General features: G+C 41.5%; 2 protein-coding genes across 10 annotated transcripts in view; one reads left to right on the plus strand and one right to left on the minus strand.

Annotated features, from left to right (window-relative positions):
• Positions 1-33,322: 33,322 nt before the first annotated feature.
• TEX13B (testis expressed 13B) lies at positions 33,323-36,906 on the plus strand. 4 transcript variants are annotated; one of them, XM_043458873.1, is made up of 4 exons: positions 33,323-33,347; positions 33,540-34,030; positions 34,135-36,246; positions 36,520-36,660. In XM_043458873.1, the coding sequence occupies exons 2-3, from the start codon at positions 33,572-33,574 to the stop codon at positions 34,834-34,836; spliced, it is 1,161 nt and encodes a 386-aa protein (XP_043314808.1). In that variant the 5' UTR covers positions 33,323-33,347; positions 33,540-33,571; the 3' UTR covers positions 34,837-36,246; positions 36,520-36,660. The 4 variants fall into 4 exon arrangements, with proteins under 4 accessions (XP_043314808.1, XP_043314809.1, XP_043314806.1 ...); XM_043458874.1 differs by having other exon boundaries at positions 33,340-33,403; positions 34,135-34,418; positions 36,520-36,906; XM_043458871.1 differs by having other exon boundaries at positions 33,340-33,403.
• Positions 36,907-62,974: 26,068 nt separating this feature from the next.
• The window catches only part of MID2 (midline 2), a 122,918-nt gene continuing 113,803 nt past the window's right edge, over positions 62,975-72,089 (minus strand). For all 6 annotated transcript variants that reach the window (XM_043458071.1, XM_043458070.1, XM_043458068.1 and 3 more), the window contains 3 exons: positions 71,105-71,266; positions 68,626-68,833; positions 62,975-68,044 (listed from right to left, as the gene is read on the minus strand). In XM_043458071.1, the coding sequence (XP_043314006.1) occupies positions 67,642-68,044; positions 68,626-68,833; positions 71,105-71,266 (773 nt within the window). In that variant the 3' untranslated portion in view covers positions 62,975-67,641. The remainder of the gene's footprint in view (positions 68,045-68,625; positions 68,834-71,104; positions 71,267-72,089) is intronic.

Below are 72,089 nucleotides of genomic sequence, written 5' to 3' on the forward strand. Positions count from 1 at the left end.
TCAGTTGACTCAACAAATCAAAGACTTGATCTGGATACTCCAGATTACTTCTATGAAACCTTGAGCAAACTTTAATTAAAGCATCGGACTCTGAAAAAATAAAGGATATTGAGAGAAATCTGGATGCTCCTTTCGTCAAACAAGCTATGGAGACACCAAGACTGTCCCTTGGTCTCTCCAGTCTCTCTGGAATAAAGTTTGATGGAAAATTTGCAGGCTATGACCTGTCATGGTAAAATAACTTGGAAACTGCCCTGGGACAACACTGTTGAGAAAATTTTAATCACATAATAGCTAAAGTCTCCAGTCCATGTTCCATTTGCCAGATTCATTACCTTGGAAAAACTCTTAAGGTAGGATCTGTACAGAAACCATAGCCTTGGGTACACGTTGAACATTTACAAATGAACTTTGTGTAACTTCCTACATCATAAGAATTCGAATATGTATTTACTATCATCTGCCTTCACTCTGGATAGCTAGGAGTTTTTCCTGGTCTTTGATTACTATAGATTAGAATGTTAATTGTGACCCCCAGGGCAACCACTAAGAAAAGAACTTGAAAATACATATTTTAAAAAATGACGAGAGAATTAAAATGGTACACTATAAAACATCTATTGAATACAAAAGAATTCAGTAACGAAGGAACTGAGGAACAACAACAAAAAAAATGAAATGAGGCATATAGAAAACATAGCAAAATGGCAGAAGGATGTTCTTCCTTACCAGTAATTACATTACATGTAAATAAATCAAAGACTTCTCAGGTGCCTCAGTGGTAAAGAATCCGTCTGCCAATGCAGAAGACATGGGAGATGTGGGTTCAATCCCTGGATTGGGAAGATCTCCTGAAGAAGGAAATGGCAACCCACTCCAGTATTCTTGCTGGGATAATCCCATGGACAGAGGAGCCTGGAGGGATACAGTCCATGGGGTCGCAGAGAGTCGACATGACGGAGCAACTAAGCATGCATGCATGCAAATGGGTTAAATTCCCAATTAAAAGTCAAAGAATGACAGAACGGAAAGAAAAAAAATATGATTCAGGTATATGCTGTCTTTAATGGACTCATTTATAACTCAAAGCAAAAACAGGTTGAAAATAAAAGGATGGAAAAATATGTTCCATGCAAACAAACCAAAAGAGAACTAGAGTGGCTATACTAATATCAAGCAAAATAGACTTTAAAATATAAATTGGTATAAGCAAGAAAGAAGGACAATATGTAATTTAAAAAAGGGTCAAACACTCAAGAATATATAACAATTATAAACATAAGTTCCCCCCAAAAATTGAGCCCCAAAATATATGAAGCAAAAATTGACAGAACTGAAGTGAGAAATACAGTTCCACAATAATAATGGGAGATTTCAATACTCCACTGTCAATAATGTATAGAATAAATAGAAGATTATCAAGGAAATAGAAGACTTGAGTAATTCTATAAACCCACTAGATCTAACAGACATCTAGAGAATACTCCACCCAGCAACAGTAGAATATACATTCTTCTCAAATGCATATGGAACATTCTCCAAAGGAGACCATGTATTAAGTCACAAAATAAGTTTCAGTAAATTTTAAAAGTGAAATCATGTAAGATATGCTGTCTTGTCACAATGGAATGAAATTAGTAGTCAACAGAATGAAATTTGGTAAATTCACAAATAAGGGGAAACTAAACTCCACACTCCTAAATAGCCAATGAGTTAAAGATATCACATAGCATTTAGAAAATATTTTAAGATGAATGAAAATGAAAACGCAACATACCAAAACATATGGGATGCAGCAAAAGCAGCGCTCAGAGGGAAGCCTGTAGCAGTAAAATACATACATTAAAAAAGAAGAAAGATCTCTGAGTTTTTCAAGGAATCTCCATACCATTTTCCATAATGGCTGTATCAGTTTACACTCCTACCAACAGTGCAGGAGAGTTCCCTATTGCACTGGTTCCATATCCTTTCCAGCATTTATTGTTTGTAGATTTTTTGATGATGGCCATTCTGACTAGTGTGAGGTGATACCTCATTGTACTTTTGATTTGCATTTCAAGAGAAAAACATGTATTGTATATTAACGCATATATATGGAATCCAGAAAAATGGTACTAATGAACCTAGTAGAGAACGGACTTGTGGACACAGCGAGGGAAGGTGAGGGTAGGATGAATTGAGAAAGTAGCATTGACTATCATGTGTAAAACAGACAGTTAGTGGGAAGTTGCTATATAACACAGGGATGGAGAAGGAAATGGCAACCCACTCCAGTATTATTGCCTGGAAAAGTCCATAGACAGAAGAGCCTGGAGGGCTGCAGTCCATGGTGTTACACTTTTGAGCACACACGTATGAAGCTGGTGGAGGGGATGGGTTGGTAGCAGTAAACTGGTAGAACTAAACAAAATAAAATAAAACACAGGAAGTCCAGCCTGGTGCTCTGCGATGACCTAGAGGGGTGGGATGGCAAGAGGGGAGGGAGGCTCAAGAGAGAGGGGATATATATATATATGTAATTATGACTGATTTGTGTTGTTGTACAGCAGAAACCAATACAACATTATAAAGCAATTTTCCACCAATTAAAAAATAAATTAAAAAAAAAATCTCAAAACAATATCCAAATGTCCACCTTAAGTAACTAGAAAAACAAGAAGAAACTAACCCTAAAGCAAGCAGAAGAAAAGGAATAACAAAGATTAGGGAATAAATAAATGAATTGGAGAAAAGAAAATAATAAAGAAAATCAATTAATCATTCTTTGGGGGAAAAAATAAACAGCAAAACTGACAAAACTTTATCTAGACTGACCAAGAAAAAAAGTCTCAAATTACTAAGATCACAAATCAAACTGAGGACATTACTGCTGACCTTAGAGTAATTTTTTTAAAGGATTATAAAGAATACAACAATCAAATGTATGCCAACAAATTAGATAATCTAGATGGAACGAACTCCTAGAAACACACAAACTATCAAGAAGAAACTAGACTCAGAAGAAACTATAAAGTCTGAACAACAGGTAAAGTTGGTCAGTGTTCAAATTGAGTTTTCTTAGAACCTATATCTGTCTCTGGCATCCACTAATTACAGGGCCAAACTAATAGCCAAATTTGTTTACACTGCCCCTGTAGTCCAGAGCCCATACTTTGAGCCATCTCCTTATCTAACTCTCATATACCAAGCTGATATTTCCCCTGAACTAAGACAACCTAGGCCAGATATCAAACAATGAGACAGCTTCCCTACACCCCAAGGCCCACTAGAATTATTCAGACTAGCCATTCCTAATCTATTTACCCTGCTCTGCCTTGATTTCCTGGAAACCCAATAAAGACTCTGGCCTAGGCTTTCCATTTACTCCTTCTTGCCTATTAACTGACATTGGTGCTTCCCCATGTGGCCTTGTGTGGTATGGCATACTCCCTCCTCTTGGAAAATGTAGGGGATAAAAAGCTTTCAATAGCATTAACTTCTCCATGTTGACATTTAGTCACTCTGCAAATTCAAATACGTTGGGTATAATCACTGACACAGCAGGGGAAAAAATGAAACAAACAAAAAAATGTTCAAGACCAGTTGATCTCACTGGCGAATTCTATAAAACAATTAGAGAATTAAAACCAATACTTCTCAAACTCTTCCAAAAAGTAGAAAAGGAGGGAACACATCCCAACTAATTCTATAAGGCCAACATTATCAAAGCCAGTCAAAGACATCACAAGAAAAAAAAAAACTGCAGACCAATATCCCTTATGAATCTAGATACAAAATACTAGAAAGTCAAATACATCAGCATGTTAAAGAATTATATGACATGATTAGGGATTCCCTGGTGGCTCAGTGGTAAAAAAAAAAAAAAAAAAAAAATCCACCTACCCCCAATGCAGGAGATAGAGATTCGATCCCTGGGTTGGGAAGATCCCCTGGAGAAGGAAATTGCAACCCACTCCAGTATTCTTGCCTGGGAAATCCTGTGGACAGAGGAGCCTGGCAGGCTATAGTCCATGGCACTGCAAAAGAGTCAGACACCACTTAGCGACTAAACAACAACAAATGACATGACTACGTGGGGTTTATTCCTAGAGTGCAAGATTGGTTCAACATATGAACGTCAATAAATATATCAACAGACTAACAAGGGAAAACATATAATTATCTCAATAAACACAGGAAAGCATGTGACAAAAATCCAACACCCTTTCATGATTAAAAAACTCAAATACTAGGAATAGAAGGGAACTTTCTAAAGATGGTAAAGGGTATCTATCACACACACACATAGGTAACATAATGGTGAAAAAAGGATGTTTTCTCCTAAGGTCAGGAACAGGGCAAGGATGTCTGCTCTTGACACTTCTATTTAACATTGTATGGGAGCTTCTAGTCAGGGTAATCAAGAAAGAAAAATAAATGGCATCCATATAATAAAAGAAGACTCAAAAGTACCACTGATCACTTGATCTTATATATAAAAAACCCTAAAGTACTCACAAATAAACTATTATAGCTAATACATGAGGTTCAGCAAAGTTGCAGGATATAGATCACCATACCAAAAAAATCAGTATTATTTCTACACGCTATCAGTGAAAAATTTAAAAGAGCACACTATTTAATTTACAATAGCATCAAAAAGAATCCACGGCTGATTCACGTCAATGTATGGCAAAAACCACTATAATATTGTAAAGTAATAAAAATAAATGAAAAATAAAAAAAAATAAAACTAGGAAGATCTGAAAAAAATATTAACTGAGAAAGTACAAGACCTGTACACTCTAAACTACAAAATTTGTAGAAAAATATTTTAAAGACTAAATAAATGGAAAGGTATCCTGTGTTCATGGATTGGAAGACAATACTATTAAGATGGCAATATTCGCCAAATTAATCTATAGACCCAAAGCAGTCCTTATCAAAATTCCAACTGCTTTCTTTGGTGAAACTGACAAGCTGCTCCTAAAATTTATATGGAATTGCATGGGACCCAGAATAGCAAAAACCATTTTGAAAAAGGATAGCTAAGCTAGGATCTAACACTTTCCAATTTCAAAACTTACTACAAACCTAGATTAATCAAAATAGTGGGGGTATTATCATAAGGACAGACACATAGATCAATGTAATAGAGCTGACAGTCCGAAAAGAAATTTACACACCTATAGTCAATTGATTTTTGATAAGGGTGCCAAGGCCATTTAATGGAAAAAAAGATAGTTTTTTTTTTTTTTCCAAAAATCAGTGCAGGGACAAATGGATATCCACATGCAAAATAATAATAATAATTTGGAACCCTACCTCACACAATATGGAAAAATATACTCAAAGTTAATGAAAGACTCAAATGTAATAGCTAATACTATAAAACTCTTAGAAGACAGGTAATAAATACTTGTACCTTATGTTAGTGGAGAAGGAAATGGCAACCCACTCCAGCATTCTTGCCTGGAGAATCCCATGGACAGAGGAGTCTGGAGGTTTCATAGGGTCACAAAGAGTTGGACGTGACTTAGTGACTACACCACCACCACCACTACCACTCTATGTTAGGCAGCGGTTTCTTAAACATAATACCAAAACGACAAGTAACTGATGAAAAAAATAAATCAGATTTCATCAAAACTAAAACTTTTATACATCAAAAGACACTATCAAGAAAGTGAAAAGGCAACCCATGGGATTAGAGAAGATATTTGCAAATGAATATAGCTGATAATCTAGTATATAGAATACATTAGAATGCTTAAAACTTCATAAACTCAGTAAAAAGACAAAGAACCCAATTTAAAAATGGGCAAAGGATTTGAATAGACATTTCTCCAAAGAAAATATACAAACGGCACAAACACATGACAACATCATGAGTTATTTGGAAAGTGCAGCTCAAAGTCACAATGAGATACACTCATTGGGATGGCTATAATTGAGGAAATGGAAAACAATACTGTGTCAGTGAGGATTTGGAGAAATTGGAACCCTCATACACTGCTGTTGTGAATATAAATGGTGCTGTCTCTGTGGGAAAAAGCTTGGCAGTTCTTCAAAAAGTTAGACACGGAGTTTCCATGTGTGCATGCTAAGTTGCTGCAGTTGTATCTGACTCTTTGTGAACCTATGGACCATAGCCTGCCAGCCTCCCTGTCCATGGGATTCTCCAAGCAAGAACACTGGAGTGAGTTGCCATGCCCTCATCAAGGGTATCTTGTATCTCTTATGTCTCCTGCATTGGCAAGTGGGTTCTTTACCACTAACATCACCTGGGAAGCCCAGAGTTATCATACAACCTTGCAATTCTACACCTAGGTATATACTTAGGTGTGAGAAGTGAAAAACTATGTTCAAACAAAAACCTAAGCCCAAATGTTCACAGCAGCATTATTCATTATAGCCATTATTCAAAAACTGGATACAATCCAACTGTCCATCAACTGATGGATGGATACACAAACATGGTATATTCATACAATGAAATATTATGCAGCTGTTAAAAAAGAATGAAGTCTCTCGACCTTAGCACCATTTTCTGAGAAACCATGCCATGACCAGTGAAGCAGGGGAAGAAGCAAATGTGCAGGCTGAAGCACAAAAGAAGAAAGATGAGGCAGAGGTCCCAGTAAACCTGTACACCCATGGAAGCCACAGGAATAGAAACAAGGGAAGCCAGAGGCCAGGGACACTGGTGCAAATTGTTGGACTGCATGCCTACCATCTAGAACTTATTTCAAAGGATCTTGAACATCTATGGCCATTCTGATCACCTCGACTACCTTTGGGAGACCCACCTTGCTCATATTAAAAATGGTTCCTTTTGTTCTTTTAGAGCTGCTCTTGTGGATCAGACAGTAAAGTATCTGCCTACAATGCAGGAGACCCAGATTCAAACCCTGGGTCGGGAAGATCTGCTGGAAAAGGAAATGGCTACCCACTCCAATAGTCTTGCCTGGAGAATCCCATGGACAGAGGTGCCTGTTGAGCTACAGTCCATGGGGTGGCAAAGAGTCAGACATGACTGAGTGACTAACACTTTCACTTTTGGTCCTTTGCCCTGGATCTCTGACATTCTGGACTAATTTTGTTCTCAGTTGTCACTGAGTGTAATACATGTACAACAAATAATCTCTTTTGCTGTCTTAGTTGAAGAAAAAAAGGAATGAAGTTCTGATACATACTACAACATAGATGACCCTTGAAAACATTATGGAAAGAGAAACAAGCCAAACACAAAATGGCATATATTGTCTGATTTCATTTATATGAAATGTCCAGAGTAGGAAAGTCCATAGAGACAGGAAACAGATTAGCAATTGCCAGGTGGAGAATGGGAAACAACTGTTTAAAGAGTACAGAACTTATCTTTGGGTTAATGAAAATGCTCTGGAATTAGTGGTGATGGCTGCACAATATTATGACTATATGAAAAATCACCAAACTGTACACTTTCAAGTGGTTAAAATAGCAAAATTTATCTTAGAAAAACTTAATTCTTGAAATGAGAAAAAAATGGAGCCTTACTTCTAGACAGCCTATGAAAGCTAAAAAAAAAGTTTTCTTTTAAAAGGTCTGGCGAAAGTCAAGAGCAGCCTTTTCAATTACTGTATATACAGGGGACTTCAAACAAGGGACAGAAAGTCTTCCCTGGGTGTTTCTATTGACCAAATGTGGTATGCTGTCTTACCTTTTCTTTTCTTCCATTATTGTGGTCTGGTAAAATGGAGACCACTCACTGGCCACTGACCACACCCCCCCCCTTACCTTTTTTCACGATTCCAGCAGGCTTCTGCTCTGGCAAAGCCTTTGTTCATTGTTGCCAAGACCCAGTAGCATCTCATCCAACTGGGAAGAGCAGTCACACCAGATCCCCAGAACTGTGTGGTTCCATGGTCTGAAGTTGAAATGGCCTAGCTGACACCCACACTGATCCCCCTTCCCCAGTCCTCAAGGCTCTTCACAGTCCATCTAGCATCTGGGCTGTCACCATTATTCTTGCCCCACCAAGCTCAATTCCCAAAGGTGCCACATCCTTGGTGACCTGGCCAGGGTGGACTGGGAGAGCATCAGCTGCAGGCATGGTCAGGACCCAGGAAAGCCAATACAGCCTTCAGGTCACAGTGGGTGAGGTCACCACTATCTCAGGGTCAGGACTGGACTGGTTCCAGTGGCAAGGGTTCCAGGTCACTGAAGTACCAAAGCACTGTACACCATCCCCTTCCAGCTCACAGCCCAGCCTGGCTAGAAGGTCTCCATTGTTGGAACTCCAATCTCACCTTGCTTTCTGCTGGAACTGACGAATTGAGCTAATGGGGTTTCAAAATCAAAGCTACCTAAACTTTCTGAATACTTACACCTACATTAGCCTAAGGTAGTGTCATTGGCCCTAAGGGGCCCTTTCCTTCTGGCAGACACTGATTGTCACTTGGTGACTATATCTCAGACAGACTAGTGAAGACTGGACATTACACCCCAATTTTCCACTCCACTGTGCTGTAAGCAGATAGGACCCAGTACTGCAAAAGACTAATGCAACAGACTCAGACTTATTACCAAGAGGTTCAAACTGCCTTTCTGGGCCAGAACCCTCTCTTTTTACCCCTGATTTTGTTCCCTGGTATTTATAAGAGTATAAAACTTCTAGGTTAATGGCGAAAAGATTCTCCCCCGTTAGGGACACCCAGAGAGGTTCAGAGTTACATGAAGAAGAGGAGAGGGAGGAGGGAGGTAGTGATGAGCAGGAGGAGAAAAAGGGGGACTCAAGAGGAGAGAGACAGATCTACGCAGTTGTCTGTTCCCAAAGTGTTCTCCCTAGCCCAGACACCCACCAAGATTCACAGAATTGGATTGGGAAGAGAAGGGGAAAGGAAGAAATAGAGGTGTTCTGAGGTAGAAAACAGAGAGTCAAGATTGGGAGAGAATAATCAACACACTCCTAAATAAAAATGGGAACTGAATATTGGATTCTCAAATGTTCACAATTTATATCATATATTGAAAAACAAAAATTAAAAATCTAGAGTAGAGATTAGACTCTTAAAAATACTATATTAAAAACAAAACCCAAAACACACACAGAAAAATTTTAAAAATATATATGAAGTTCAGTTTAAAAAGTAGGGCTTCTCTTTTTTTTTTTTTGGTAAGGTTATAGTGTATTGAAAATGAAAATTAAGGAGTAGTAGAGGAGTACTAGAGGACTTTAAAAGAAATATGAGAAAAAGAAAAATAGAAAATAGAAGAGAAAAAGGAGAAAAAAAGAAAAAAAAAAGAATTTTCCCTAATTAAAAAAATTGTAAAAATCTATGAAAATGAAAGTCAAGGAGTAATGGGGGAGTAATAGGGAATTTTAAAGGAAAATAAAAGAGAAAAAAATAAAAAAGAAAAAAAAAATTTTTTTCTTATTTAAAAAAAAAAAGAGTAAAAATATATCTAGGAATTTCTCTGGAGCTGTTGCGGTCAGTGTCGGTTCGGCTCAGTTTCAGATATCTCCTCGTTCCAGCTTACACTTCTCGGTATCTACAGGCCTCTTCCGGTGTAATCGGTGTTTTCTACAGGGATTTTAATCTGTTGCACCGCTCTCTTCTGAAGTGGTTCCCTTTGTTTATTTGGCTTCTGTTTGCCGGTTTCTTCAGAGCCTCATTTCCGCCCTGACACAGGCGGGCGGAGGTGGACTATTATTCAGGTAGCTAGTTCTGTCGCCCTGCTGGGAGGGGCTGGTGCTGCAGGGAGGGGCTGGCGCTGCGGGGAGGGGCTGGCACTGCGGGGAGGGGCTGGCACTGTGGGGAGGGGCTGGCGCTGCTTTCTTGGTCTGCGCTGCTCAGGATCCCGGCTGCTCTATATGGAGCGCGCCGCGCGCTGCGCACAGCTCCAGCCCTCGGGTGTTCCACAAAAGCACGGAACAAAAGGCTGCGTCCGCTCTTGTGCCTTCCCCGTCAGAGCGGTCCAGGCAGCCAGGAGCTTGACAGGCGCACTCTCCCCAGGTGCGGCGTGCCCACTACCTTCCGCGGTCCCAATCTCGGTTTCCGCAGGCGCCAGTCGGGTGTGTGCGCCTTCTGCCCTCTGCGTCCCCAGCCCCAGTCCCCGCCCGCGCCGGTCGGGTGCCGGTGCCCTGTGTCTCGCCGCGACCTGCTCCCGCCTCGGGCAGGTCTGGGCCAGTCCGCAGTCTGCGAGCTCCTCTCTGGACTTTCTCGGTCCCTTAGTTCTGCGAACGGCCGGCAGCGTGTTCGGGCCAGTTAATTTTCTCTCTCTTCCCTGCTCTCCCACAGTTCAAGTTGGCAACTCACAAAAGCTCCCTCCGATTGTCCTCAGGGCACTCAGGCCCGGACCCTACCCCAAGCAATGCCGCCAGCTCCTCTCCGTGCCGCCCCCACTTGCTGGTGGTGGATGCGGGTGTCTGGGGTACTTTTCTGCTGAGAGTTGCTTTTAGGCACGTAATCTGTGGGTTTTATTTATTGTTTCCCTCCCAGTCAGGTTGCCCTCCTAGATTCAAACACTTCCCCCAGGCCCGCCAGTGCGAGGGTTTCCCAGTGTCTGGAAACGTCCTCTAAAGAGTGACCATAGTTCACTGTTGGCTCCAGGAAGTTCTGGGACTTACCTCCCTGCAATGAAAGTCTTACCACAGTGAAAGTCTTGTCAGGGTGTATAAAAACTGGGAGCACCATTTTTTACAGCCTGGCTTGGGACAGTGAAGTATAAGGCCACTAAACCTTCTTGCACTAATACTTATGGGTTCCAGCAGAAACCCTCACAAACACATCCATTCAGCCCCTGGTGACGACACAACTACCAGCACAGGACCAGCAAAAGGGAGACAACATGGCTGCCACAGACCCCTGCACATGCGCACAGAGGCATGGGGTTGTGGGAAGGGTGGAAAAGGGACCTGGAGCAGTGTCTGCAAACAGGGTCTTGGGGGCTTTTCTTAACCTGAGGCTGGGGATGAGGGAGTTGTAGTTTTGCACCTGAGTTTGCAATACTTTAGTTAAAGTTGCTACAGATAAATTAAAAAATCACCAAAATGGGCCTCTGGTGCATCAGGACAGAATTCCAGCTGCCTAGGAAGCATATTTGGGCAGCAGGAATTGGATGGAAAATGTATGCGAGTTAGACGGCTGCATTTGAGCAGTGAGGGCGCCCTGGGAGCTGCTTCTAGGACCCAAGGAGAAGAGGAGGCTGCTATAGGCAGTGAGGCCAATGTGGTGGATGAGGGTAAAACCAGGTATTTGGGACTGTGAATGAAAAATGTTGCCTACGACTTCCCCATTGATCCATCGGCTGAGATTCTGCACTCCCAATGCAGGGGGCTCAAGTTTGATCCCTGGTGGGGGAACTAAATCCTATATGCCACAGTTAAAGATCTGCATACCACAATCGAAGATCCCACGTGCTGCAACTGAGACCTAGCACAGCCAAACAAATAAATACTTTTTAAAAAGAAAAATGTCCAAGAAGGAGGGGACATATGTATACCTCTGGCTGATTCATGTTGATGTTTGGTAGAAACCAACACAATTCTATAAAGCAATTATCCTTCAGTTTAAAAAAACTCATTTTAAAAAATGCCTTGTAAAACTGGAAAAAAGGAAGTTGGCTGGCTATCTTTGCTGTGCCCCTCACTACCTCAGCCCTTTGTTCTCAATAAATTCTTAAAAAAAAAAGAAAAGAAAAATGGCTCCTGCCATACTAGCAAACAAAGGATGCCCTCAACCACAGCAGCTGCCCCAACGGTGAGCCCTGAGGGGACTCAGGATGGCAAAGAACAGGATACTGGCCCTAGATAGCTAGGTGCATATCAAATGAATGATTTCAGTGAGCCTAGACTCTTGCATCTTCCCACACAGGAAATTCCTGGAGTAGGAAATGTCAACCCACTCCAGTATTCTTGCCTGGAAAATTCCATGGACAGAGGAGCCTGGCAGGTTGTAGTCCATGGGGTCGCACAGAGTCAGACACAACTGAGCATGCACACATAGACACAGGAAAAGCACTAAATTCATTAACTTGAGATGTCTGGGTTTTCTTTAAATAATGGTGATAGTCTTTTGATGTTCCAACTATCTGGTCTTTGTTGCAAAACTATTATATATCCCAGTTCCTCCCATAGCTCTTCAGAACCATCCCTTAGAGCTATCTGAGAGTCTGCCTCCCAGGTATAAGTTCTCAGACAGTTCCTTGAACATCCAACAGAGCCTAGGTCCCATTGACTCCAAAGTCTGTGCCCTTCTTCACCTTGCTCCTAGAGCCTGGCATGTAGGAGATGCCAATAAACATCATTTGAATAAGTGAATTTACACCATGGCTTTTCTGAAAAATTCCTTCCCTCCATCTCTGATAAAATCCCTCCCAATCTCTCAAGGCCCAGTTGAAATGTAGCCTCTTCCATGTAGCCTTGGGTAATTTTGTGTCCCCTCTCAACCCAGCAGATGTGGTCACTCCTGTGGCCACGGAGTGAGTAAGGGGGAGATAGGGAGAGGCATTCATTGTGGAGTGCAAAGGAGTGTTGGGTCCTTTAGGATGGGACACAGCTGGACTAGCAGGAAAATTCTGAGTTTTGCAAATGGAGATTTTTGGCTCTTGAGTTTGTCTATTGGGATTAAGGTTGCTACAGGAGATTTTACCTGATTAAATCCATGACTTAATAACCCATCCTGAACCCTACTGTTAGGTAGTTAGAATAGGAAAAAGGAGTCCAGAATGGAGGCGGCTAAAAGACAAAGAAGGAAAAAGTGTGCAAAAATAGAACAAAGGAAAGTCTGACTGGAGTGAAAACCTTAGGTAAAACAACCAGTCCTCCTGACTAGCCCAATTTACATAGGGCAGGCTTAGGGGGAGGAGAAAAAAAATATAAAAAGAGGAGCCAAAATTGAGCCTGGGGCTTCTCTTCTCTTCACCTCTTTTAGGTAGGCCCACCCTCACGCCTTGAGGATGCATTTTCCTTTGTTTGCCAAATAAAACTGAGCTGTAACATGGAGCTGTAACACTGGTCCATCCATTGCTTCAAATTTTTGCTGTAGTGAGACAGAACTGAGGAAATTACACAGTCCTCCAATACTACTCTAGAGAAATGCCTGGAGATTTTTAGTTTTGACAAGTAGTTCTATTGATTGCTATAAGCAGACATGCTCACAAAACTGGTCTCACTTAACCCTCTCAATTTACTGATTAGGCAACTGAGACCCAGAAAATGAAATGAATTTACTCAAAGTCACACAGTGACAGAACCAGGATAAAGCTCAATCAAGTATATCTCTTACATATCTCTTACAATAATCTTATATTGAGTTCCCCAAAGACAATGCTGTATTTCAGCATTTAGCAAACACTGTGTGAATAGAGTTTATAAGTGAGCACATGGCCACCTGCCAGAATTCTGGGGAGTGTGATGCATAATGGGTAAATTTTGATAAGCAGAAAAAAGTGAAAATTTGGTCATGAGACACTTGGCAGTTAAGTGAATAAAACAGAGGGTACAGGCAGAACAGATCACATATATAGTCCTTCAAAATCCTCAAGCCTCAAATATGAGAAAAGAAGTCATGCTCAGGGATAGTCTGAATAACAGGAAGTAGGTGACTACATGAGTCTGGAACTTAAAAGATCAAAATCTCATCTGGAAACATAGACCTGGAAGTCATTGGCATAAAAGTTGAAGTGGAAGCCATTGAAACTAGATGGGATCACTCAGGAATAGTTAATGAGAGGGGCAGAGATGAGGACAGAAGACTGAAGGGACAGCTGTTTAAGGAATAGTTACAGCAAGAAGAGTTTACAAAGGAGGCCGAGGGAAACAGCAAGACTGGTGGGAGGCAAACAAGGAGTGAGGAGGATGGAGTCAATGATCACTCTGTCACTGAAACCTCCTTCTGTCACCTCCCTCTCTAGACCTCACAGTCCATGTTCAACATTACTTGAATGTCCCCTGCAAGAATATCAGAGTTGAGCCTTTATGGATTATTTATGCAAGGGTATCTCAATCTTGACACTATTGACATTTGGGGCCAAATCACCATGTTGTGGAAGGCTATCCTGTGCACTGTAGGATGTTTAGCTGTATCCTTTGCCTCTATCCCCTAGATGCCAGTAGGGCACACCCCTCATCCACCAACCACCACTTATGACAACCAAAACTGACTCTAACAGTATGCTTCTTTTTTTTTTTTGGCTACCCCACATGGCATGTGGAACCAAAATAGGGATCCAACCCATGTCCCCTGCATTGGAAGTGCAGAGTCTTAACCACTGGACCACCAGGGAAGTCCCCCTCAAATGATTCTAGACATTGTCAAACGTCCCCTGAAGGGACAGAATGGTCCCCAGTTGATAACCAGAGATCTACACAATCTTCCCATCTCTGAAATTCTAGTAGGGGAATCCAAGTGATGAACCTCAGGCAGATGATTAGAAGGGTCTGGAACTCAGAAGAAAGGTCAGATGAGGGTATTGATTTGACAGTTTATTAGCATATGGTGGGAATTGAATCCATGAGCATGGATGAGATCACCCAAGGACAGGGCATAGCATCAGAAGTGATCAAGACTCAGGACAGAACCCTAGAAAGGGGAACCTGAGAAAATAATTAAAAGAAGGAACAATAACAATTCTACTAAAGCTACTACTATCCTGTACTACCACTTGCCATGTGCCAATAACTATGCCAAATGCTTCACAAGCATTGTCTCATTTAATCCTGAATAGAAATTTTTGAAGTAGGGATTATCATCCCCATTTTCCTGAGAAAGAAGCAGGCCCAAAGACACTAAGGAAGCCTGCACAAATTTACACTGTTAGTCAGTGGCAGAGGCAGGATTCAAACCAAGATTTGTCTGCCTTTTCAGTTCAAACCTTTGTTGCCAGAAAACCTAGGAAACAGGGTGGTCCTGGGATCCAAGGAATGAAGGAATATAAAAAACAACAGAGTGATCCATAGTATCAAATCCAACTCCACAATATAGGAAGGTCAGAGAAGTACACAAAAGTGTAGCAGTTGAGCAGCAAGGATGCCATATGTGACCTTGGTGACAATGATTTCAGTAGATGGTGGGAAATCAGGCTGGATCTCAAACAACTGAGGAGAAGTTGGGGAGGAAAAAAGCGGGAAATCAAATGGAGATTTCAGAACACTTAAAATTGAAAGAAAGAAGAGAGATAAGGTGGTTACTATAGAGAGATAATTTTTTAATTACAAAAGTTACATGTTTCATGTAGATTTAGAAGACACTGGTCAATCAATGGGATCCCACAAACCACAAAAAAATAAGGAGTTAACATTTTGACATTTATCTTTCTGGCCCATTATTGTCTTATACATGCACACACACATTTTTAGAAAAATGTTATCAAACGGTTCATAATCTTCCATAACTTGATTTTTAGTTAAAATATATTGTAAGCATTTTGCCATGACAATTGTGCTGAATAATCATTCTATTATTTGCTTGCTATTCCCACAGACCACAATGAAACATCATTTCTCTCACTGTCAGCTTCCTTCCCTTCCATTCCCGTTCCTTTTCTTCTAGTCTCTTCCATTCTTTACCCTCCCACACCCTACCTACACCCCAAACACAAGTTATCAAGCAGGGGAAGTGTAGTTAATTCAAATAGACTTAATTTTGAAAAAAAAAAATCACAGAAATGAGAATTTGGGTTTTTTAAGCTGAACAATAGTTGTTCTTTTTTTTTCCATTTATTTTTATTACTTGGAGGCTAATTGCTTTACAATATTGTAGTGGGTTTTGCCATACATTGACATGAATCAGCCATGGATTTACATGTGTTCCCCATCCTGATCCCCCCTCCCGCCTCCCTCCCCATCCCATCCCTCTGGGTCTTCCCAGTGCACCAGCCCTGAGCACTTGTCTCATGCATCCAACCTGGGCTGGTGATCTGTTTCACCCTTGATAGTATACTTGTTTCAATGCTATTCTCTCAGAACATCCCACCCTCGCCTTCTCCCACAGAGTCCCAAAGTCTGTTCTGTACATCTGTGTCTCTTTTTCTGTTTTGCATATAGGGTTATTGTCACCATCTTTTCCATATATATGTGTTAGTATACTGTATTGGTCTTTATCTTTCTGGCTTACTTCACTCTGTATAATGGGCTCCAGTTTCATCCATCTCATTAGAACTGATTCAAATGAATTCTTTTTAATGGCTGAGTAATATCCCATTGTGTATATGTACCATAGCTTCCTTATCCATTCATCTGCTGATGGGCATCTAGGTTGCTTCCAGGTCCTGGCTATTATAAACAGTGCTGCGATGAACATTGGGGTGCACGTGTCTCTTTCAGATCTAGTTTCCTTGGTGTGTATGCCCAGGAGTGGTATTGCTGGGTCATATGGCAGTTCTATTTCCAGTTTTTTAAGGAATCTCCACACTGTTCTCTATAGTGGCTGTGCAAGTTTGCATTCCCACCAACAGTGTAAGAGGGTTCCCTTTCCTCCACACCCTCTCCAGCATTTATTGCTTGTAGACTTTTGGATAGCAGCCATCCTGACTGGAGTGTACTGGTACCTCATTGTTTTGATTTGCATTTCTCTGATAATGAGTGATGTTGAGCATCTTTTCATGTGTTTGTTAGCTATCTGCATGTCTTCTTTGGAGAAATGGCTGTTTAGTTCTTTTGCCCATTTTTTGATTGGGTCATTTATTTTTCTGGAATTGAGCTGCAGGAGTTGCTTGCATATTTTTGAGATTAATCCTTTGTCTGTTGCTTCGTTTGCTATTATTTTCTCCCAATCTGAGGGCTGTCTTTTCACCTTACTTATAGTTTCCTTTGTTGTGCAAAAGCTTTTAAGTTTCATTAGGTCCCATTTGTTTATATTTGCTTTTATTTCCAATATTCTGAGAGGTGAGTCATAGAGGATCCTGCTGTGACTTATGCTGGAGAGTGTTTTGCCTATGTTCTCCTCTAGGAGTTTCATAGTTTCTGGCCTTACATTTAGATCTTTAACCCACTTTGAGTTTATTTTTGTGTATGGTGTTAGAAAGTGTTCTAGTTTCATTCTTTTATAAGTGGTTGACCAGTTTTCCCAGCACCACTTGTTAAAGAGGTTATCTTTTTCCCACTGTATATCCTTGCCTCCTTTGTCAAAGATAAGGTGTCCATAGGTGCGTGGATTTATCTCTGGGCTTTCTATTTTGTTCCATTGATCTATATTTCTGTCTTTGTGCCAGTACCATACTGTCTTGGTGACTGTAGCTTTGTAGTAGAGCCTGAAGTCAGGCAGGTTGATTCCTCCAGTTCCATTCTTCTTTCTCAAGATTGCTTTGGCTATTCGAGGTGTTTAGTATTTCCATACAAATTGTTAAATTATTTGTTCTAGTTGTGTGAAGAATACCATTGGTAGCTTGATAGGGATTGCATTGAATCTATAGATTCAATTCTTTGGGTAGTATAGTCATTTTCAAAATATTGATTCTTCCAATCCATGAACACGTATATTTCTCCATCTATTTGTGTCCTCTTTGATTTCTTTCATCAGTGTTTTATAGTTTTCTATACATAGGTCTTTTGTTTCTTTAGGTAGACATACTCCTAAGTATTTTATTCTTTTTGTTGCAATGGTGAATGGTATTGTTTCCTTAATTTCTCTCTGTTTTCTCATTGTTAGTGTATAGGAATTCAAGGGATTTCTCTGTGTTAATTTTATATCCTGAAACATTACTGTATTCATTGATTAGCTGTAGTAATTTTCTGGTAGAGTCTTTAGGGTTTTCTATATAGAGGATCATTCTATACAGAGGATCATGTCATCTGCAAACAGTGAGAGTTTTAATTCTTCTTTTCCTATCTGGATTCCTTTTATTTCTTTTTCTGCTCTGATTGCTGTGGCCAACACTTCCAAAACTATGTTGAATAGTAGTGGTGAGAGTGGGCACCCTTGTCTTGTTCCTGACTTTAAAGGGAAATGCTTAAAATTTTTCACCATCGAGGATAATGTTTGCTGTGGGTTTGTCATATGTAACTTTTAATATGTTGAAGTATGTTCCTTCTATTCCTGCTTTCTGGAGAGTTTTTATCATAAATGGGTGTTGAATTTTATCAAAGGCCTTTTCTGCATCTATTGAGATAATCATATGGTTTTTATCTTTCAATTTGTTAATGTGGTGTATTACATTGATTGATTTGCGGATATTAAAGAATCCCTGCATTCCTGGGATAAAGCCCACTTGGTCATGATGTATGATCTTTTTAATATGTTGTTGGATTCTGTTTGCTAGAATTTTGTTAAGGATTTTTGCATCTATGTTCATCAGTGATATTGGCCTGTAGGGTTTTCTTTTTTTTGTTTTGTTTTTGTTTTGTTTTGTTTTGTGGCATCTTTGTCTGGTTTTGGAATTAGGGTGATGGTGGCCTCATAGAATGAGTTTGGAAGTTTGCCTTGTTCTGCAATTTTATGGAAGAGTTTGAGTAAGATAGGTGTTAGCTCTTCTCTAAATTTTTGGTAGAATTCAGCTGTGAAGCCATCTGGTCCTGGGCTTTTGTTTGCTGGAGGATTTCTGATTACAGTTTCCATTTCCGTGCTTGTGATGGGTCTGTTAAGATCTTCTATTTCTTCCTGGTTCAGTTTTGGAAAGTTATACTTTTCTAAGAATTTGTCCATTTCTTCCAAGTTGTCCATTTTATTGGCATAAAGCTGCTGGTAGTAGTCATTTATGACCCTTTGTATTTCAGAGTTGTCTGTTGTGATCTCCCCATTTTCATTTCTAATTTTGTTGATTTGGTTCTTCTCCCTTTGTTTCCTGATGAGTCTGGCTAACGGTTTGTCAATTTTATTTACCTTTTCAAAAAACCAGCTTTTAGTTTTGTTGATTTTTGCTATGGTCTCTTATTTCTTTTGCATTTATTTCTGCCCTAATTTTTAAGATTCCTTTCCTTCTACTAACCCTGGGGTTCTTCATTTCTTCCTTCTCTAGTTGCTTCAGGTGTAGAGTTAGGTTATTTATTTGACTTTTTTCTTGTTTCTTGAGGTTAGCCTGTATTGCTATGAACCATCCCCTTAGCACTGCTTTTACAGTGTCCCATAGGTTTTGGATTGTTGTGTTTTCATTTTCATTCATTTCTATGCATATTTTTTATTTCTTTTTTAATTTCTTCTATGATTTGTTGGTTATTCAGAAGCATGTTATTTAGCCTTCATATGTTAGAATTTTTAATAGTTTTTTCCCTGTAATTGAGATCTAATCTTACTGCATTGTGGTCAGAAAAGATGACTGGAATGATTTCAGTTTTTTTGAATTTACCAAGGCTAGATTTATGGCCTAGGACATGATCTATTCTGAAGAAGGTTCCATGTGCACTTGAGAAAAAGGTGAAATTGATTATTTTGGAGTGAAATGTCCTATCGATATCAATTAAGTCTAGCTGGACCATTGTGTCATTTAAAGTTTGGGTTTCCTTGTTAATTTTCTGTTTAGTTGATCTATCAATAGGTATGAGTGGGGTATTAAAGTCTCCTACTATTATTGTGTTATTGTTAATTTCCCATTTCAGTCTTGTTAGCATTTCATATTTATACCTTGCAGTGTGTGTGTGTGTGAAAGAGAGATCAAACCCAGGTCTCCTTCACTGCAGGCAGATTCTTTACAAGCTGAGCCACCAGGGAAACCCCTAAAGAGGAACTGTGGTGGTTTAGCCACTAAATCGGGTCTGACTCTTGTGATCCCATGAAATGTAGCCTGCCAGGCTCCTCTGTCCATGGGATTCTCCAGGCAAGGATACTGGAGTGGGTTGCCATTTCTTTCTCCAGAGGGTCTTCCTGACACAGGAATTGAACCCTCAGCTTAGTTTGGCTCAGTCAGTCGTGTCCAACTATTTGCAACCCCATGGACCGCAGCATGCCAGGCTTCCTTGCCCATCACCAACTCCCAGACCTTACTCAAACTCATGTCCATTGAGTCAGTGATGCCATCCCATCATCTCATGCTCTGTCATCCTCTTCTTCCCCCACCTTCAATCTTTCCCAGCATCAGGAACTTTTCAAATGAGTCACTTCTTTGCATCAGGTGGCCAAAGTATTGGAGTTTCAGCTTCAACATCAGTCCTTCCAAGGAATATTCAGGACTTATTTCCTTTAGGATGGACTGGTTGAATCTACTTACAGTCCAAGGGACTCTCAAGAATCTTCTCCAACACCACAGTTCAAAAGCATCAATTCTTTAGCACTCAGGTTTCCTTACAGTCCAACTCTCACATCCATACATGACTACTGGAAAAACCATAGCTTTGACTAGATGGATTTTGCTGGCAAAGTAATGTCTCTGCTTCTTAATATGCTGTCTAGGTTGGTCACAGCTTTTCCTCCAAAGAGCAAGCGTCTTTTAGCTGCAGTCACCATCTGCAGTGATATTGGAGCCCCCCAAAATAAAGTATTTCACTGTTTCTGTTTCCATCATTTCCCAATTTTTTTGCCGTGAAGTGATGGGACCGGATGCCATGATCTTAGTTTTCTGAATGTTGAGTTTTAAGCCAACATTTTCACTCTCCTCTTTCACTTTCATCAAGAGGCTCTTTGGTTTGTCTTCACTTTCTGCCATAAGGGTGGTGTCATCTGCATATCTGAGGATATTGATATTTCTCCCAGAAATCTTGATTCCAGCTGTGCTGCCTCCAGCCCGGCATTTTGAATGATGTACTCTGCATATAAGTTAAATATAAGGGTGACAATATACAGCCTTGGTGTACTCCTTTCCTGATTTAGAATCAGTCTGTTGTTACATATCCAGTTCTAACTGTTGCTTCTTGACCTGCATACAGATTTCTCAGGAGGCAGGTCAGGTGGTCTGGTATTCCCATCTCTTGAAGATTTTTCCATAGTTTGCTGTGATCCACACTGTTAAAGGCTTTGGCATAGTCAGTAAAGCAAAGGTAGATGTTTTCCTGAAACTCTCGTGCTTTTTCTATGATTCAACAGATGTTGGCAATTTGGTCTCTGGTTCCTCTGCCTTTTCTAAATCCAGCTTGAACATTAGGAAGTTCAAAGTTCATGTACTGTTGAAGCATGGCTTGGAGAATTTTGAGCATTACTTTTCTAGCATGTGAGATCAGTGCAGTTGTGTGGTAGTTTGAACATTCTTTGGCATTGCCTTTCTTTGGGATTGGAATGAAAACTGACCTTTTCCAGTCCTGTGGCCTCTGCTGAGTTTTCCAAATTTGCTGGCATATTGAGTCCAGCACTCTCACACCATCATCTTTTAGGATTTGAAATAGTTCAACTGGAATTCCATCAACTCCACTCGCTTTGTTCATAGTGATACTTCCTAAGGCCCACTTGAATTTGCATTCCAGGATATCTGGCTCTAGGTGAGTGATCACACCATCATGATTATCTGGGTTGTGAAGATCTTTTTTGTATAACTCTTCTGTGTATTCTTGCCACCTCTTCTTAATCTCTTCTACTTCTGTTAGGTCCATACCATTTCTGTCCTTTATTGAGCCCATCTTTGCATGAAATGTTCCCTTGGTATCTCTAGTTTTAAGGAAGAGATCTCTAGTCTTTCCCATTCTATTGTTTTCCTCTATTTCTTTGCATTGATCACTGAGGAAGGCTTTCTAATCTCTCCTTGCTTTTCTTTCAAACTCTGCATTCAGTATGGGTATATCTTTCCTTTTCTCCTTTGCCTTTAGCTTCTCTTCTTTTCTCAGCTATTTGTAAGGCCTCCTCAGACAACCATTTTGCCTTTTTGCATTTCTTTTTCTTGGGGATGGTCTTGATCACTGCCTCCTGTACAATGTCACAAGCCTCCACCCATAGTTCTTCAGGCACCCTGTCTATCAGGTCTAATCCCTTGAATCTATTTGTCATTTCCATTGTATAATTGTAAGGGATTTGATTTAGGTCATTTAGGTCACGTGCTAGCAAGGTTATACTCAAAATCCTTCAAGCTAGGCTTCAGTAGTGTGTGAACTGAGAATTTCCAGATGTACAAGCTGGGTTTAGAAAAAGCAAAGGTATAACTTTCCAAAACTGAACCAGGAAGAAATAAAAAATCTTAGCAGACCCATCACAAGCACAGAAATCGAAACTGTAATCAAAACCTTCCAGCAAACAAAAGCCCAGGACCAGATGGCTTCACAGCTGATTCTACCAAAAATTTAGAGAAGAGCTAACACCTATCCTACTCAAACTCTTCCAGAAAATTGCAGAGGAAGGTAAACTGCCAAACTCATTCTATGAGGCCACCATCACCCTAATACCAAAACCAGACAAAGACGCCACACACAAAAAAACAAAACTATAGGCCAATATCACTGATCAACATAGATGCAGAAATCCTTAACAAAATTCTAGCAAATAGAATCCTGTTTGCTGAGCAATTCTTCCTTAAAACTCACTTTTACCAAAGCTTCCAGGACACCTTTCTCTCTTGGTTTTCTCTATGGGTTTTCCTTTCCATGTGGTGGCTGCTTAGTCACTAAGTCGTGTCCGACTCTTTCGACCCCATGGACTGACTGTTTCCTTTCCATACTCACCTCTTAAAAGTTGGCACTGTCTAGGGCTAATTCCCCAGGGATGTTTCTCAGGGGTGCTTCTCTTCTCAATCTCCCTAGAGGAATCTCATCCACTGCCATGGCTTCAGCTGTCACCTCCAGGGAACAATCCTATACCCAACTACCTACCTACTAGAAAACCCCCCACGCTGTCCTACAGGCAATTCAAACTCCACAGGTGTATCCCTGATTAAAACCTACTGACTACAAAAGAAGGTATAAACTCTTTCAAGTGTGTAGTGAGGTACAGATTTTAGTTTTTAATGGATAGAAGCTAATCTTTATCTAGCAAAGGCAAGGTGTGCTGAGATTTATGGGGTCACAAAGAGTTGGACATGACTGAGCGACTGAATTGAACTGAGCAAAGGCAAAGGAGTAGCTCTGCTAGCTATGCAACTGTAGGGTAAGTAAACATTTAATGCCGTGGAAGTGTAACAAGACCTTTAGAATTTTTTGAATGACTTACCAAAAGCTGTCTTATCTCCTGACATGTACAACTCACTGCTGGAGGAGAGGTAGGCCAATATGCGTAGGAAGCCTGGAGGTCTCCTGAGACTAATGAGACCACCTACTCTGAACTCCTTCTTTCCAAATTTAGAATCAGGAACATGTGTCAGGGTGATTTGGGGGGCCTTTATTCAAGGCCCAGTGCCTGGGAAAGGCACCAAGGCACCACAAATAAAATATCTTGAAGAAAGAAGAGGGCTTAAGTGGGGCTCCTGCCTCAACTCATGGGCTTACATTTTTGTGGGCAAGGACTGGCTTCACACATATATACCTGTGGCTGATGCAAGGAGCTTTTCTAGACCCAGACTTTCTGCAACATATGGTATTTTAGAGAACAATGACTGCACATTTGGGTGAAGACTAAAACATATGTAAGCTAAGAGTCCAGATATAATGTCACTGCAGGGCTGGGAGGGATCCACATTAGTCAGAGCATCACTGTCCAGTCACCAAGTTTCTGTGAGATTGGAAAGGATGAGTCCTCAAGATGAGCCCCAAGTGGCAGTAAGAAAGAGCACCAGAAGTGGACTGATTTTCCAACCAGCTTTGGAAGCAAAAGCGGCTCCATTTTTGGGACCAATTTTGGAAAGATGAGGGAAGGCCCTCAAATGTACTGCACTCAGATATGTGAGAGAGAAGAGTGACAGCTGAATCTGTACCCAGAATCCCGTAAACACACCTTACTAATCACACATGGAATACAAAGCTTTGCTTACACCCTCAGTTTCATTTCTTGACACATTCTGCTTTGCACTTTATGTTCCCATAATAGCAAACTTCCTAGAGGTTTCCCACCTGTATTCCTATCAAGTACTATAAAATATGCTGTTTATTGTCTACCTTTGCTCATGCTAGCTCCTGAGTATGAACTTACCCTTCTCCATAGTTACCCCCATTTCCCTGGCTATAGTCCTGAGCCTCCTGAGCTGGGTGAGTTGTCCCCTGACACGGTTCCCTTAAGATCTCATAATTACCCTATTGCATTCATCAGTTCATGTGTCTGTCTCTACCACTAAGTCTACAGTCCCAGAAGAGTACAAATCAAGTCTCAAGTTATTCATTCTTGTCTCCTAGCACCTGGCACATTTGCCTAGCACATAGTAGATATTCAGCAAGTGCTTGCAGAATGAGTGAAGGTAAGCATGGTAACTCTGAGGCCACAACCTCTTTTTTTCCCCTCGATCTTCTGAATGTCTAGACACCTAGTCTATATTGAAGATATCATTAACTGTCTCCTTGCCTTGCCCTCAGATGCTCAAAATTAGTAACTGGCTTCTTATATGTGTTTACTAAATGCAAAGCACTGAGCTAAAAAAGTTTACAGGGGAAAATACAATGAGAAAGAAATTCAGACCTTGCACTCAAGCAGTTCTTAGAAAGCAAACTTCTTCATTCAGCCTTTACAATTTCCAGACAAGACTCCCCTTTTAGGAGGCTCTCCTGGACTTATCCCTATCTAGCCTACCACATTAAATGATCAACAGTTTCCTCTCACCTTACTTGGGTTAAGTATGTATTTCTACTGATTTCAGTGTTGTCTGTCTATATACACTCTAATGTTTAAAATTTGAGGTCAGTGTATGGTGTCTATTCTGTGAACATGTGTCCTTTATTTTGTATTTTGGGCTATTACTGCACACTGCTATCAACTTATAATAGATTGACAAGTTATAAGGGCTTGAAATTTGGCCTGAAAACACAGTGGAAGTAGATTGGTTAAGACAAAGGGTGAGAGAGACAGGAAACAGTGCAACAATTTACAATAAAAATAAATAATAGCATGTACCATCTCAAAATAATTTATCCATGACATCATTTAGGACCTTTGCTGAAGCTTACATACTATATATATACTATATACCACATTAAATTACTTTAAAGAAACATTAGGATTGATTGTTGAGTTTATTTCAAATTGCTGACAATACATACATGCTGACAATACAGTCACCTTTTTCTGAGAAAGACACCATGGAGGTCCCTAAACCCCTGAGGTTTATTATGTTGTGAATAATTCCCTCTTCCTAGTCAGTAATCACTACACTCTGGAGTCAAACAGACTTCACTTTGCTAGTAGAGAACTAGCTTCTGTTTCAGCCAGACTTGTACTCAGGCCTTTATGCTGTTTTCATTTATGTTTCAATCCATCAAATTGGCTTTGGAATGTGGAATTTTTGTACTCAGCCGTTATTTTCCATTATGTGTTCCAGTTCTGAATGGCAGAAATAAATGGCCATTTGGCCACTGGTTAGCTGCCAAAAGAGCATAGCTATATCCTAATTAAGAATTACTTTGTGTGTTATGCCAGCCTGCTGAGCTGGCAGATGGACACTGATCTGAAAGGGTGATGACCTCCACTTTCTATAATTATAACTCTGTAATAGCTTCATCCCCCTACATCTTAAAGGCTCTCAAAATGCAAACCACAAGCCCTCTATCACGTATTAGAAGAAGGGAAAGGGTCTAATATTTATGGAGTACCTCATTCATAATTAATGTCTTGTTTCATGCAATCTCCAAGCTAACACCAGGTATCAGGTACTACTCATGTTGGCCCCATTTTATAGATAGTGATGCTAAAGCTCAGGAAGGTAAAGTAAGAATGGTCACATAGCTAGTAGATGCCAGATCTAGTACATAAGTCAGACCTAGCAGAATGTGGATTTGGTGCTCTTTTTCCTACACCCTGTTTCTTAGCAATGACATCTAGGACTATCTGTTCTTTACCTCTCTCCTTGCCTGTGTCCAAGGAAAAGGCCTATTTCACTTACCTTGATATTGTGCCTAGGCATGGTCTGTCCTCAGTTCTTCTCTTTTCTCAGTGCAATGGCTGTGATCAAACCAGCATGCCTGTCCTGACCCCCTCCCTCCCACCTCCCCCACTACTATAACTTCCTAGAATGTTTGTAGTTCACATATGGGATGAAGCAGTGCATCACACAGCATTTGAACTCCAAAATCCTTAAGGTGATTTCCACTTAAGTCTAGCAATGTTAGGTTCTCATTTCTGCTGAGGACAGAGGTGAGGGCTCCACAGCATGCATCTGTGAAATGACATTCTGCTAACCTATGGGGAATTGGGGATTCAAGAAAGAAATCGGTTTACCCCAAGTTCCATAATGACCTTCCATTTCATACACAGCTGGAACAAGAGCCCAGTGGACAAAGAGTCTCTGTGAACTTACCACAACGTCTGTAGCTTGCAGGAGGGGTGTTTCAGCCCTTCACAGAGCACCTGCATGCCTTCATCCCCTAAGGCATGAGTTCAAGGACTCTCAGGTGTTCGTTGGTGTACAGTGCATTGCATGAATCCTGACAACACTCTCCAGTTAGGTGACAAGTCCACAGTCTGCCGAGAAGTAAGATAGATAAGGCTGGCATAATTTCATCAGGATTGGGTCACTTTAGATATTGGGTTTACCCACTAGAAAAATACAGTAGAAACTCAGTTTGTCATGTAAAAAAATCCCTTGGGCCAGGGCCAAGCAGAGATTGTGGAGAAAGGAAGATTTATTTCCCCTAAATTATCGAGTCATCATATGTTTCTTTGGAGATTGTATCACCAGGCCAGAAAAAAATCATTTAATTTGGGGAGCTGCTCAAACATCAAGGAACTCTGCCTGTGGCTATTGTTCATGATACTTACACCAGATCCTTTAACTGACAGTCAGGCTGTTTTAATCCTTCACACAGCAATTTCAGTCCCAAATCTTCAATCTTATTATTAATTAGAAGCAGCCTTGTCAGGCTCCGGGTAGAGTTTAGGACTTGGGCGAGGGACTCACAAGAAGCTGGAGAGAGGAAACATTCGGAAAGCCTGCAGGTATGGGGACACCAATGTTGTTAACCATGGCAGCAGGAGTCCCACTGAACCTCAAATGCAATGCCCATGAGAAGGACAAGGATGAACAGACACTTACACAAGATTCTTGATTATACCATTCGCATGCCACAGACCTTCACAGAGATGCTGTACTCCTGTGTCCCCCAGGGAATTGGCAAACACAAACAGCTCTTTTAAAGTCTGACTCACTTGCAAGAAAGAAGAGAGATCCACACAGCTTGCATTTGTCAGGTAACATGTGTTCAAGCTACCCAGAGACAAAGAAGAAAAATCAGCCACTGCTGTCATTGAACTTCCTGGGAATGTTCTCCCAGCCTCCTCATTTAGCTAAGTCCTAGCCATCCTTCAAGTTCTAGCTCCTGGCCCACCACCTACACAGTCTCCTCCTGAGGTCTCCAGCCCACAATGACCTCCTCTCTTTCCCTGGGCTCATCTGACATTTCTGAATGATTCTGTAGTGTTAGGCACTTTATTACACATTCAACTGTGTTGCTCTCTGTTTCATATCTATGTGTCTTTAAAGGCAGTTTTGTCACTTGCTATCCTCTTGATAAATCCATTCACATCTAGCCCACTGTTGGACACATTTTTTATAGAGTATTCTTTGGAGAGTTAATATTTAATTAGCATCACTCCTGTAAACACACAGGATGGTTGTATACTGGAAAGAGCATGGGTTATGGATAAGATAGATTTTGGAGTCACATCTTGACTATACCACTTTTTAAAATTTTATTTATTTATTTATTTTTGGCTGTGCTGGGTCTTTGTTGCTGCATGAGAGCTTTCTCTAGTTGCAGACAGTAGGGGGATAATCTCTAGTTGCGGTGCACGGGCTTCTCATTGTAGTAACCTCTCTTTTTGTGGAGCATGGGCTCTAGAGCACTCGGGTTTCAGTAGCTGTGGCATGCAGGCTTAAGTTTCCCACGGTATGTGGATCTTCCTGGACCAGGGATAGAACCTGTGTCCCTGCATTGCAAGGTGGATTCTTAACCACTGGACCAACCAAGGAAGTCCCTGACTATACTACTTTTTAGTGGTGTGACGTTGGACAAGTCACTTTCCCCCCAATCCTCAAAGTTTCCTCATCTGTACAATGGGGCTAAGAAAACCCACCCTATATAGTTATTTCAAGGAATGAATTATGTGAAATAACTTCTAGCAAGCACCAAGCATAGATCCTGCCGCAGAGCAGGCATTAAAAAATTTCGGTAGTTGTAAGATGACAGCAGATAGTTCTAAAAACTTACTCTTGCTTCTTCACCTTACAGTTCGAATGTCTGAGACCCTCACAGAGATACTTCACCCTTGTGTCCCCCAGGGGATTTTCACTCAGGTCCAGCTCAGTGAGGTTTGGATTGCAAATGAGAACAGAGGCAAGATATCTGCCAATAGTCTCTGAGCTTCCAGGGAGAAAACTAGCAGACAACCTGGAAAAAAAGAAAGACACAGAATTGGCCACTCATTCCCTACCTGAAAAACATCATGAGAAAAGAAAATAAGGCCCACCCATATGAGACCCCCAACCAAGAATATGTCACAGCCCCCTTTTACCTATGATGGGGATTTGTACATTGCCCCCACAACACTGTATGCCCCAGTGAGAGCTCAATAAATGTTGACTGCCACCAAAAAGAAAAGAATTGGAAGGAAGTATCAAATGACCTAATCTCACTTTAATTCCCAGCATGAATTTTATCACTCTCATATCTTCTTTCAAATTATAGGGGAAAATGCTATAATCATCCTTAATACAGTCAAAAGATCTTTCCTTTCCTCTTATCTGTAAGTTCATTACTAATTAATAATTTGCCATCCTTAGAGAGAACTAGACCATCACCGTCATCCATATAATATTTCTTCTTGAGCACAAAAAGTGGTTTTTACTGACCTTCCTGTCTTCTCGATCTTTGTCTCTTCATATTAAGCAGTCCAATTCATTAAACTGTTTCCCATCAACTTTCTCTGCTATTACTTTCAAGAATTTCTATGATATACACTACAACATCTGAGTCTTCAATTTTTCTCTTGAGTTACCAGGCTCCAAACTCAATCTTGAAGAGGGCTCATAAAGACATCATGTATATATATTTTCCCAATTTAGAAATTTTAAATAAAGGTATTTTAAATAAAAAATTAATTTCAAAGTAGATTTAGAAAGCTTTAATGCTTAAGAGCTTTTACTATAGAAAACTCCAAATATACATTGTGATTGTTAATTTTATGTATCAAGTTGCCTATGTCAAGGTACCCAGATTTTTGGTCAAACATTATTCTAAAAGTTTCTGTGAAGGTACTTTTTAAATGAGATTAACATTTAAATCAGCACATTTTGAGTAAAGTAATTTGCCCTCTATAATGTGGGTGAGGCTCATCCAATCAGTTAAAAGTTTAATAGAAAAGACTGACACCCTAGGAAGAGAGAATTCTGCCAGCAGACTGCCTTTTGATTTGCAGTACAGCACCAGCTTTCCTGTGTCTCCAGTCTGCTGGTCTACCCTGCAGATACTGAACCTGCCAGCTGCCATAATCTGAGAGAGCACCAATTCCTTAAAATAAATCTCTCTATATGTTTACACACATTTTACCTCTCTGTTTCTCTGAAGAACCCTAATTAGTCAGGGTTCTTCAGAAAAGAAGATATATATATATACTATATATATATATATGGTAAATCTTTTATCAAAGTCATTACATGGACTTTGGGCTTCCCAGGTGGCACTAGTGGTAAAGAATGTACTTGCCAATGCAGGAGATGTAAGACATGAGTTTGACCCCTGGGTTGGGAAGATCCCCTGGAGAAGGTCATGGCAACCCACTCTAGTATTCTTGCCTAGACAGAGGAGCTTGGTTCATAGGGTTGCAAAGAGTGGGACATTACGGAAGTGACTTACCACACATGCATGTGGACTGTGAGGTCAGACACATCTGGGTTTCTTATTGTGTCTCTGTCATGTTATTTAGCCTTATACTATTGGGTTTCTCGTTCCTCATCTGCCAAAATGGGGACAATAATCTGAATCTTGCAAAGCTGTTGTACACATTAAAGGAAATCAAAGCACTCAGCACAATGCTTAGCACAAAGTAATTGCTCAGTAAGTGTGAGTTTTCATTATTGATATTAACGTTATTGCTACTTTCGCTATTCTTCCTCTCCATGACTCCTTGAAATGTGTTTTGATTATACAACATCCATCTTGAGCTGCATATTTATAAAATTTTTCTTGCAGTATGAAAACTAATAGTAACAACTTACTTGAGCTTCTGTACTTCGCAATTTGGATCTTTTAAGCCTTCACAGAGCAGTTTCAAAGCCAAAGCTTCCAGTTTTGTTTCACTAAATTCGAGCTCAGTGAGCCACTGATTGGTGCTGTGAACGGTTGCTAGTGCACCACAAGAAGCAGGAGAGATAAGGCATCGGTACAACCTTTAGAGAACAGAAGAATGACCTCATTACTTTATTCATGCTTTCCCCCAAAACAAAAGAAACTGACCAAAAAATTACATGAACACAAACAACAAATTCTCCTGTTCTCAGTTACCTCAATGTCTATAAGATACAGTTTGGCTGTTTTAGTCCTTCACACAGAAGCTTCATTTCAGAATCTTCCAGGGTGTTTTTCACAAATCCCAAATCTGTCAGATACTGGTTGGTTTCAAATACTAAGGCGAGGTCTCTGCCATAAGAGGCTGTGAGGTGGCAGAAAATCAGTCTGTGTGGAGAAAAAGCATTTCAGAGGAGAAAACAGAACTCTCTATAAAGATACTTGTTTGCCTCATTACTGATATAATGAATTATTTCAATTCATTCAGCAATTAATTTATTAGGTGCTAATCACTGTGCAAGATGTGAAAACACAGAAATAATTAAGACCCAGCCCAGACTCTGCCCTCAAGGAATGCCCAGTTAATGGGGGAAAAATTTAGAAAATCATGAATTATAATACTGTGTGGAAAGCACTGCAAGTGGTATGCACAAGGCACCATGGAGACACAGAAAAGTGGCACAATCCAGCCTAGCCTGTGGGAGGGGGTTGGAGGATCAAGAAATACTTATGAGAGGAGCAAATACTTTAGTTCTGCTTGAAAGGGTATTAAAAATTGAACAGAAATTAGGTGGATGAGGAGAATCGGAGTAGGGAGAGCAGGGGGCGCTGAGGAACAACCTGTTCATGAAGCAGCCTGTGCAAAAGCCAGGAGGCAAGAGAGGGGAGGCTTCAGTTGAGAAACTGTCAATTACTTGCTATGGGCTACTTTATAACACTGGAAGATACATATCAAACTGTTAACAATGGTTATCTTCCAGGTAGGAGGGAAGGGTTGGATTATAGGGAGACATTTACTTTCTAGTATTTAAAAGATCAGAAATTATCAGAAAAAAATAGTGTAAAAAATTTTAAAAACATAATACATGTTTATTATAAATAAATTTTACCATAGAGAAAAATATAAAGAATAAAATTTTTTGAGAAAGTACTGTATCCTTACCACCCAAAGATAACCACTGTTAAAACTTTGATATGTAACTTTCCAGATTTTAAATGCATGCATACTTATAAGACACTTGCTCCTCAGAAGAAAAGGTATGGCCAACCTAGGCAGAATATTAAAAAGCAGAGACATTACTTTGCCAACAAAAGTCCATCTAGTTAAAGCTGTGGTTTTTCCAGCAGTCATGTATGGATGTGAGAGGTGGACTATAAAGAAAGCTGGGCGCCACAAGAATTGATGCTTTTCAATTATGGTGCTGGAGAAGACTCTTGAGAGAGTCCCTTGAACTGCAAGGAGAGCCAACCAGTCAATCCAACCAGTCAATCCTAAAGGCAACCAGTCCCGAACATTCAATGCAAGGATTGATGCTGATGCTGAAGCTCCAATACTTTGCCCACCTGATGTGAAGAACTGACTCACTGGAAAGACCCTGATTCTGGGAAAGACTGAAGGCAGAAGGAGAAGGGGATGACAGAGGATGAAATGGTGGATGGCATCACCTACTCAATGGATGTGAGTCTGAGCAGACTCCGGGGCTGGTGATGGACAGGGAAGCCTGGCGTTCCGCAGCCCATGGGGCCACAAAGAGTAAGACACAACTGAGCGACTGAACTGAATACTTATATTAATAGCATTATATCTTCCCTGTAACAAATGGTATCACAGAAAGATTTTAAAGAAAAGAAAACATCTTCTCAACTTCCCCTCCAACTCCAACTCCCAGACACACCCAGCATTTAGTGTGTGGTCTATATGCTTCCACTCCTTTCTCCAAGATCGTAGAAACATATGTATGCACAGGCACATGCGCTCACAGACGCACCCGCGCATGCGTGCATATGCACCCGCGCGCGCGCGCACACACACAGAAGATTTGCACATTTTACAAAAATAAAGTGAAGTCGCTCAGTCGTGTCCGACTCTTTGCAACCCTATGTACTGGAGAAGGAAATGGCAACCCACTCCAGTATTCTTGCCTGGAGAATTCTGTGGATTGAGGAGCCTGGTAGGCTACAGTCCACAGGGTCGCAAACAGTCAGACACGACTGAGCGACTTCACTTCACTTCGTACTGTAGCCTACCAGGCTCCTCCGTCCATGGGATTTTCCAGGCAAGAGTACTGTAGTGGGTTGCCATTTCCTTCTCCAGAGGATCTTCCCGACCCAGGGATCATACCCGGGTCTCCCACATTGTAGGCAGATGCTTTACCGTCTGAGCCACTGGGGAAGTACCTACTTACAAAAATGGGACCATAGAAAACATTACTACTTCACATGCATTTTGTCATTCAGTCCTCATCTTAGGCCCATAGACAAAAACTGAGACAATCACAGCACATCATATAGTAAGTGGTGAAGTATTACTCAACCTCAGAGTTGTCGGGTTTATCTTGTAGGCTTGGAAATACCATCAGAAGTTTAGACACAGTCAGATCTTTGTGACAGGGTACAGCAGGAGACAAACCTGGTGCACTACGGCTGCAGGCAGGAGGTAGGGGGACGGTGGTGGTGGAAGAGGTGGTAAGCGCTGGAGGTAAACAAATTCAAGACACAAGCATGTTTCGGGGTTGGATATGGCCAGGATTTATGACCATTTGCAGTGATGCGGGATGAGGAAGTAGTCAGGTTCCACCTCTTGCCTCCAGGGGGCAGCCGAGGCCACTGAGAGATGGGGGCTGTTTCCTGTTCTAGAATATTCCATCTCTAGCGGGGTCCGGACCCTGAATGGGACAAACCATTATGGTGGGGAGCTGAGAATTTTGGTATTTGATTACAAGCGCTTCATGTTCTTGGTTCTGAGTCTTTTCTGACCACTCCTGTTTCTTCCCACCTTCGAAGATTTGCAACACTGTAGGACGTTCCTTTATGTCTGGTGGGGGGGGGGGGACGGGGGAGAAAATCTTCATGCACCCCTCCCACCCTCGCGGTTTCTGGAAGTTGGAACATTCCGAAGGTTAAAACCTCGAAGGGTAGGCCCGAGCTTTTCTCTCGCTGGCGCCCTCAGGGAGGAGAGGTACCGTTTGCGTGTGGTAGGCGGTTTTTTTGGCCTGTACTCTCACTAGCCGGGAGGTGAGGCTCGCTGGGAGGTGTCCTGGGGCGGGGCAAAGGGTCTTTAGGAGGGTGTGAGGGGCGAGGGAGGTAAGCGGAGAAGAGGAGACTCAAGGGGTGGGGGAGGGGAGGGGGACTGATAGATTTATCCCCGCAGAGCCAGCCAAGCCCCAAAGGCACTCAGTCGTCATGGCCTTGAAATCTGAAGACCTCAGTAGTGGGTTCCGGCATGACAAAGTGATGGCTTTCATCAACGAGAGGATGTCCAGGCACGCGAAAGGCCCTGAGTTCTACCTTCAGAATCTGTCTCTGTCGTGGGAGAAGGTGGAGGACAAGCTCAGGGCCATCTTGGAGGACCGGCTGGTGCCCAGCCAGGCCAAGGAGGCCTGTGCCTGGAGCAGCCTGGCCCTGGGCGTGCGCTTCGCCCACAAGCAGAGCCAGTTATACAGACACAGGGTGCAGTGGCTGCACGACTTCGCCGGGCTGCACAGGTCAGCGGCGCAGGCGTTGGCCTCAGACCTGAAGTTGCTCACGGCACAGCACGAGGTGGAACGCAAGGAGGCGGCCTTCCGGCTACAGCTGGTCCAGGACAGCCTGGTGGAAGTGCAGAAAGAGCGGGACCTCCTGAAGTGGAAGCTCTTCAAGGCCGTAAGATTACCGTCCCCCGTCCCGCCCCACCCATTCAGTCCTGCCGCGCAGCCCCCCACACCCCGATGTCAGGGGAGGTCACAACTCTGCTAACTTCTTTCCAGGAGCTGCGGTCTTCCCAGGCGCCAGTCGCAAAGGGGCCAAGCCTGGTCACTGCCAGTGGGGCTGGAACAGAAGGAACAAGTGAAGAGGAAGAGGAGGAGGAGGCAGGGGCCACTGCTACTACTGCTGCGGCTTCAGAAGCCACAGGAGAAGGAAGACAGGAGGATGCAGAGGGGGCGGAAGCTGCCGAGGGGGCAGAAGATCTGAGTATAGACCTTATGCAGCTTCTTGGAGTTGTAGACCAGAAAAATTACACCTCTGGCGGGCAGAGTGAGGTAGATTTCAGGTCAGTGGAAACAGCCATGTATTCTTTCTCTGGGATGCTCAAACCCGAGGCAACAGTCTCTCCTGAACCCCTTCCTGTCCAGCTCCCTGCCTCATTCACATATTCATACTCATGCCCCTTAGCCCCCTTCCCGGACGCACCAACACCATCCCCACCCACATCTCCACCACAAGCACCGTTCACAGCAGGAGCTTCATCTCAGACATCTCCCTACTGGGGATCCTCTGATTTTAGCTTGTGGTCTGATGGAAGGATCCAGGGAATAGACCCTCAAGAAGGAGACAGGAGCGATTCTGATCCCCTTCAGCAGATAAGACTTCCAGTATTTAGCAGGCCTGGGAATTGGGACTGCCCTTGGTGTAAATCTGTGAATTTTTCACTGAGTGGTAGTTGTTTCCACTGTGGAAAGTGTATCTGACTATAGAGCCCTCAAGTGAATTCAGAAATGTGAAACAGCAAAAATATATCCAGAGGGGGGAAAGGTGGGTGGGGGGTGGGTGGGTGGTGTGAAGTCAGGGGAAGAGTGGAAGAATAAGGTTGGGGGAGGAGGGTAGGAGTTGGGGACGGTGTAGACTGTCTGCACCATCCCCAACTCCTACCCCATCTCCCACCCTCGTTGACCTCAACCCTTTGTGTTCCAGGGGCTTCCCTGGTGGTGCAGACAGGAAGGAATCTGCCTGCAATGCAGGAGACCCTGGATCAATCCCCTGGATCAGGAAGATCCTCTGGAGAAGGAAATGGCAATCCACTCCAGTATTCTTGCCTAGAGAATTCCCTGGACATAGGAGCCTTGCAGGCTACAGTCCACAGAATCGCAAAAAAGTCACACACGACTGAACGAGTATCCACACCCCAGAACTGCTGCAGTTTCTATTTGTATTTCTTTTCCCAACTCTAGTTATCTGTTGGACCTGGGCAGCCAGTATATAACACTCCCACTCCCTACCCCCGCCCCCACACTAAGCTGTAGATGATTGGACCAGGAATGGACATTTGACCAATCCTGAGCCAAATGTTCTCACATGGGACATGTGACCCATCCTGAACCAAATATCCTGAGAATCTGAACAGAGGCAGATTCCATAGTTCGGAGGGTGTTGGGAAGTGAAGCAGTGGGTCACTGGGAGTCGGGGTCAAGGTCACACTCATGAACACCGAGGCCACAGCTGAGACCTGGCCCTGGCTGTGGGGGAATAGAACTGTGTGCTTTACAGAAGCCAAGTGTCTTTTAGAGAATGACACTATGAGGGCCCAGGGGGCAGAGAGGCACAGAGAAGCAGAGAAGAGTTGATCCTGTGACCCCAGAGATGGAGAGTGACAGCCTGATCACTTTTCCACTTCCTGCAATTTTGCTGAGTGAAAATTCATAGCAATCCTCTTTTCTTTAAGCTAACTTGAGCAAGTTCTTGTTCTGGGCAACCAGATTTTAGCCAAGCCAGAAGTTTATACCAGAAGAGAAGTTGCAAACTGTAAACCATTAAAGAAGATGTTGGAACTGACTGGTGAGGTGCATCAGGGAGTGATGGGTAGTGGGGATTCCTGTATCCCAAGGCTGCAGGAATGAACTGGACAAGAAGCTTATTCATGTTCTGAGTGAATTACGTAAGAAACAATTAAAGCAGGCCTGAGGTTAACCCTGGGCTTACAACAGGGCAGAGATTCACCACCCCTAAGGGAATCCCTCAGGGCTTTGTACAGAGGACGCCAGAGCCAGCTGCAGACAAAGACTGCTATCGTTGTTCAGCCTCATGAGAGGAGAATCCTCCCCAGTCCCCACTTCCAACTGGGGACAGGCAGATCTGAACAGGAAACTTGTGCCACTTTCAAGGTGAGTCAGCAACTGAGAGTGCCTGAACGGTTTGCTGGTCTAGACCACTGAACAAAGGATGATGCCATCCTGAGATTTTCTCCCCCCATCACCAGATTACAGTGGGAGGGGAGTCTGGCTACAAAGCTCCTAGTAAATTCAGAAATGCATAATGGAACTTAGCCTGATGGGAAATCAATTCCCAGAGGGTGGGAGTAGAAGGGGGAAGTTGGTGTGCATCTCCCCATCTGATGCCTATAAGCTGTGTTGAGGGAAGCTAAATGTATGTTTTAGCCCACAGATGGAAGGATGGATCAAACTCAGACGGAGAAGCCCTGGACATCACCTGGGAACTGTGGACCTAGGTACTGAAGCTGTCATAACCTGGGACACCTCTGCAGTAACTGGATGTGACTTTGGGCTATATCCGGTCAGAGCAGATGTTAACAGTCATCAGGATTAGAGGCAAGATCTGTACCCTCCACTTGTCAGAAATTTCTTTGGGCTTGTTTATATCCTTGTTTATATCTTAGGAACTGTTTCCAAATCTCAGAACTATTTGACATTTGAAATTAGATAATTCTTTGTTTCAAGAGGCTGTCCAGTATACTAGGATGTTTGGCACAATCCCTGGCCTCCACCCACTAGATGCCAGTAGCACCCCACTCCCCCCCCCCCACCAAAACAACTCTTGACAACCAAAAATATCTTTATATGTTGCCACATGTCCACTGGAGGGCAAAACTGCACTGATTGGGAACCATGGAGGCAATGAAATACTTAGGAGTAGTTGAAACAAGGGGAAGAGAGTTGTAAGGGGTGGGACACTAAGGGAGGAAAAGTATTCATTGGGTCTGGCAACGTCTGATTTTTAAGCCAATCTGGGTGGCGGCGGGGGGTGGGAGGGGGCGGGGGGGCGTTGGGGGGTGGGTGGGCAGAAGCCCAGTTGCAAGGACTGAAGAGTGAGTAGAAGTGAGGAAGTGCAATTACTGAGGGGAGGTTCTTCTTCAAGGACCCTTGACTGTGCGGTAGATCCTGTATACTGTATTGGAGGCATGTCCACTGTACTATTCAATGAAAAAATATGAGTGCCATTGTGTCTTTGTGTGTGAAATAAACTCCCATTAAGTTCTGTGTGTGTGTATGCTATGTATATTACAGATTTATGTGTGCCTTATGCTATAGGTTTATATTTGAATATGCAAAAGAAAGATGTCTGGGAAGACATTTAGCAAACAAGCTATTAACTAGGGAGGGTGGTGGGATCCAGGATTAGAGGATGGGAAGCAGAAGTAGGTATATGGGGTTGGTTGGGGTATGGGGCAGTGGGATGAAGAGCCTTTATATCTTTATATACTTTTGTGTTGTATGAAGTAAAATAAATGCTCACAACAGTACAAAAAATAAAAAGTGAATTTACTGGCATGGGTGGGTTTGGAAAGGCCACCTCTTCCTCTGGGACAAGAGGGAAGGAAAGCAGACATGAATCTGTGGGGAGGAGGTGAGGAACCAAGGCAGCTCCTATTTGTGTGTTTATGATGTGGACGGACTAGACAAGGGGACCTGAGAGTGAATGAGAATGTAAGGTCAGGGTGTGGGGTGGGTGCTTCTGAGTAATTGCACTTGGGGAATAACTGAAGAGGAGGGTTGGGGTGAGGAATGGAGGGAAAGAAAAGGAAACCAAAGGGAAGACTGGGAGTCTAGAAGGAAAAGGTGGGGAATGGAGTAAGGCAGGTCCAGAAGGGGCACCAGACACAAACTCCTAGGTATTACAGCCTGACACCCACTTGCTACAGCAAAAAGCAACACATACCAAAGGGGAAGAGGCAGGAAGGGTTGGCAGAGTTCTCTGCCTGACTCCGTACCCCTTCTAGGCTTGTAGCGTATCTTTTCTTTTGCTACTCTGCTATGAAGAAGCTCAGTGCCAGTTATACTTTGTTTTCAAGTCCAATCAGATGGAAGAACAATTCGCAGCAACCCAGTTATTACCTGCAAATACCTAAGAGTTTAAAGCAAGGTCCAACTTACTTCAGGTTTTTTATTTTACAGTATGGATTATGCAGTGCTTGGCAAAGCAAGTGTAGTGGAGAGACTGGCAAATTGTGCAGCTGAAAGGGCCTAAAAGATGAGAAAGCAAAAATAACTTAAGATCATTAAAGCAAAATTTTAAGTAACAGGCTTATTTTGGCTTCTATTGCCATCTTAGTACTAATTTACAAAAACCTTAGGAATTAATACCCCATTTTGCAGATAAGGAATCAAGGCACAAAAAGTAATTTGCCCAAAGTCAAATAGGAACAGAATGAAGTTAAGTATTCAGGTCTGTCTGACTCCAAAGTCATGGTATTGTGTCCCAGGCACTGAGGTAAGCACTTTACACACAGTGTATTTTATCTTGTCCTTAATCCAATGACTGGTATTGTAATCACCATTTTGCAGATGCTCCACGAAGTCAAGTGACTTGCTTAAGCTATCTGTACACTGTAACTGATTCTTGGCTGTCAGTACTCAGAAGAATTAATGACAATAGTTGAGAGCTAGGAAAGTTTGATACAGTTGACCATTGAACAATGTGGGGACCAAGGGCACCACACCCCTGCAGTTGAAAACCCACATAAAACTTTTGAGTGAGCCCTTCTTATCCCTCCATATCGGAGGTTCTTCATCTGAGGATTCAACCAGCCTCAATCCTGTAGTACATATTTATTGAGAAAAATCTGTACAGTTCAAATCTTTGTTGTTCAAGGATCAACTGCAGTACACTCTCACTTAGTCAACATGCCTTGAAGAAGAGGTTTTTGCGGGCTTTTGGTGTTTTATTTGGTTAAATTTTGAAAAGAATTTTAGCCCTCTGATAAAGGTAATGGGTTGAGGGGTGGGGACTCCATCTAAGGCTGATTTTCTGGAAACATCAAATGAACAAAAACCCCTTTTGGTTTCCATCAGTGCTTATTGTACATTGTGTATATTGTGCTCAGTATATATTGCCCATTATTTTACTTTATAATACACAGTTGGATTGAAGCTGTCATGAATTCATGAAGACACGGTAGCCAAGTTCTTTCATAATTACAAGTCCAGGTAACTTCTACCTCTTCCTTTCTGGTCCCAAACACAAATTCTTGCTGCACCTCCGTGCTCCCCTCACTTCCCACAAACACACATACCCCATGCTCAATTCCATCTCTATGCTACTGCCCACTGAGGAACTAACAATTACCAGAGAAAAGACTCGGGTTAACTCATTTTCCAAGTTGAGCCTTCTGCCCACTGTCATCCTTCTCAAGGTCCCCTACCCTTCACCTGACTCCACAACTAAAAGAGGCACTGTCCATCTTAACCTGAGTATTGAAAACAGACTTTGACCAGTGGCATTTTTCTTGAGTCAGTCAGTAGAGCTGTACTTTGCAGTATACAGAGCACATATTGTGTAAGTGGTTTACCTAAGCCTCTTTAAACTCCAGCTCTCAACTCCACATAGGTGTCAGTTTGGCAGAAAGAACTCAGGCTTCATAGCAATATACACAGGAGTGCCTATAGCAATATATACAGAGTAAGCTCTGTCTGTTACCAACCTGGAGCTCTTTGAGGCCTCAGTGATGAAATACATGTAGAGAAGAGTGAGGACCAATTCAACTTTAAGTTTACAACCTTTTCCAAGATAGTTGTCCAACACCAAAATAGCAGAGTGCTCAATTATAATCCTAATGATTAATATGCTCATAACCTTTTATAATTATACAACACCTTCACAAAGAGACAGTGAAGACTAATAGACACACACAGTGGCTAGCACGGTGCCTGGCACATAGTAAGTGCTCAAAAATGTTAGCTTTCCCTCAGTGTCTGCCTAGGCCAGTGTTCAATATGCAATACTCAATCCTTATTGTGTTGACTGGCATACAATATGAAAAGCAAAGATAATTCATTTTATTTATTGACAATGCTAGAAATGATCATGTGCCTGAATACTTGAAATAAAGAAGAAGGCCGATCATTTCTGTAGGCCGAGACACTGGTGAAAAGACATTAATATACTCACTGATTAAGTGTCAACATTGGTGGCATGAATGCTGAGGCTTGACCTTCCTCCTCAAATCCAAGTAGGTGCTGACACTTCAGAGACACTAACAGAGACTATGACTGCTTTTCACACAGAATGACATAGCCAGAATGTCCATTTTTGTATACATAGGTTGAAGCAATATAATTGACCCTAAATCATTAATTATCCTTTTTGCATATTCTTCTTGAGTCTCATACAAACAGTGAAACAAGTCCATCAGCTCAATCTGTAACCTATAAGATTTATCCTTTATTTCTTTCTCAGTCCACTTCAGTAACTCTTCTCGAAGTCCTGGAGACACTTTTCCCCCAAAGGTTGTTTGCACAGCCTTTTCCTTTCCTTTATATAAGAGGCCAAATAAGAACTGTATTGTTAGTGATGAAAACCCTTTTCCATACTGTTGGAAGATTTCTTGCCATGTTTTCCCCACTTGATCAAAAAACATCCAGCTGCTGTCATTCTTCAAAGTATAGAACACAGCAGTCAGGAACTCTTGGAAACTGAAGTGAAGGAAAGTGTAGACACCAACAACTCCTTCAACTTTTTTCAAAAGGTGATTGAGAAAAGTGCAATTGGTATCATATACTCCTGGCCAATTGGTATCTGAGGTCACTGACTTCAAATAGGACCTGCTGGTTCTGTAGTCCTTCTGCAGCCAAAGAGCAAAGGCCCCACAGGCAAATTTGTCCCTTCCATACTGAGATACCTGTAAGAGTGTTGAGACACTTGGAAAAGTAAAACAAGATACATATCAGTCATAGTTTGACATGATCTCGTAAGAGTCCTGCCTCCATCTTCCTGTGACTGCAGGACTCAACAGATCATCCCGGAGATGATGGGAAGAGAAGACATAATGTCAAGGCCTTCATTTTCTCACAGATCATAAAGGACTCTCATTGCTGCATTAGCACCTGAAAACTGACTCAAGAAATATGCTCTTTTTTCAACATTTGTAAACCACAGGATCTCTGTTTGGATAGGTTGCTTTAACAGAGAGTGAAGCTTCTTCATGGTCCTAGGCTGAGCAGTTATCAGGAGGATTCAGGGAACAGTTTTGTCCTCATGAAACTGTGTAAGAGAGTCTCTTCTGGCTTCCTTTCCAGGGGATTGGTACTAAGATCCTCTTCCTGGTCACTGACAGAGTACTGAAGCTCAGGAAATTCATCAAGAATGAACAGAAGCTTCTCTAGATATACAAGAATAATGTCCATGATTGGTCCACCTGTACCTTGAAAAGTGTTATTGACCAGGTCAGAACCACTAGGGTTAGCAAAAGGGCCATCTCTCTGCAGTTGACATAGATGAGATAGTCAAATCTTCCTGGAGTAACCACTCCTGCTGCCCAGTCAAACATGAATTTATGTACCACAGCCGTTTTCCCAATCCCAGCACATCCCTGAAGCACCACAGTTTGGGATGAGATAGAACCCTCTTCATCAGGATCAAACACATGTTCCATCTCAATAAACTTATACTGTTGAGGAATTCTGCATGGTGGCTTTTCTGATATACAGTGTTTTTTTTACAACAAGCAGTCGTATCTCTATATGTTTGCCATGATGATAATATCTATCGACTCCTATTTTTAGGTATTTTTCTTTTAGATGTTTTCTAAATACTTCCTGGTAATCTAATAAGGTGACACCAAGAGTTAATAATCACAGAATCCTAGACAACAATACAAATAACAACTATAACTAATACTACCATCACCTCTATCTCCACTCAGATGTGTCAAAGGCTCCTCAAACTTCATGCATCTGAGCTCTTGATTTCTATTCCACTTCCCACTACCCCCTCTCCCGAAAAAAAAAAAAAAAAAAAAAAAAAAAAAAAAAACCCTCCTCAGACATCTCGTCTTGGTTAAATGGTGCCACCCATTTTCTCACAAAAATGTCAGGAGTCATTACTTCTTTTACCCCCTTGAATCCTCCATATCCAATAAGCAAGGCCTAGCATTCATACCTCCAAAACAAGCCTCCAACCCACTTATTAATCACTGCATCCTCAAATACCACCCAAGTGCAAGGCTCTTTTCTAAACCAGTGAAACAGTCTCCTACTCATCTACTCTTGCCATCAATAGCTCCTCTCCACACAAGCAGCCAACATGATTGAAAAATATCAATCACATCATGTCATTGCCCTGGCCCAAAACTTTTTAAGAGCTTTTCATTGCACTTGTTATTAAATCCCAAATCCTTACCTTATATGACAACCCGGGCCCTATCTGTCTTTGCTCCCTAGCCTTGTTTTATATCACTCTCATTCTCAGTTTCTATACTAAAGCCATACTGGCTTTTTTTGAGTTTCTCACAAATGCCATGTTCTTTCCCACTTCAGGACCTTTCCACCAGCTATTCTCGCCACTTGGAAAATGCTTTTTTTTTCTGCTCTTCCCATGGAGAAATACTTTTTTCATGCTCTTCCCTTCTCATCCTTCAGATCTTAAACATTACTTGCTAGGAGAGGACTTCTCTGACCACCCAGTTTAAAGCAGATCCTCTCTACTATACCTTTTCCCAGGACTCCGTTTTCCCTTTGTAGCACTTATCACAATTTACAATTGTTTTGTTTCCTTTTTTTTCATTATCTGTCCTTCCCACTAATCTATATGAAAACAGGGATCTTATCTGTCTTCTTCATCATAGTATCCTAAGTTCCTAGCTGGTGCCTGGAACATGATAGACACTAAATAAATATTTATTGAAAATGGCTATAAATGCTTGCATTTGATTACAAAACAAACCATTTATTATGCCTATTCTGTGTCAGATACTATACTAGGCCCTTTACATATATTTTAAATTTAATTATCATAATAATCACATGAAGTAGATATTATCCACATTTTACAGTTGAGGAAACTGAAAACTTACAACCAGGGTTATATGTTAATGGGTGTGCAATCTGTGCTTAGGCCTTGTGCTCAGAGGATCCATACTTTCTGTAATGCACTGCTGTTCCCATCTTGAAATTTTTAATAATTTTTGAACAATGAATCCTGCCTTTTCATTTTGCACCATACCCCACAAATATGTATCTAGTTCTGCTTATAGCACTGGGTAACTTGTCCAAGATTCATAAGCAAGTAAATGGCAGAGACTTAAATTAAGACTCAGGTTTGTCTGAGACCATGCCCTATGTGCTTAAATACTATACCACATAGCTTTTAACTTTCTGCAACTAAAATAAATAACCCAAGGAGTCAGTTATCAAGCTCAAACTTCTATTAAGTTAATATCCAAGCTAGCATTTTCCAAATAAGTTTTTCATGGAACATTTGCAAGATATTAATAGGAGAGCTATGAAAAAGTTGTCCTGTGGTCAATAAGGTAAGGCAAATCTATTCCATTTTTGAGTTTCTCAATGCATATTAGCATATGAAAGGCTCTGAGCAAATCAATGGCTAAAAAAAGCAGACTGTTTGACTTTTGTTTAATCCATATTTTCTAGACTTAAATGACTATGGAACCCTTTTTTAAAAGCAAAATTATTAACTTCTGGAGAATAGTGTTCTGTAGAATTCAGGTTGGGGAATGCTGATCTAAAGTGGTCTCAAACTTTTCTTATAAAATTTCATAAATAGATTAGGCTTTTAGGTCTCTGCTGCAATTACAAGCATACCTTGGAGATATTGTGGGTTTAGTTCCAGACCACTGCAGTAAAGTGCATATTGCAATAAGCAAGTCACACAAATTTTTTGGTTTCCCAGTGCATATAAAAGTTATACTAACTATACTGTAGTCTATTAGGTTTGCAATAGCATTATATTTAAAATACAATGTACATACCTTAATTAAAAAATACCTTATTGCAAAAAAATGCTAATCATCATCTGACAATACAGGGTTGCCACAAATCTTCAATTTGTAAAGAACCATAATATCTGTGAAGTACAATAAACTGAAATGCAATAAAACAAAGTATGCCTTTATTCAACTCTGGCATCCCAGTATGAAAGCAGCCATAGACAATATGTAAATGAATGAGCATGGCTGGTTCCAGTAAAACCCTACTTATAAAAACAGGCAGTTAGCTGGATTTGGCCCACTAGCAGTAATTTGTTGACTCTATCTAGATCATTCCAGAAGCAGACTGGTTTATTCTATCCATAAAATCCCGTATATCTGTTGCATTGACCATCATCAGAGGTCCTCCGAGGATTTGAATACTTATTCTAAAGGATATAAAGTCTTATTTGTTATGACAGTTTGGGACTTCATGAACATTATCAAAAAAAAAAAAAACAGCCATTGTTCATTGCCCAGTGAATATGGGGGAAGATATGGGGGAGAAGTGAGGATGAGTGGGGTTCACAGGAGGCACTATTCCCAAAACAGAAAAAAAAACAGAATAGACATCTGCCTGTAAGCTTCTTCCATGAAAATGAAGCCAGAGAACTTGAAGCAACTGTGGGAAGAAGAGTTGGGGTTAACAGTATCCCAAATACACCTTCCTACCAAAACATGAAATACACACAAATTTAGCCACACTGTTACAGCCATTCATGCTGTTCCCCAACTAGAAATACAACAAAGAAAGCCACCTCACGTCTATTCTAACTGATTAAAGGTATTTTATAGCTAATGTCCAACATAAAGTAAACCTAAGATCTTTCCACACAATTATGAATATACTTAGGGTATAAACATTTCTATTTATATGATAAATGAAATTTTTAGGCGTGAACTTAAAAGGGCATTCATTATTAGAAGTGACTGTTTCTGGTGTTTTGTTTTCCATTGAATATTAACTTATTGCTTCTGTTGGAGCTCCTGTTGAGCTTAAGTTGTGAATGAGAAAGAATAAGGCATTGCTGATATTAGTTCAACAGAAATATACAATAACCTACATTCAAATGCATACACACACACACATGCACACACATCCACATTCCTATAGGCTTTTAGTATTTGCACACCTTTGCAGGTAAGAGTAAGATATAGATGGGAGGTGTGACTAGGTGGGTGGGAGGAAGCAGAGTCTGGAGAGGCAGATATTAGAATGTCACAGAAGTGGGCAGCAAGTGAGTGGTCTGTTGAAGATAACCAGTTTCTATTCCCCATAGCTAAACATTTCTTGGAGTTCAGGAATCAGCCACAAGGGGAAGGACTTCAGCAATCTTCACTCTTTACTCTTTTGTGCTGTGTCCTGTGAAAATCTGTGGTTACAGTAAAAGGAGAGATTTAGAGTCTTTTATGATTATAAATGCTTTGGGAAACTATGGAAAACAGTATAAACAACAAAAACTTTCTGGTTTTTTTCCCCTCATTTTGGGAAACACAAAAGTTGCAGAGAGATTATAATGGGTAAATTCTGTATCCATGTAATACCTTAAATACACATACCTATACACATACAACACAATTTTAAAGATTCAGAAAAATCCCAAATTCCATGAGAAGAAGTAGGGGGAAGAGAATGAAGATTATACCCTCTCTTACCTCATTTGGTTACTCACCTTTCTGTTCACACAATAAACTCCAGGTGCAAGCAGGTCCCATATCCTTTCGTTTCTTTCAACAGTACATCCTGGCAAATCAAGACAACTGTAACCCAAAACAGAAATGATGACTGTAAGGCCTGGTGGAAGCCCAGAGTACAAAAGTAACTCAAGAAAGACTACTCAAAGCATTACAGAGCTGGGGAAATGAGAAGAACTAATAACCAAGTATAGAGCTAGGGTGGGATTAGGAGATCACATGAAGACAGGCCAAAATTAACAGTCTTCAATTTGAAGACAAAAAGAAAAAAAAAACTAAACAGAAGATAGACTGTCTACACACTTTTGATGAGTACAAATATGAGGAATGCCAAATTAAGCTATAAAATACATTACCAAGGGAAGGACAGGGTTTAGGGAATATACCTCTGATGTCTGTGGTCAAGATAAGAATGACTGTGTCCTTCTACATACAGCCAACTTGGTACCATTGGTAAAGGGAGAATTCTAAGACCACAGATTAGAATACTGTTATATAATAGAAACACTCTGGAGAGTTAGGAGATCCAAGCCCTAGTTCCATTTCTATAACTATCTACCTCTGTGGACCTTAAGATTCTTCTACTTTCTGAATCTGTTTTATTATTTTCAATATGGTGGCGAGAATGTTAGCCCAGGTTTCTTTCCAGGTTGAACATTGCAAGATCAGTTGTCTAAATCCCAGTTGCACATTAGAATTACCTTCACACCACCTTCCTGAAATTTCTTGCTGCAGTGTTACTTACCCATTTCTAATTCACTTGATGATTTTCTCATGTATTAGGCTTATTGTTCATTTACAGTCTATCCCCCTTTAATTGAATTATTGGCCCCAATTCTCAGCCTTTGCCATGAATTTGGCAGGTCTGCACAAAAGAAGTGAAACATTTTCCCACCTCTTATCTTTGAGCTCAGCTCTGAAATTTGCTTTGGGTAATAGCTTGTACACAGATGTGACTCAAATAGGGGCTTGGAATATGCTTCCACAGCTGTACATCCTCTCTCTTGTGATTCTGCCACTGGCGTGACACCAGCCTGAGACAACAGTAACCTATCTGTAAAATGGTGGTGGTTTAGTCGCTAAGTTGTGTCCGACTCTTGTGACCCCATGGACTGTAGCCCGCCAGGCTCTTCTGTCCGTGGGATGTTTCAGGCAAGAATACTGGAGTGGGTTGCCATTTCCTTCTCCCAGGGGATCTTTCCAACCCAGGGATCGAACCCAGGCCTCCTGTGCTGCAGGTGGTCTTCTGCATGTCAGGCAGATTCTTTACTGATTGAGCCACCAGGGAAGCCATCTGTAAAATATGGTGATAATAATAACTACTACATTGTTTTGTTGTGAGAATTAAATAAGGTGACACGCATAATATTCTTAGAACAGGACTAAGTGCAACATAAATAATAAATGTTAGAGAAAGGTAAGTTGGCATTTATTATAACTGACATAAAGAAGTTACATTCTATTAAAATCTCCACATAACTACTTCTTATGAGACAGAATGTTCCCAGCACAGTGTTACATTCCCACATTCTGGATTCACTTTCCAGTCACTGGGAATACCATGTCCTCTAAAAAGCAGAAAAAAAAAATCTCTAGTTAAAATTACTCCAGTAAGCACCCCTGCCCTCAGATAATGGAACTGGAGAGGTACATGGTTACTCACTTTCATTCTAGGCAATCTCTAAGATGCCTGTAACTTCAATTATCCTTATGACTTCTAATTTGTTTATCCCAGTCCAGCTCTCTTCTCTCAGATCCAGATTTTTCATCTTTAAAGGCTTAATCAAGCCACTTGGATGTTGGCACCTCTCTTTTTCTTATTTCTTTTGGTAACTACTGCTTGGTTTGTCCAGCATTCTTTCACTGACCTTGGTTTTGAAAAGATATCCCATATCTCTTAATGGAATAATCAGATTCTCTGTGCCTGAATTTTAAAACCTGAGTGGAGACTGTACAGATTGAGTTTCCACTACCCAAATGCCCCAAGCTTCCTCAGTTCCTGACACCCCTGAGGCACCATTTTGGAGCACTTCTTGTAGTTTGAAGCAACTCCAGTGTCCTTCCAAAAATCCCTATTTTCGCTCAAGTTATTCAGAATCAATTTCTGTTGCCTGCAACTAAAGAACTCTGACATAGAAATTATACCAGAGACCCGAACAAAAAATGATCAGAAAGAGAAATTAAGAAAACAATTCCATTCACAGTCGCATCAAAAAGAATAAAATGCCTGGGAATGAGTCTGCCTAAGGACAGAAAAGACCTATACTCAGAAAATTATATGCACTAATGAAAGAAACTGAAGATGACACAAAGAGATGGAAAGATATACTGTGCTCACTGATTGGAAGAATTTATATCGTTAAAATGACCATATTATCCAAGGCAATCTACAGATTCAGTGCAATCTCTATCAAAATACCAAAGGCATTTTCACAGAAAAAAATTCTAAAATTTGTATGGAAACACAAAAGATCCCAAATAATTAAAATAATCTTGAGAAAGGAGAACAAAACGTAAAATATCATGCTCCTTGATCTCAAACTATACTACAAAGCCACAGTAATCAAAATGGTATAGTACTGGCAAAAAAACAGACACATACATCAATGGAACAACATAGAGTACCTAGAAATGAACCCACATTTATATGGGCAATTAATCTACAACAAAAGGAGGCAAGAATATATAACGGGGCAAAGATAGCCTCTTTGATAAATGGTGTTGGGAAAACTGGACAACTAATGCAAAAGAATCAAACTGGACTATTTCCTCACACCATATTAAAAAATGACTCAAAATGGATTGAAGACTTAAATGTAAGGCTTGAAGCCATAAAATTTTTAGAAGAAAACATAGACAGTACACTTTGACATCAGTCTTAGCAATATTTTTTTGGATATGTCTAGCCAGGCAAAAGAAATAATAGCAAGAATAAACAATGGGACTACATCAAACTAAAAAGCTTTTGCACAGCAAAGGAAGCTATCAAGAAAAAGAAAAGGCCACCTGATGAATGGGAGAATTTATTTGCAAATAGTATATCTTATAGGGGGTTAATATTCAAAATATACAAAGAACTCATAAAATTCAACATCAAAAAACAAATAACCCAATTAAAAAATGGGCAGAAGACCTAAATAAACATTTTTCCAAAGAAGACATATGGATGGCCAATAGGAACATGAAAAGATGATCAGCATTACTAATCATCAGAGAAATGCAAATAAAAGCCACAATGAGATACCACCTCACACCTGTCAGAATGGCTATTATCAAAAAGAGGACCAAGTGTTGACAAGAATATGGAGAAAAGGGAAATGTATAGAAACATCAAATCACTCTGTTGTATACAAGGAATTAACATAGTGTTGTAGGTTAATTATATTTCAAAAACAAACAAACTCCTAGAAAAGAGATCAGATTTATGACCAGATTTGTGGGGAGAGGGTATTAGATGAAGGCAGTCAAAATGTACAAACTCCCAGTTATAAATTAAGTACTAGGGATGTAATATACAGCATGGTGAAGATAATTAATACTGCTGTATGAAAGTTGTTAAGAGTAAATCCTAAGAGTTCTCATTACCAAAAAAATATTTTTTTCTATTTCTTTTATGTTGTACTGATATGAGACAATGTATTCATATCATGGTATGTAAGTCAAATCACTATGATATGTCAATTATATCACAAAACTGGAAAAAACAAAATTGAAAAAAAAGAAATTATAACAGAGAGTGAGTTACAGTCAACAGTCCTGTAGGGAACTATCAGTTCAGTTCAGTCATTTACTCGTGTCTGACTCTTTGTGACCCCATGAATCATAGCACGCCAGGCCTCCCTGTCCATCACCAACTCCCAGAGTTTACCCAAACTCATGTCCATCGAGGCAGTGATGCCATCCAGCCATCTCATCCTCTGTCTTCCCCTTCTCTTCCTGCCCTCAATCCCTCCCAGCATCAGGGTCTTTTACAATGAGTCAACCCTTCGCATGAGGCGGCCAAACATCAGTCCTTCCAATGAACACCCAGGACTGATCTCCTTTAGGATGGACTGGTTGAATCTCCTTGCAATCCAAGGGACTCTCAAGAGTCTTCTCCAACACCACAGTTCAAAAGCATCAATTCCTTGGCGCTCAGCGTTCTTTAAAGTCCAACTCTCACATCCATACATGACTACTGGAAAAACCATAGCCTTGACTAGATGGACCTCTGTTGGCAAAGTAATGTCTCTGCTTTTTAATATGCTATCTAGGTTGGTCATAACTTTCCTTCCAAGGAGTAAGCGTCTTTTAATTTCATGGCTGAAATCACCATATGCAGTGATTTTGGAGCCCCAAAAAAATAAAGTCTGACACTGTTAGCCCATCTATTTCCCATGAAGTGATGGGACCAGATGCCATGATCTTAGTTTTCTGAATGTTAAGCTTTAAGCCAACTTTTTCACTCTCCTCTTTCACTTTCATCAAGAGGCTTTTTAGTTCCTCTTCACTTTCTGCCATAAGGGTGGTGTCATCTGCATATCTGAGGTTATTGATATTTCTCCCAGCAATCTTGATTCCAGCTTGTTCTTCTTCCAGCCCAGCGTTTCTCATGATGTACTCTGCATATAAGTTAAATAAGCAGGGTGACAATATACAGCCTTGATGTACTCCTTTTCCTATTTGGAATCAGTCTGTTGTTCCATGTCCAGTTCTAACTGTTGCTTCCTGGCCCGCATACAGGTTTCTATGGGAAATACAGAAACAAGTAAAATAGCAACTCACAGAAGTAATCAGGCAAATCCAGAATGTAGGTGAGTCCACATAACAAATGTCAGGTTTCTTCAACAAAAATATGCCATTAAAATAAAAGAGAGGATGTGTTGTTTTGTCTTAGCTTTTGGAACAAATCACAGTGGTAAAAAACATTTTTTAGACACCTGGAAATATCTGAAGATAAGATGAGTATTAGTATGAAAATGGCATTATGATGATTATGTGATTTTTTTGGTGAGGGATACTGAAATATTTAGGAGTTAAATCACATGATATTCATGATTAGCCTAAAATATCCCAGCACAAAACAGGGGAGGGGCATAGCTGAAACAAGTATGGCAAAATGTTGATGGCTATTAAAGTTCAGTTATGGGTACATGGAGGTTTATTGTGCTCTCTACTGTCATTTACGTTTGGAAATTATCATGACAGTTTTTTTAAAACTATCAATGCAATTCAATGCATTAACTAACAAGTTAAAGGGGAAAAACTATGTCCAACTTACAGATGAAAAAGCAACTGATAACATTTCAAACCTATTCTTGCTTTTTAAAAGCCTCAAAAAGTAGGAATTATTAATAAAGAAAATTTATTGAATTTAATAAAGGGCAACTGCCAGAAACTCACACTAAGGATCATACTTGATGAAATTTTAGAAGCATTCCCACTAAAAGGAAGGATGAGATAAGGATGTCTGATATCACTGTTGCTACTCAATCTTCTATTGGAAGTCCTAGCCAATGCATTCAGATTAGAAAAATACATCTGAAGGTGGTATACAGATTGAAGCCAGAGAGAAAGCTATCAATGTTTGCACATAATCTGTTTGCCAACCTAGAAAATCCAACAGACTCAGTGAACAAACTATTAGAGAAAAGACAAATTTAGTAAAGTTGTTGGACACAATTTCAAACATAGAACAATAGTTTTCTTAAGTGAGTAAAGTGAAGTTGCTCAGTCGTGTCCAAGTCTTTGCGACCCTATGGACTATAGCCTACCACGCTCCTCTGTCCATGGGATTTTCCAGGCAAGAATACTGGAGTGGGTTGCCATTTCCTTCTCCAGAGGATCTTCCCAACCCAGGGATTGAACCTGGGTCTCCTACATTGTAGGTAGACGCTTTACCGTTCGAGTTATCTTATATACCCTTAATTAGCTCGACAATAAGGAATCCGCCTGCAATGCAGGAGACCCAGGTTCGATCCCTGGATTGGGAAGAGCCCCTGGAGGAGGGTGTGGCAACCCACTCCAGTATTCTTGCCTTGAAAATTCCATGGGCAGAGGAGCCTAGTGGGCTATAGTCCATAGCGTCGCACAGAGTTGGACACAACTGAAGCGGCTTAGCACAGCACACATACCCTTAATTACAAAATGAAAGAAGAAAATTCTATTAATAGTAGTAACAAAAGCTATCAAGTATCTAGAAATAGCACAAACAAGATATGTTTAAGATATTTATGGAGAAAATGATACATTATTAAAGGATTTAAAAATCTGAATAAACGGAGAGCCATGCCATATTTATTCATATCTCATTAATGTAAAGATGCCAATTCTCCCCAGCTAAAGCTGGAAATTCAACAAATGCCAATAAAATTCTTTATGGGAATGATAATCTGACTCTAAAGCTCATATTAAAAAGTAAATATGCAAGAATAACACAAAATTGGAGAACAAAGACGACTTCCATGTCAGACGTCAACCATTATAAAACTACAGAAATTTAAACTGTGACATGAATGCAAGTATAAATAAATGGATCAGCAGAATCAAATAAAGAATCCTGAAAGAAACCTAAATGTGCATAAGAATCTAGTATTGATTAAAGGTAGCATTTAGAAGTAAGTAGAGAAAGAAAAGAGGGAGGCATGTGGAAGGATATAGATTGCAGCACATTTTGTATTAGCACAAAACTTGGAAATAACCATGTCAATGGGGAAATGGCTACACGAATTACAGCATATCTATTCTGTAACTCTGCAACTGTAAAAAAGAAAAAGTTAGATTTACATGTACTAAAGTGAAAAGTTCTCACACATAATGGTGGGTGAAAAGTAGCAAGTAGCAGAACAATACATATAAGCATGATATCATTTATATTTTAAAATAATAACACTAAATAATACTGTATATTCTCTGTGCATGTCTGTGTGTGTGTGTGTGTGTGTGTGTGTGTGTGTGTGTGGCAGAGAGACAGAAAAAGAGGTCTGGAAGAAGTTAAGTCAAACAGTGAGTAGGGAGAGGGAGAATCAGGGAGGAAATCAAAGATGACCAAAGGAGGCTTTAGCCTTCCCTGTAACATTCTAATCCTCTAAAAGAAAAAATGTGTTTGTGTGTTGTGCAATTAAGTCAATAAATAAGAGATTTAAAAGCTATATAATGATATCAATGAATTATATATGGTATAAGGACTTATTTATTCATATAATTGCATAGAAAGGTGATTGTAAGGATACTCACCAAACTGTTGACAATTTTTTCTTTGTTTCATTTTTTATGGGGGTGGGGTGGGAATGACAACTGTAAAGGGAGCAGAAAAAGGAAGTTTCAAGATTTACTATCTCTATACTTGTGTACTGTTTTAATCTTTTACCTTGAAAATAAATATTATTGAGTAATTAAATAAAGACATGGAAAAATCAAAGACACACTGTTAAGTGGGAAAAGCTAATTGCTATATTATATATATATAATTTTATATATGGAATAATGTATACTTCTATTGCATTATATATGTATACATGTGTGCCAAGTCAATTCAGTCATGTCTGACTCTTTGCAACCCTATGAACTGTAGCCCACCAGGCTCCTCTGGATCCCACCAGGATCCTGTGGGATCCTCTAGGCAAGAATACTGGACTGGGTTGCCATACCCTCCTCCAGGGGATCTTCCCGATCTAGGGATCAAATCCATATCTCTTACGTCTCCTGCATTGGAAGGTGGATTCTTTACACCACCTGGCAAGCCCATATATGTGTACCTATATATTCTAATGCACAAAAACAAAAATACAAATTGCACTTTCACAATTTATATAATTGTGCTGTTTATTTTATTACAATGGGCATATAGTTATGCATTATTTAAGAAACACTATGGTAATCATTTCTCAAAATATGCATATATCAAATTAATATGTTGTACATCTTAAACTGTATAATGTTATGTATCAATTATATCTCAGTAAAACTGAGGGGCAGAAGAAGCAGAAATATAGATAAATCTAACCATGCCATTAACCTAATGAAATCCCTTTAAGTAGGAATATTCCCACTGTTCCTAGGATAAAGCTCAAAATAATTAAGGGAACCTGTCATCCAGCCTCAGTTCCCAATACTCTCCCCCTTGCTTAATATGCTCTAATCACAGGAGACACCTTTCAGTACTTCAAGTCCCTTTTACATGTTCTAGTTTCAGGTCTCTGCGCATGTTGATTCTTCTACGTGGAACACTTCCTCCATTCATCCTTCCTCTATCTCCTTCTACTTTGGCTGATCCTTTAGTTTTCCTCACTTCTTCAGGAGAACCTTCTCTGACATTCAAGTCAGAGTCAGGTCCTCCTGTTATAATTACTTATAGAACCCTTATTTTTCCTTCCCAGGTCTTATCTTAATTTGCAGTTTTCTATTTACAGATGAGATTATTAATGTCGGTTATCATTACTAGACTGAAGCTCCATGAGAGCAGGACTCTTGTCTGTCTTGATGTATCCTGACATTTAGTAAGAGCTCAGTAAATATTTGTGAAATAAATGACTCCTCCCTGTTAATCAAGGTGGACTTTAGCTTGGCATTAGTTCCATTTTCCTCTCCATTCCAACGTATGTCATCAGATAAGCAACTTCAGTGATTATAGATGACTCACCCAACACCCTGGCCTCACTATCCATCAGTCTCCTCTACTTCTGCAACCTCTGACCACATGCCACTTCACCTGTCATTTCTAACCATTACTGCCCTAGGCCACCTAAAAAACATGGAGATGCCCCACTTCAGAATTCCTGAACTCCACTAACCCAATCTCTAGCTACAACCTCTTGCCCCTATTACTTCTTGGTTCTCGAAATATTTAGTCCTAGTTCTCATCAAGATTTCCCATCCTTTGATTTCTCCTGTTCTTCAGCTCATTACCACCTCATTGCTTAACTCCCTATCCAGTCTAGATGCCATGGTACATCACTTTAAACACTCTTCTTAGCAGCCTCACTGCTCTAATCTATTTTAATCTTCCATTTCCCAAGCTACTGAGTTACTAAGGGCCACTCTACATACATTACTTCTGGAACTTCTCAGAACACCAGTATGAGATAGAGACCACCATTATCCCCTTTTACAGACAAGGAAAAGGATTTTTAAAGAAGTGAAGTATTAGTAACTTGTCCAAGGTCACACAAAAAGTGATGGGAGCAGGGTGGAGTTGGGATCTGAAGGAGATCTGTCTGACATCAAAGTCTGTGCTCCCAAGCAGTAGGTTCCTTTGTTGCTCAGAGGGAATGAAACTCTGACTGCAACAAGGAGAAAGAACAGGAGGGAAGCAGGCCAAGAGAGAAAGTCCGGAGACCAAGCCAGCAATCCCAGTGAGAGTTCACACTGGACTAAGGCTTTTCTCTCAGAACACAGCAAAAAATTCAAACTAAAGGCTCACTTACTTCAGGCGTGTGACTTTACAGGATGGATCTGGTGGGCTTTGGCTGAAGATGTCACAACTAGATGTGCCTAGAAGAGATGAAAAAGAAAACCAGCAGTTTAATACATTCTTTAAGAATATAATTTCTACTATATTCTATTATAAAACTGCATCCTTATCGCATCCTTGCACCCCCAGCGGTCTCCACAGCCTGGGTGTCCTGTGGGGAGTATGACTCTAAGGTTGGCCCTTAGTTGGGTAAGTGACTAGGAGAGCAGCAGATTTGGGTTCTGATTCTATCTTTGAAAATGAAAGTCGCTCAGTCCTGTCAGACTCTTTGTGACCTCCATGGTCGATACAGTCCTGGAATTCTCCAGGTCAGAATACTGGAGTGGGTAGCCTTTCCCTTCTCCAGGGGATCTTCCCAACCCAGGGATCGAACCCAGGTCTCCTGCATTGCAGGTGGATTCTTTACCAGCAGAACTACCAGGGAAGCTGTGAATCAATTTCTCTAATCCTTTTGTGCCTTACTTTCCTCCTTAGTAAAATGGGAGAGTAGCTAACACCGTGGTTGGAAGTGTAAATAACACTGTAACAAATTTCTAGCATTTAAGGTATGATGCCATTAATTAAATGCTTCCATGTGCTGAAAATTTATTACAGTAGTCTTTTTTTTTTCCATTTATTTTTATTAGTTGGAGGCTAATTGCGTTACAATATTGTAGTGGTTTTTGTTATACATTGACATGAATCAGCCATGGATTTACATGTATTCCCCATCCTGATCCCCCCCTCCCACCTCCCTCTCTACCAAATCCCTCTGGGTCTTCCCAGTGCTTATATACACTTCCAACTACTACTCTCCCATTTTACAAATAAGGAAAGTGAGGCACAGAAAGATTACAGAAATTGACTCACAGCCCAGTTAGTTGATGGTAAAGATGGACTCAGAACCCATATCCACTGCCCTCCTTGTCACTTACCCAACCAAGGACCAACCTTAGAGTCTCACTCCCCAGACCGTGGAGACCGCTGGGAGTGAGAGGATGCGACAAGGACGCACTGCTAAGCCCCGCGCTCTGACCTGAGCGAGACCAGGGAGCTGACCAGCACGTCAGCGGCTGGAGCCCGGATCTGGGCTCTCCTGGGGCCGGTTGCAAGGCACGGTGAGCCAGCTGGATAGGGAACACCATGGGCCCTAGAGCGGCCATACCCCAGGGAGCGACCTCCATCTCATAAACCCACTCTGAGGGTACCACATCCCAGAAGCATGGTGATCTGGCCTCGAAGCCACCCAGCCTAGGACTGACCCACAGAGAAAGGAGGCAACAGCTCGATCACCTATTCCATTGCTCAGTCGCACAACCACAAGCCCCAGTTTCGAGTACCTAAGTCATCTATTTGGATTTTCTTCCCTCTTTCAACCATAGTGTGGGGTCTACGGATGACCGTCCGTGGGCCCAGGAAAGCACCACGTGCTTTTTGTTCCTTTTCGTTACTTTTTTCCTTTCGAGGAGAGGGTCAATGATTTTCCTCAGATTTTCAAACGGGTCATGTCCTCCCCGCCCTGCCACCCCCAACTCACTTCAAAAAACAAAAAAGAATGCTGGTTGGAAGCTGCCAGCCAGAGCTCCTCTGCCATCCTTTACTTCAGTCCTGCACGCTGGAGGTGTGGATCTCCATCCCCTGCGTCCCTCCGCACGCCTTTCCTTTCTGCCCGCCTCCCCACACACGCCTACATGCACGCACCCCACACGCACGCACCTCCCCCTCCCAGGCCCCCATGCACTCACCCCCTACACGTGCCTCCCCACGCACGCGCCGCACGCACGCGTTACGGTTCTCCAAACACATCCCCCAAAACATTGCCACACGCACGCGTGTCCCCCCGAGTCCCTCCGCGCACAGGCGCGTTCCACTCCTGCGCCTCAGACCCTCCTCTCCACAGGCACCGCCTAGGGAGCCTCTCCCCTCTCTCCTTTCCAGGGCGGGCCAGAGGAGACCCTCCCCGCTCGTCAGCTTCTCGGGCAGCGAGGTCTCTCCCTGGGGCGCAGAGCTCGCCCCGCCTGAGCACGTGGCCAGCCAGTCCGACTGGGCCGTTGTGTCTCTGCTCACATCCCAGGAGTCACCAGGCGGGGGGTGGCACCTGCCAAGCTCCGCCACCGGAGCCTTCGGAGAGCGGAGAAAGCGGCCGCTCAGTCGAAGGGAACCCCCTCGATTTCCCGTCCTAAGGAACGGAGTGGGCAGTAGCGGGTACGGGGTGCGGCCGGAGGCGTTGCCCTTCCCCACTGAGAAGAATGCTCACCTAGTTCCCAAAGCCAGTTTGCCCTTCTCATTTCAGCCAGAGGGAAGGGAAAGCCAAGGTCTTTGGGTCTGAGAAGGGGAAATGACTCAGAGAGGAGGAGGCTCAGAGGGAGGGGCCGGCCTGGGAACTGGGGAGCATTGAGGAGCCGGAGGGGAAGGGGAGGAGGGAAAAGGCTGGAAAACCGCGGTAATGGGCGGTCCTGATGGTGTCTAGCGCAATCTTGGGAATCCTGCCTGGTCAACCCCGAATCCAGGAGCCACTCGGCTGAATCTTTGCCTAGGTGCTTACTCCTTTACCCCGCGCCAAAGACATCCAGAGACAAGACCCTTGCTAGCAACTACCGGGCACCACGGAATCTGCTGCTCTGGGCAAGGGCAGAGGTATTAACTCTTCGTGTCCTTCGGAGCCAGTACTAGTCTTTAGCTCATAGTGTTACTGGGAGAATGTAAATGAGTTACTACATCTAAAGTGCTTAGAATATTGTCAGGGACACTGTAAGCAATCAGTGATGGCTCCTGTTATTAACAAAGGTGTTGATTTGTTGGTGGTTGTCTCACCTCTGTATTGTAAGCCTCATTAGGGCAAAAACTGTATTTTCTTCATCACTGAACTCCAGCATCTTACACAAAGAAGCTATCAATAAATTATTTCTTGAGTTAATAAATGAGTGATTGAATGATAACTTGGACTAGTGGGTATGCCAAGACTTTCTTCTCTGCCACGTCAGAGGTGCATTTGTGGAAGTTTGAGGAAGAAGGGCTATGATTGGGAAAGGTAGCACATGGGACCACTGTTGGTTACTCTATCAAGTGACCTGCTCTGCCCTTGGAAATGGAATTGTCTTTGGCAGTTTCCTACATGGACAACTGAGCTGACCTGAAATTTGAAACAGAGCTGTGCCTTGCTAGAGTAGTATTCACATCTTGTACAGTTAGTAAAGAAGAGAGGGGGAGAGGGCCGACATGGAAAGGTCAAAAATAATGGTGGTAAATGTTAAGTGAGGGAGTTTGGCAGGGGAGCTCTGAATGAAGTGACAGAGACCCCTCCCTATACTCTATACAGAGTACAGAGCTTATGGTGGTCCTAAAGGAACAGTAATGTTATCCACCTTTCTGTTCTAGTCATAGGGTTCCTGATGATCTGACCTCATGTCCCAACATTTCTGGGGTTGGTATGCAGGTTAGGCTCCTCCACTGCATTCACTAAACTTGCATTTATGGAAATTAATCCTGTTAGAACTAGTGTGCATGTGTGAAGGGACTTTAGACATTATTCATACACTTAACAGTTGAAAAACTAAGAGCCAGAAATAGATAGCAAAGGACTTGGGCTTTGGGATTCTCTGGCCTTGGTACTGAATCTTTCAGGGCCTGAATTTGCTGTGTATCCCATTATTCCTTTAACTCCTCCCCCCATCCCATCCCAAATCCCGAAGAGACTGAATGAAAGGACCTAAATTGGAGGTCAGCAGAAAGGAGGGAGAAAGGAAGTTCCTCAACAGACTCTGACTTTACTTCCTTTTGTTCCCATCGGAGAAGGTACCTAGCCTTCAGCCAACTACTGTAGAACAGCTCCACCCTGGAAACTGTTATCCACATAAACCCAGCAAGCAAAGGTTTGAACCATAGCTAATCTGAGTCTCAGCAAAATGCCTGTGATCCTTCTAGAGCATTGGAAGCTTGCAGGAAAGTGCTTCAGGGACATCTCCCACTCACCTCTGTATCTCTTCTCTTCTCTGGAATGATAAGAGACAGTTTTTCATTGCTTACCACCTGCTGAGATCTGATGAAATGAATCTGTCTGACTCATCTCTCTCAGAAGAGAGCTACAGACCATAAAGCAAGTTAGTTGCTGTCTAGAATTGGCTTCCTAGCAAAAGGATATCCAACAGCTACCTGTTGCAGTCCTCTGGCCCCTTTTGTTTCATTGTCTTTCTTTATGGCTTGTGGGATAAGGAACACTAGGAGCAGGAATCTTTGACTACTTTTTCTTTCACTCACTTCAGTTCAGTTCAGTCACTCAGTTGTGTCTGACTCTTTGTGACCCCATTAACCACAGCATGCCAGGCCTCCCTGTCCATCACCAACTCCTGGAGTCCACCAAAACCCATCGTGTCCATCGAGTTGGACCATTCAACCATCTCATCCTCTGTCATCCCCTTCTCCTCCTACCCTCAATCTTTCCCAGCATCATGGTCTTTTCAAATGAGTCAGCTTTTCGCATCAGGTGGCCAAAGTATTGGAGTTTAGGCTTCAGCATCAGTCCTTCCAATGAACATTCAGGACTGATTTCCTTTAGGATGGGTTGGTTGGATCTCCTTGCAGTCCAAGGGACTCTCAAGAGTCTTCTCCAACACCACAGTTCAAAAGCATCAATTCTTTGGCACTCAGCTTTCTTTATAGTCCAACTCTCACATTCATACATGACCACTGGAAAAACCATAGCCTTGACTAGACAGACCTTTGTTGGCAAAGTAATGTCTCTGCTTTTTAATATGCTATCTAGGTTGGTCATAACATTCCTTCCAAGGAGTAAGTGTCTTTTAATTTCATGGCTGAAATCACCATCTGCAGTGATTTTGGAGCCCAGAAAAATAACGTCAGCCACTGTTTCCCCTGTTTCTCCATCTATTTGCCATGAAGTGATGGGACTGGATGCCATGATCTTTGTTTTCTGAATGTTGAGCTTTAAGCCAACTTTTTCACTCTCCTCTTTCACTTTCATCAAGAGGCTCTTTAGTTCTTCTTCGCTTTCTGCCATAAGGGTGGTGTCATCTGCATATCTGAGGTTATTGATATTTCTTCCAGCAATCTTGATTCCAGCTTGTGCTTCTTCCAGCCCAGCGTTTCTCATGATGTACTCTGCATATAAGTTAAATAAGCAGGGTGACAATATACAGCCTTGAGGTACTCCTTTTCCTATTTGGAACCAGTCTGTTGTTCCATGTCCAGTTCTAACTGTTGCTTCCTGACCTGCATACAGGTTTCTCAAGATGCAGGTCAGGTAGTCTGGTATTCCCATCTCTTTCAGAATTTTCCACAGTTTATTATGATCCACACAGTCAAAGGCATTGGCATAGTCAATAAAGCAGAAATAGATGTTTTTCTGGAACTCTCTTGCTTTTTCAATGATCCAGCGGATGTTGGGAATTTGATCTGTGGTTCCTCTGCCTTTTCTAAAACCAGCTTGAACATCTGGAAGTTCATGGTTCACGTATTGCTGAAGTCTGGCTTGAAGAAATTTAAGCATTACTTTACTAGTGTGTGAGATGAGTGCAGTTTTGCGGTAGTGTGATCATTCTTTGGCATTGCCTTTCTTTGGGATTAGAATGAAAACTGACCTTTTCCAGTCCTGTGTCCACTGCTGAGTTTTCCAAATTTGCTGGCATATTGAGTGCAGCACTTTCACAGCGTCATCTTTCAGGATTTGAAATAGCTCAACTGGAGTTCCTTCACCTCCACTAGCTTTGTTTGTAGTGATGCTTCCGAAGGCCCACTTGACTTTGCATTCCAGGATGTCTGGCTCTAGGTGAGTGATCATACCATCGTGATTATCTGGGTCGTGAAGATCTTTTTTGTACAGTTCTTCTGTGTATTCTTGCCACCTCTTCTTAATATCTTCTACTTCTGTTAGGTACCTACCATTTCTGTCCTTTACTGTGCCCATCTTTGCATGAAATGTTCCCTTGGTATCTGTGATTTTCTTGAAGAGAAAGTAATAAACGGAATTTAAACATGATTCATTGTGACTTTATCTGCTAAATGCCTCAGGTCTTGGACTCCCCTTGTGTACTTGTACTTGGGAGGAGGAAATGGCAACCCACTCCAGTATTCTTGCCTGGAAAATCCCATGGACGGAGGAGCCTGGTAGGCTACAGTCCATAGGGTGGCAAAGAGTCGGACATGACTGAGCGACTTCACTTTCACTTGTGTACTTGCTACTTGCTGTGTTCAGGTATATTATAGCACTCTCCCTTATCACAGAGGAAGTTGAGCTGAACAAAAAGATACATACATCGTAAAGGCTTTTTTCCACCACTGCATGCAGAAAATCAGCCCAAGTTCCGTTTTTCTGCATCTTCCAATCTGGTGGAATTAGTCACAGATCTTTTTTGCCTTCTGTATGCAAAAAGAGTGGGCATTTGTATTCTGTTATTTAAGACTCCCCTTTGCTCAAAGTATGTTTCCAACAGGCTTTCCAGAGGATTATTGGCTGACCCTTTCCAAACCTGAAAATCTGAAGCTTGCCCCACCCAACTCACCCCAGGTTAGACAACAAAACATTGCCTCTAGAAGACCCTCATTAACATTTTCTTGTTTTCTGAGCAGGAAGGAAGAGGTAGAGTGAGAAGCTGGCAAAGATGTGGGATTTTGCCCATGCCCTTCCATTTGCACATTACTGATGGCTAATATATTAAATCTCATTGTTCCCTCTGAAAGAGACTGGCCATAAAGAACAATAGCCTGTTAACCAAGAGGCAGTTGTCCTAGACCAGAGATAGATGCCCGAGAGGTGGTGTGGAGTTCACCTAAGACAAACTTCACAATGTAGGAGGTGGCCCATTTGTCACTCTGCTTATCAGGTTCTAATTCTATTCAACCAGCACTTACTAGGTATCTCCTATGTACAAGTCTGGTAAGAGCTTCCACTCTCATATCTGTGTCTCCAGTAAAGGCTTCCTTTTACAGCTACCACTAGTAACTCTAATTCATAAATCAATCATTATTTGGTAAGAATTACTGGGTTGGATGGGCTTCCCAGGTGGTGCTAGTGGTAAAGAACCCATCTGCCAATGCAGGAGACATGAGAAACACGGGTTCAATCTCCAGGTCAGGAAGATCCCTCCTGGAGGTAGGCATGGCAACCCACTCTAATATTCTTGCCTGGAGAATCCCATGGACACAGGAGCCTGGTGGGCTACAGTCCATAGGGTAGCAAAGAGTCAGACACAACTGAAGTGATTTAGTGCATGTGCACACACATGCGCACCCACACATGCTACCCCAGCTCTGGGAGATCTCCTAACTCTCCCAGGCTCCTCCTACAGGCCAGATGTTTAACAGCAAGTTGGCTCATATCTGGCCCTATCCTGACCTTAACCACTAGGTTCCAGTACTGGAGAAGGGAAAGGCTACCCACTCCAGTATTCTGGCCTGGAGAATTCCATGGATACAGTCCATGGGGTTGCAAAGAGTCAGACATGACTGAGTGACTTTCACTTTCCAGCACTGGGGTTTTCTTTGTTCTTCCCTAATTCCCACCTTCTGGCCCAATTACTGAAACATGAACGTGCCATGTTTCCTTGGGCCATATACCTTCATCTCTTTAGTCTTTCTGACTGTATCCTGCTCCTGAAACCAAAGTCTTCATGATTGGATCTCGATATCCAGATGTTCCAGATCCTCCCTGCCTGAATCTTTACCTATTAATATGGTAATCAATTTCCCCTGTCATTTCCAGTAACTCTGGACCTTCTTCCCCCAATTCAAGCTTCAGTGAGAGACAATCAAGAACTCATGAATACATATATATTTATTTAATTCATAATATAGCATTTTTGGATGGGCTGGGATATTTTAGAGGGATGAGGCTGTGTAATCCACAGATGCTCAGGTTTCTGTCACTAGGAGAGACACTATTGGTCCAGAGCTCCCAGGGCAAACAAGCCTGGGATAAAATATTTGATAAAAAATAGTCCAACAATAGTCCAATAAATATTCTAGCCAACAACAATGACATAGCATATGTCTGAAGCTGGCAGATCAGACTGTAGAAGGCAGTTTCACCTGACCTGATGGCAGTCAACCTGGCCAACCTGAAATACACAGCCAAGTACAGCCCAATGGCTGTGAGGCTGCAGTTGGCTTCAGGAATTGAAATAAGTGTGGGAGAGGTTCTCATCTGTCAGCCTCACATTCTCCATTCTGTAGAAGAAATGGTATCAAATATTTGCGCTTATCAAAAAGTCCATCCGTGGATTTCTCCATCCAGGTAGTCATATACAAATATGTAAACCATGGAAGCTTAGAAAATTCACCTAGTATACTTTAGCTGAGAAGAACATAGATGTGATTTTGTTGCAATTTGAAAGTCACTGCATCCAGAGTTTACACAATGGAATCACATGATAAAAACACATACAGATGCAGTTACTCTTACATACAAGTAGCCAGAACTCCAATGTGGCATTAAAATTTCTTTCATATTCTCAAAACATGTTTAACTTTATTGTTATTTTTGTGCTTCTTTCAATAAGACAATATAAAAAGTGAAAATAAGCATAAATTGCAGACAAAAGAATAATTTGCTAGGAGAAAGGATTGTAGGAGAACAGACTGAGGACAGCAATAATGAAAACTTATGCAGTCACCTTCCTTGAAGATGTTAAATAAAGGTCTTACTTCCTTTGTCCAACTGGGTTTAGCTAGAGGTAGTCAATGACATCTCTAATGTACCTGAAATTGCCAGAATTCTATGAAAGTCCTTAAGTTTACTGAAGTAGCTGGGATTCACCATATCCCCACCAAATACTTTTGTCACCATTTTTTTGGAACGTACTTTTCATTATTTGGCTCAGAAACTTCATTGCTTACCCCAAACCCAGTTTAATTTCCTACTTTATTCAGTAGGCTTAGCTCTGAGTGATTTTTGGCAATAACCAAAACATAAATCCACATTCAAAGAACAAAGTTTGAAGAGACTGAAAAATTATTGAAAACAATTGTGCCACATGCTCCAAATAATTCCAAACAATTCCCCAAGAGCTTTTGAGGAAGACAATACTCATTTATATGTATGAGTTCTGGGACATCTGCAAAATAGTATCAGTACAGCTCAAATGGCGTAGCCAAGCTTTTCTGCCCAGAAAACAACAAACACCAATATGGATATCAGAGTACAACAGGGAAACTTTGATTATTCATTCATTCATTCATACATTCACGCAATTAACATTAGCCAGGCAACTACTCTGTTCCACACACTATGTCAGGTGTTAAAAATACCACCACAACAAAAAAGACACAACCCCTGCCCTCAAGGTATTCACAGTCTAGGAGGGAGGATGATTCTTAATGTCAAACCTTGGTATGCATCAGAATTACCTGGGGGAGCTTGTTAAAAATGCTAAATTCCACTTATGTGCCCAGACATTTTAATTAAGTAGATCTAGGTTGGAGGTCTACTTTAAAAATCAACTGTTTTAACAAACACCAAAAATAATTCTAACAGGTGGTCTGAGGATCGCACTTTGAAAAACACTGTTATACAATGTGATTATTGCTGAGAAGGGGGCATGGTCATGGTGCCATGGGAGCTCCCAAGAGGAAAACGTAACCCAGCCTAGGGGTTCAGGAATTAAATCTATTGTGGGGCAGAAGTGGGGAAAGGTAGTCCAGGCTAGAGTCAAAAGTAGGGTGGAGACAATGAAGCTTTGTCCCGGGGCACTACAATATAAAGGCACAAAAAATGAATGGCACCGGAGACCCTGCTGCTGCTGCTAAGTCACTTCAGTTGTGTCCGACTCTGTGCGACCCCACAGACAGCAGCCCACTAGGCTTCCCCGTCCCTGGGATTCTCCAGGCAAGAACACTGGAGTGGGTTGCCATTTCCTTCTCCAATACACCGGAGATCCTAGGTTAACTTAAAGAAAATTGGAACTGGGATGGAGGTGGAGTGTTCTGCATTGACAGCATTTTCACACTATTCCCTTACTTTAAGAACAATTCCTGCTGTTTACTCTGGACATCAAAACAGTTACTAATGTCTCTATTCCAGGCCCAGAGAACAACTTGTGTAAATAGTTAAGCTTGGCTAGAGCAATCAATGTGAGGGGGAAGGTGGCAAAAGATGAAACTGTGAAAGCAAATAGGGACTTGAAAAGCCAAACTGTAAGTAACCGGGACTTTCTATTGAGTGTCAGTGAAATGTTTTATGAAGGGGTTGAAATCATCTGTTTTGTTTAAGAATTTGGGCATAGGCCCTAGAGGAGAGAGAGACCCAGAGTTAACTTAGAAATGAAAGACATCCATTTTAAAGCACTGCTACACTGTATTGGGGCTGAGGCCGAGCAAAGGAGAGTAATATTTGTTGCATACTTAGCAAAATGCCACGCTTCATAGTTAAGTATGCCATACTAATGCCATACTTAACTAAATGCCAGGTGTTGTGCTAAGCAGTTTATATGTGCTATCTTTTTTCATTTTTGCAAACAGCCTTGTGAGGTAGGTATTATTGTATAGAAGAGGAAACAGTGGCTCAAAGAAGTGAAGTACTTGCCCTGGGTCACACAGCTAGTAAATGGCAGAGGAAATCGATTATTTTAATTCAAAGGCTATGATGAGCTTTCCCACACAGCAAACTATTTCCCAGCACTGCTGAACCTTACTGAGGTTGCTTGTTTCCTGATTAGCAGTAAGTATGTAGGGTTTTTAAAACCCCAAATACTGACTTTGCCACTAGATAGGTAAGTTTGAGCCTGCCATTTGTATCTGAATCAGTCTTGCTTTCCATGTTAGGTGTACAAACAATACAAAACTTATTTAGGGGATTTTTATAGATATTTTGTCTCTCCTGCAGAATAGTAAGTCATTCGACAGCAGGAACTGTGGATTATTAATATGTCAGCTCTAGCGTGGTACCTGGCATCTAATAACTTGTTGAATGAATGAATGAATGAACATCCACCAAGGTGGTGGAAAGGAAGAGGGGGAGAAGTTTTGGCATTGTTTCAAGGCTCCAATCTGGGGGCTTGTTACAACTACCACGTTGTATGACAGTAATATTTTCACAACTCCCAAGAAGTAGACTCTTTGAAGCCGACTTAGCTCCTGAAAGGAGAGAGCTCTGGTGCTGACACTCCCAATTACAGAAGAGGAACTGACAGAAGCGTCGACCATAAAGCTTAATTCCCTTCAATGATTGCAATAAGGACTGGGTTGAAGTTTACATCTGCATTTGCCATGAAGGGGTTGGCTAAGCAAATGAATAGTGTAAACAAGATCAGAAGAATGATTATTCAACCTGTTTAAGAAAACAGACTATTCTCAGGCATTCTTAAGCACTTCAGAAGTGTTTTATCTGAAAATATAAGTCCATTTATATGGAAATAGCTGTTGCATCTACAACACTCCATTCTTACTCATTAAGTAAAGAAAGCAGGTTCCTAAAGAACCTCCATTATGCAACTCTTGTTTTTTTAAGCCTAATTCTAGTAACTGTATGCTACTTGAGACTAGTAAAACTGTATTTCTTCGAAATATTCTGTGACAGAATTTTTAACAGTTCAGACAGACCTTCTCCATTAGGTAGCACCAATGAAAGTGTGCTACACATAACACAACTACCTGGATCAATTTTCTATCCAGCAAGAGCATCTCTTGTGCAGTCTTGTCTCCCTATGTCTCCTAATCCAATCTAGAGCTCTTCCCACCATCTATGTCATTATTGCATGTGCATGTGTGTGTGAACAGAGGGAAGAAGGGAGGGATGAATGGAGGGAGGGGAGAAATGATTTTGATGTTCCCTTTAGGGGACAAAAATGGATGGTATAATTTATTTTCCCTTCCAGTATATTTCTCACTCAAATGAGTAAATTTAAAAGTTCATTATGTATATATAATTATAAAATGAATATATAATATATATTATTTATTCATTTTATATATATATTATATATACACATACATGTTTTCTTTATAATAAATCCTTGATTGTAGGTTTTCATAAAAAGCTACATATAATATGGGATCATTTGACATTTCAAAATTCTACTTGACCAAATCAGCCAGTACTAGAAAGGCTGATGAATCCCTGCTTTCTGGCTGACTAGCCCCTTGTTCAGAGCATCTTTATACATTATTTACCTAGAATTCCTTCCAATATCATTTATACTCCTAAATCACTGGGAATTTTGAATTCTTCAATGACAGAAGAATTCTCCAAATTTGTTCTCCAATGGCTTGAACCCAGACTACTCATAATTTGTTCTGAGAAACTCAATACATTAATTCAAATACAAGCTTTAATGCACAAAAATTAAATCTATAATATCTAGTTCTTTTGGATGCTTCAAATGAACTTCATTTTTGTATCCTGTATATTGGATACTAACTGAGGTTTAGGAGGGGAAGTACTGCTGAACTGGAGAGCCAGTGAATTATTACATGCTCTCTTGAAACTTAATGGCAAGCTTTCATCCCAGAAACGTAAGGGGATTCTTGAGGCCTGCAGTTGCATTCCTGCCGCTCAGGGTAATCAATAAAATCTGGGGCAGGCAAGCCAGACAGGATCATTAGGGATTTGTTCCAGATTGTGAATGTTGGACAAACGGGAAGAATGAAGGTCACATCAAAAGTATGAAGATGGAGAGAGTTAGCTGGGTCATAGAAAGACAGCATGTTGTTGTCATAATCCAGAAGGACACCCAGGCGCTTCAACTGTGGAGGCACGTCCACCAGCATTTCCTTGTTGTTATGTCTCACAACGAAGTTACTATTGCATCGCGAGAAGACCCACGAGGAGGCGTTCTTGCCAATCCATTCATTCTTGGGAGCTGATTTGTAGGCAATGCCAACTGCATACCTGTGAGACAATGGAAAGGAGATCACATCTGTTCATGATCTGAGTTATGCTAGATACCATTGGGCTTCCCTGTGGCTCAGATGCTAAAGAATCTGCCTGCAATGCAGGAGACCTGGGTTCGATCCCTGGGTTGGGAAGATCCCCTGGAGGAGGACATGGCAACCTACTCCAGTATTCTTGCCTGGAGAAGCCCATGGACAGAAGAGCCTGGCAGGTGACAGTCCATGGGGTCACAAAGAGTTGGACACAACTGAGCGACTAAGCACAGCACAGCACAGACATGATACAGGACATCTAAGCAATAGAATACACGTTTCTTCCTTAAATAGTTTACATTTAGATCCATAACAGTGATAGCACTAGAGCTTTAAAAAAAAGTTAGCAATTAGAGTGCTGTAATTTTCAACTCCTAGCTCAGTATATTTTCCATGATTTGATTTTTTAAAAACTGGAAAATTTTTCTAAGAGTGGTTTCCATCACTTGCCTTTTAACCTTGACTTACTGGTATTATATTTGTACTATCAAACTGAATCTCCCAGGAACCTAACAACAGGGGGAAAGAAAAGTTGGATCCACTCACCATGTGGAGGACCCCATGACCACCTCCCAGTAGTGGCAACCGCTGTCAATGAATATATTTCCTGCTGCCCCATAGCACCCAGTGCCACTAAACCTCTCTGGGGTATGGCTCTTCTTCAGAGAGCTTTCTTCCTTTTCCATCTGCAATCCATCATTGGAAATCTTCAACTTCTTGTGAGTCATTTTGGGATCCAGTTTAAAGGGTTGGCCTGAAAAATAAAGTAGGAAAAAAAAAAAGAAAATACATGAGAAAGTATGTAAGAATTCTCTCCTGGTTCTGCACTATCAGAGGAACCTCGACATAATGATCATTTTTTTTTTTTTTATAATGATCATTCTTGAGTCAGTGAAAGCTGACTGGTGTTTGGATTATATGAAAGAAGCAGGACAGAAGCCACTGTTTTCAATAAAATAAAAATAAGCTGTCCCCCCCTTCATAGACTGTCAAATTAAAAGGGGGTCTCAAGGTCTCCTATTCTCAAATAACTTTTGTACATTGCTTTATTTCAGTGGGTGGTTTGGGATTTGAGCAGATTTTAGGGAAAGGAATATTTCAGGTAAGGCAAAGTGGGGATAGATGAGATAATTGCTGCTTGGTGGCAGAACAAAAAACCTGAGAATAACTCAACTATAGGACAGATTGTTTTGCCCTCTAATTACTGGGATGTAAAAAAAGCAGAGACATTACTTTGCCAACAAAGGTCCGTCTAGTCAAGGCTATGGTTTTTCCAGTGGTCATGTATGGATGTGAGAGTTGGACTGTGAAGAAAGCTGAGCACCGAAGAATTGATGCTTTTGAACTGTGGTGTTGGAGAAGACTCTTGAGAGTCCCTTCGACCGCAAGGAGATCCAATCAGTCCACCCTAAAGGAGATCAGTCCTGGGTGTTCATGGAAGGACTAATGCTGAACCTGAAACTCCAGTACTTTGGCCACCTCATGTGAAGAGTTGACTCATTGGAAAAGACCCTGATGCTGGGAGGGATTGGGGGCAGGAGGAGAAGGGGACGACAGAAGGTGAGATGGCTGGATTGCATCACTGACTCGATGGACATGAGTTTGAGTAAACTCTGGGAGTTGGTGATGGACAGGGAGGCCTGGCGTGCTGTGATTCATGGGGTCGCAAAGAGTTGGAAACGACTGAGCGACTGAACTGAACTGAACTGAAATGACATCTAATAGGTCACTTTGTTAGAGTGATTGTTGCATCATCAATAATTAGAGAAAATATCTGTTGTGTTGGATCATTCCCAACAAAGAATTCCTTAAAGTCATATGACAAAAGCAGTTAGTTACTAGGAGCCAACAGCTGGGTATGGCAAGAGCTGTATAATACAAAACACGTCTGACAGACACCGTTGGTCAATGTAACACCCACCCACTACTTTTTTTTCTCTTACCTGCTTTTACTATAGAGGCAAGAAAAGCTAAATACTCAAGCTCCTAGCCTCCCTTGCTGCTAGGGGTGACTAAGAAGATGGAAGCAGAGGTCAGGTGGGGTGGGGAAACTTCTGGGAAAATGCCTACATTCTTGGTAAAAGAGATAGTCAATGCATGTACCAGTGTTTTCCCCCTTCTTTCTATCTTGAAAAGAAATATGTCATCTGGAGGTTGCAGTGGCCAGGTTGGGACTTATTGCCAGGTTAGCAATAAGCCAACACACAAAGGGAGGAGGAGTCTTGGTCTTTTATGACAGGCACCAGCCCTGAACTGCCTACCTCTGAGTTTCTTGCTATATGAAAGAGAGAAAAAAATACAATTTGTTTAAGCTGCTCACAAATAATATTTGTCAAGCTAAATTAGTTGGATTTTTCTGTCAAAAAGCATTCCTAACAGGTTTGGCTTCTCTGAAGGAGAATTTTACCAGATTATTACAAACAGTACTCTTTTACTCAGTTGCACCCCAAGTATGGAGGCAGAGTGCAGAGAAAAATCTTCACTGGACATTCCTGGTGGGCCAGCGATTAAGAATCTGTCTGCCAAGGCAGGGGACATGGGTTTGATCCCTGGCCTGGGGAGATTCCACATGCTATGGGGCAACTAAGCCTGCCAGCCACAACTACTGAGCCTGCATGTTGCAACTAGTGAAGCCATGCACCTAGAGCCTGTACTCTGCAACAAGAGAAGCCACTACAATGAGAAGCCCGTGCATGGCAACTAGAGAACAGCCCCAGCTCACCACAACTAGAGAAAGCCCATATGCAGCAATGAAAACCCAGCACAGTCAAAAATAAACAAACAAAAACATTTCTTCACTAACATCCTCCCAAGCCACCAGCTGTTTTCTGTATATCTCTGTGTCCACACACCTCCCAGGGGCAAAAACAACCCCTCTGGCCCAAAGCACATAATCCAACAGCAAAGCTTCTCTACTTGGTGCCTCTGCCCTCTTACACTGCTGTAGGAGGTGCCAGTGTCAGACTAAGAGTACTCGCTGCTTAGGAGGGCAAAGCTGCTCTCTCCTTTTGCGATCACAACGTACTGTTTGTCTTGAGTCGGGTAGGTTCACTGTTCCTGCTGCCTGCTTGGTTTATGGCTTTAACAATGAAGATGTAGCGTGTTCCACTCTGCAGTCCGTGGACTGTGTAATGGTTCTGTTTGATGTTGGGCACGATCATCCAGCTATCCACAGAATTATACAGGCCTGTAATGTGGGGAAAGCAAGGATGTTAATGTAAAAAAGGCAGGATGAGAAGCACACTGAGTATTCATCATAAGCCCCCCAAAGCAAATTTCATTTTGTTTTGAGTCGTGGAAGACATAGGGAGATGAATCCCATCTGCTTCTTTTCTCCCACGGAGCTAAGCTTATGCCAGGCTCCTTGCCTCTGGTAATTGAATGTAACCATTGGTGAAAAGTTACTTCAATTTTCTGCCAAAGAATGCAGGGAAAACTTCTACACAAAATCACAGAATCGTGTCTTTCATAGCATTTCTAGATCTTTACCCCAAAGGTTCAATCCTCTGAGATCTGAGTCTGACCCTCGAATGGGTAGAGCAGAACAGAATAATAAGGAATCTCAGAGCCAAAAGGCCAACTAGACACCGTATTTCCCTTGTTTTACAAATAGGAAACTAAGAAGGAAAGTGACTTGCCCAAGGCCACAGAGAGCTGAGAGTGGCGCTGAATAGAACCCTGGTCTCTTTAACCTAGTCCAGTGTTCTCTCCACTACACTGCTCCACAATCATGGAGCAAACAATGTTCCTTTGTCACTGCAAGGTAGCAAAGCTTGCAAGGCTTATGATTCAGCTCTCCCACACTATCCTCACCCTTGCTTCCAATCCTGGTGGGCTCCAAGGTGTCACAGGGAAGCCAAGGAGATGACACGATAGTCAAAGTGAAATAGCATCTCCTTACTTGACACTACTTATTTTACCCCTCCCCATTTCTGATTCCAATACTCATTTGAGGTTGGGCAGTCCAGGAACACATTTGTTGTCTGGAACCTTCTTCCCTCCCAAGTAGG

Source organism: Cervus canadensis, chromosome X, assembly GCF_019320065.1.
Source record: "Cervus canadensis isolate Bull #8, Minnesota chromosome X, ASM1932006v1, whole genome shotgun sequence".
NCBI lineage: Eukaryota > Metazoa > Chordata > Mammalia > Artiodactyla > Cervidae > Cervus > Cervus canadensis.

Bases quoted from the DNA above. Each gene is read 5' to 3' on its own strand.
- TEX13B (XM_043458873.1), top strand. From the start codon at position 33,572: ATGGCCTTGAAATCTGAAGACCTCAGTAGTGGGTTCCGGCATGACAAA. The intron at 34,031-34,134 runs GTAAGATTACCG...ACTTCTTTCCAG, and splicing joins AGTGGAAGCTCTTCAAGGCC to GAGCTGCGGTCTTCCCAGGC.